Source organism: Canis lupus, chromosome 6 (assembly GCF_003254725.2).
Source record: "Canis lupus dingo isolate Sandy chromosome 6, ASM325472v2, whole genome shotgun sequence".
Taxonomy (NCBI): domain Eukaryota; kingdom Metazoa; phylum Chordata; class Mammalia; order Carnivora; family Canidae; genus Canis; species Canis lupus.
Window position 1 is genome coordinate 53,553,569 of NC_064248.1, and position 72,089 is coordinate 53,625,657.

At 40.9% G+C, this 72,089-nt stretch overlaps 2 long non-coding RNA genes across 2 annotated transcripts in view; one reads left to right on the forward strand and one right to left on the reverse strand.

Moving 5' to 3' along the window:
- Positions 1–349: 349 nt before the first annotated feature.
- Positions 350–6,065, reverse strand: LOC112640810 (uncharacterized). Its single transcript, XR_003124264.3, has 2 exons — positions 5,929–6,065; positions 350–4,176 (listed from the first exon to the last, which is right to left on the reverse strand). It is a non-coding gene; the product is annotated as an uncharacterized LOC112640810 (long non-coding RNA).
- Positions 6,066–56,705: 50,640 nt separating this feature from the next.
- Positions 56,706–72,089, forward strand: part of LOC118355124 (uncharacterized) — a 17,574-nt gene continuing 2,190 nt past the window's right edge. Inside the window, exons 1-2 of the long non-coding RNA XR_004816944.2 lie at positions 56,706–56,911; positions 64,632–72,089. The exon at positions 64,632–72,089 is cut by the window's right edge and continues 2,190 nt beyond it. This is a non-coding gene — a long non-coding RNA (uncharacterized LOC118355124). The remainder of the gene's footprint in view (positions 56,912–64,631) is intronic.

Below are 72,089 nucleotides of genomic sequence, written 5' to 3' on the forward strand. Positions count from 1 at the left end.
TCTAGAGCCCATGAAGGTTTCATGGTCTGGTTTGAAACTCATTTTGGAAACTCACCTCTAGAATCGTAGGATAATGGTAAGTGTTTGTTGTATTAAGCCATTAGGTTTATGGTAATTTGTTAGAGCAGCAATAAGAAATTAAGAGAAGAGAAAGTTTTCCCTGGTAACCCCTAGGCTTGTTGTACTAAAGACAAAGACAAAAAAAAAATGTTTAAAAACCAAACATTTATTTTAAGATTGTTATGATTCTAATTAACTTTAAAGATATGCTATGTACTCAATACCACTTTTCAGTGAATGGATAAATAAAGGAATCAAAATAGTTTCAATTATACAAAGACAGACCAGATTGTGTTTAACAGTAATGCTTTAAGGGCAAAGACCTTTAATAACATGTCTCCAGTACATCGCACAGTGGCTTGCCTAAAACAAGCCTTGTCTAAACATTCTTTTACTTAATTAATCAACAACAAAGAAGATCCTAGGAACACTGCATAACCACTGGGATGGAAAGAAGGCAAGAAAAGGGTGCCGAGTAAGTTCTTCCTTACAGTATGCCAATATCCCTACGATGCTCACCCACTGAGATGATCAGAGTTTACAGAATGTGGCAAGTTTCCTTTGGGGTAACTTTACTTCTTTGGATCACTCCTGATACCTAATTAACAGCCAGACACTTCCTTATAAATAGCCATGTTTTTGGCACATTAGGGCATTTCCCCTCTCAGGACTGGAGACAGATGTTCAAAGGATGATCCTAGCTGACAAAGCAACATCTGGCATTTAGCATCTTGCTGTGACTGATTGTCTGATATATCACCCCAAAGTGAGGAGCAGCAGAGTCCTAGAATGTGAAATGGATCATGCAGTGCCAATGCTTCACTGAATGTGGAGACTTTGTGTGTTAAAGCAGAGGGGAGAAAGAAAAAAAAAGTTGTAGCAAAAGATGATCAATTTCATAACTCCAGAAACCAAACCTAAATAAACATCGGAGAGATTACATGGGAGCCATTTGAGCGACACAGAAAATGCAGAAGGCTTGCATAAAAATATGCTATTATCTGGGGATGTTATTCCTAAAGCCAGACAGTAGTCTGGCTATTTGGCTACGATCAAAACCATATGTTTTGCGATTCAAGAGGCAAAAGGTCTGTATCCCAGTAGAGTTACTCACACGTGATGTTAAAAAGAGATGTAATCTTGGGTAAAGTACTTCATCTGTAAGTGTCCAAATATGCAAAAGTGGGTTCATGGCTACCTTATAAGGGGTTCATGAGAATTTTTTGAAATTATTTATGAAGTGCTAGCATAGCATCTAGCATAGTTATGTTCTTAAATGATGAACATTTATTGATCAGTTGCCATGTGGTGGGTTACCTACATTCCTGAAGGTAACAGGGTGGTGGCTCCAAGCACAGGCTTCCTGGGTTTATATCCCAGCTCTACCATTGACTTCATACATAATCTTGGGAAAGTTACTTAACTTCTATGTGGTTCAGCATCCCCATCTCTAAAAGGAGATAGTATTCTATCAACTTCACAATTTGTGGTCAGAAATAAATAAGTAGAGGGGCACCTGGGTGGTTCAGTCAGTTGAGTATCTGACTCTTTGTTTCAGCTCAGGTCCTGAGCTCATGGGCCAGGGGACTGAGCCTCACATTGGGCTCCACGTTCAGTGGTGCGTCTGAGGATTCTCTTCCTCTACCCTTTCTCTTGTGCGTGTTTGCATGAGCACTCATTCTCTCTCTAAAATAAATAAATATATCTTTTTAAAAAAGAAATAAATAAGCAGATATGTTCAATGAACTCAGAAGCAGTGCCTGGCACATGATAAGCATCCATAAATATTAACTAATGTTATTATCATCCCTTTAAGTTTTGCAACCCTTTGATGTAAATGCTGTTATTGGACCCATTTGGTCAACAAAGAAGCTGAGTCAAAACAATCTAAGTGAACTGTGGATCCAGGATTCAAGCATAGGTAGTCTTACAATTGCTACAAAATTGGATTAAATTAAATGATTCTGGAAGCCAGAACTCACCAAATCTTTTTTGACCTTTCATCCACTCTTTCCAAAATGACTGGCTTTATGACTTTGGCAAATTTCTTAAACACTCCGTACCACATTTCTATAATGGGGAAAAAATTGATGCCTCATCAGGTGATGAGGATTTAATAAGATAATGCAAAAAATTCTGTATCATAGAGCTTGGCAGATAGAAAGCCCTCAAAATACGCTAGCTCCCACAGTATCAGTCGTAAAAGTGCTGAAGACTAGCAGTCATTTAGTGCTGTGCCGCCTTTAGAAAAAAAAATGCAACTAAGTATTAATTCTCAGTGCTTATTCAGGACATTTTCCTCATCCCGTGACATTGTCCTAGGACTTTTTTGTCGTAGCAGTCTGAGTAGGGCCCTGGAAAAACACCTGGCCGTGGGAAACAGTCTTTGTGTCTTGCAATGACGGGCAATACCTGGGCTTTTTCTAAAGCTTACTCTGGACTGGGTTTGATGATAAGCAAAGCGCCGGCTGGCCAATGCAGCAATAACTGCAGCTGCTGGCAACCAAGTGACTTTACTGGCCCTGGAGTATTTGCTAATGTAGACCTGGCGGGCGGATCTAAACAGTCGTGGGTGACATCATGGCACTGGGATACTGGTTGGAAAAGGAAAATCGTTCAAGGTTAAGCACAGGGTGAGAACTATCAGTGATAAAGCAGTACCACTTCCATGGGGGCAAATTGTATTCTCTGAATCATTAGTATAACTCTTGTACTTTTCACACAGTGTCTAAAATGATGGTGGGATAATTGATTTTGCATTAGCGATTCGAGCATAGTATGTAAGAAATATTACAAGCCTGCTCCCTAGTTGCTTGCCAAAGCAACCTTAAGAAACTGATAAGAAAACCTATTCTTTTTTTTTTTTTAAGCACAATGAAGGCCCTCTATAGCCCAGATGCTGCGAAACAGGACCCTCCTCTTCTCACAGGTGGGAGGTGCCTCTATCAACTCTGAGCTGTTGGCCATGTCCCGTCAAGGATTTACTGGATTTGTTAGGTTTGGGGGTGGAATACCGAAAACCTGGCAGGTGAGGGTGTATCTAAGTAAACACAACCTTAGCTAAAATAGAGTTCTGTTGTATCTGTGTGACAGTTCCCCAGGCAAGTGTCCAGAGAGACCCTTGCAAATTGTGAGAAATGGACACTCTGAGAGGTCCCTTTCCACTCTCAGAGTCACTTTAGAATTTGGGAGGCATAATGGTTAGAAGCTCACTACTCTCCAGCTTGTCACATTTGCCCCTAAGGGCCCAAATTTCCAAGCCACCAGTATTCCCTGCAAGATGGGGGCTCTTGACGTGTCCTACGTGAATGCTGTGGTAGAAACGCCTTGCTTGGGGTCCAGGCTTCCTTAGAGCATCTTCCTTCATGGAGTCCAAAGCCTTCATGACCCAAAGAAGCCCCCCCACCAACCCCTGGCCTGATCTCTGCCTTTGCCATTTCTCAGAGATAGTTTCTTCTGCATTTTTCACCATAGGGGTAGGGGTGGGAGGGTAGAGCCATCACAGGAATTGATAAGTTGAAATTTTTCCTAAAGCAAACCTCTGAAAATGTCTCATGTTGGGAGACTTGCCACCTCTGGGAGCAACCTATTCCATCACTGACTCCTATGACTGTGTTTAAAGTTGAGTCCCTGTCTTTTACCCATTGGTCTCCATTGAACCCTCAGCAGCACACTGACAATGTCCAGCATCAGAATATTCATCCAGAGTCCTACATAGTAATGACTGCTGATGGGACCACATTCGTGGGGTCCTGAGGCTGCACTTGGAGCTTAGTTAATCATTGACATCTGACAGGAAACATGGCAGCACCAGGAGGGGTTGTCAAAGCTTGATGAATCCATCTTCTAAATGAGAACCCTTAAAAAATTTGGAGCCCTTTGAATTTTCATTTTTTCAGGCCAAACACCACCAGCTCCTTCAGGAATATACTTGGTAACCCAAGTTTTAAGTTCTCTCACAACATTGTTTTCTTTCTTCTTAGCAATTGTCACCATTCCCATCTCTCTCTTAAAATACAGGGCCCAGAACTGATTACAGAAATATGAAGATGATTATGTGGGAAGCGCTGGACAGTGAATCTTCATCTCCAAAGATGATTCAGCAAAAGGAAATGGCTGTAGGAAGACAGCAGATGTTTTATTTGGGTAAAATGAAGGAGTTGACTACACTAATGCCGACAAATTTTTTCTCTTCCAGGCAGACTGCTAACCCCTTTAGTCAGGGTTGGGTGCTCCTTCCACACTCCCACCACACCCTGTGGATGTCCCTATCAAAGCACTTTCCACCTGCTTTAAATGTCTACTGAGCTGCCTTCTCTTCAACTTGATTGCTGATGCCCAAAACACCGGGTTATGGGACTGTAGTTTGCCTTTGTAACAATGCCTGGCACCAAGGAGGGGTGCAAAAATATGTATTGATGGAAACGAATAAATCGAGTGATAAAACACTGGAATGAAAATCTGTGGAAAACCAGGGAAGGCCTCCTAGGCATTCATGGAAAGCATGAAAGTATGTGTCCCTTGGGATTCTCCTTCCACTCATTTACTCATCATTTATGACGTTTAAGACAGCTCTGCCCCAGGCATCCCTACAGAGGGTGGAGTCACATCTCTGATACCAGTAATGAGACCAAATAGGAAGGATACACAAAATCTCTACTGACTTCCAGTCATCTGATAAAGACCTTCAGTAGCTAACACCCTTATAGACTAGAATTTCTACAGTGGCCAAGGGATTTACAATGATGTGACTAGAATAGAAACTGAAGAGGCAAGTATGGAGGAGGTCTTCAGAGAATGGCTCTCAGGTTATAGGAACATGGTCTAAGAGGATAATGTAAGGGGTGGGGCTGGGCTTGCTTCTGAGTACCCTCGGCTTCCCTTCTGTGCTGTCTGTAGACAGGCAGATAGAGCCACAGGGCATGACCACATCCCAGAAGCACTTTGAAAGACATAGGGACTGAGGAGTGCAGTGATAAAGGAAACCAGAAATCTAGAGACAAGGAAAAGTTAACCCATGAAGGAACCATCTCAACTAATCTGCTACTAGGCTCTGTTTTCAGAGGTGACATCATTGACAGTGCTTAAAAGCAGAATAAGGCCAGATTTGCCAAGGGACATGTGTGGGCTTCCAAGCCTTCGAATCCCTCCTCAGCCACACCCAAAAATAAACTTCAGGAGAAAATTTTACTTGGCATAATTGGATATCTTTGTCCTGCTTACCTAAACTATCACAAGTGATTGTGTTAAAATAACAAAAAGTGAGTGTTGTTTTACGAGCAAAAAAAAATATATATATATAGTTTAGAAATTCCAATTTGGTAAATATCTTTTTTCCCCCAGTCTCCTAAATTCCTTTTTGTAAAAAGCAAATTAAACCTATTTGAGGTAGGGCTTGAATGCTATTCAGTTCTGTTGGGGGCCTTTACTCTTGGCTGCAGCTACAAAAGAAGATTCACGGTAAAGGGACCTGTGGGGGTGGCTTCCATTTACCCCCATGTTTTCATAAATGGAAGCAGCCAGGCAAAGAGCACAGCTGTCATCATTTCCCACACAGGCACCGAGAGCTTGGGAGCTCCTTGAGCAAGGGCCAATATGACAGGCAGGTTTCCTCGCATAGCAAATCTAAAATTTTATTAGCAACAATTTGGACTGTTCAGGCAGGCTCAACTGTGTTGTGTATATGTATAAAAATAGATCTGTTCGCTCTTCCTGCATTTGCCCTGGCTCTTTCGCATTTCTGAAACCAACCTGTAATAGGCTCCCACTGTTCCCTAATATTTGCAATGGTCAGTGATCAAAAGAAGATTGGAGCTGACCAGATGTAAAATGAAAGATTCACCAGATAGACCAGAATGAAAGACTCACCTGGAGCGGAAATCTGAAAGGTTTGTTTATTTAGTCTTTCTCCCGCGTGCATCTTTGTGTTGCAGAAGATTCCAACTGGAGTGGAAATGCCAGGTTGCTGGGAGAAGGTTGTCCTTGTAATGTGTCTTGGCCAATTGGAAATTGGCAGCACTTGGGCTCTCTTGAGAACATTTTCTTGCCAAGCTTCTAGGACATTTCCCAAGACCAAGTGGATTGGCCAATTGAACAACATTTCACTAAGCACACAAACTTTTCATAGTGTAATCCAGACTTTTCAGAACTCTTAGTTGTTAGCAAAGTAGACAAAAATAATAGAGCTTTTCTCCTCCCTACTTAGGTTCTTCCAAATAGCACCATCATAGTCTCCCAAAGAGTGAGAAATAACAAATTTGCTCTAAAGGCTAATTAAGAGATATCCCCACATTTAGAGGAAAAACAAAAATGCAGATGAAACCACTTTGAACAGGTTAGCCAAAAATTCAATTGTGGTTCTTATAAGAACTTAACCTTTTGTTCAGGATCAGTTATAACATCATTAACTTTATCCAAAGAAATATATTTATCCTGGGTACAGAATAGAAAAGGTCAGGTACGAGATTCCAAAACTTTAAAAGAGAAAGATATATCTCTAAATTACTAAGTGAATTCAACCTTTTGAAAAAACATTTTATATTCATTAAGAACCTTTTCACTGTGGGGGGAAAATTACAAAATCCACCAACAGTGAGAATTATGTGTTTGTTTCACTGAAACTCCTCTAAAATGATGGTGTCGATTCATGTGTAATTGTGAAACACCCTCAAAAAAATATCCTACAGCCTGTGTTGGGGGGGGGGGTCGTTAAATAAATTAGATTAATTGTGATTTTACAAATGCAATGGTAAATTAAATAAGGTATCAAAAACAAATCCAATCACAGCTGTTTAGAAGGATTTTTGGCTTAAAAACTTCACTTATCACCAAATAATATAATCAGGCAATTACCAAGTGATAACTGAGTGATGATGATGGCATCAAAGCAAAAGGGCAAGAGTCTTAAATCCCAGGAAAGTCCCTCATGGTCAGATCACAATAAACCAAAGACGATATATATATATATATTTTTCCTGATAGCTTTTCAGCAAATGGAGTTTTAGCCCATGATCAAAATCTGCATGAGGCACAGTGGGCATAGCACCCAGGACCTGTGGTACTTTTAAGGGTCTAGGACAATGTTTTCATTTATTTTAGAAGCACAGGGAAAAATAAACTTTTAGATCAAAGACAATGTTTTAATATATAATATTATCACATTCATCTAGATACCATGGCAGCCCTAAAATAAAATTTTTACTTTTAATTTTAATGGAGCAAAAGGTCCACTAAGGCAGAAGCAGCTAGATCCTATGAATTGATTATGTGGCCCTGCCTAGACCCTTCCCATAGGACCATAAAGTGAGTAGCTGCCACAAGGTGAGTGGCAGGAGCCAGCTGAGTGTCAGAGGGAAGAAGGGAAAAGCGGGGTGGGGGGTGGGGGTGTGGATTGGGGTGTGTTCATCGGACAAAGGGGCTGGTAAGGTTGAGGTAGTAGGCCACACAAAGAGCTCTGTTTCCCACAGGATAGCAAAGCTGAAGTTATATGAATAATCTCAGCAGCTCTCTGCTCTCTTCACCACTGTATCCCAAGTTCAGAAATGACACCTGACTCAGAATAGCTACTAAAATTTGAGAACATATAAATGATTCCAGGATGTGATTTGGAAACTATCAGCGGAAACAGGACAGAGATATGTCCCGACCATGCAGTTCTTTACCCCATTTCTGTAACTACTGGCACCAGCCCATACCAATTCCTCAGTGATATGCTTACTTCTTTGATGTCTATCTATATCCATCCTTTCTCTCGTTAAGAATAAATTCCCACTGAGAGAGCAAAGGTCTCAGTTTAAGGCTTGACTCCTTCACTAACCAGCACTCTAACTTTGAGAAAGTTCTCTACCCTCTCTAAACCTCAGTTGCCTCCTGAATAACATCGATATCTGTTTTTACATCAGGCGGTCATGAGATAATAACGTATGTCATGTCCTAGCCTGACAAGTGTTACATGGTCAGGTTCTAAAGATATGGCTTCCTTTTGTGTTAAATATATATTACCTAGCACATAACCACACTTAGTAATATTCTTTGCTAACGCTCCTGAAATCTCCTCCCAAATATTTGCAGTTAATTCATTTTCCACACAACTCTTAAAAAAAGGCATTGCTAAGTTTAAGAGTCAGGATGAATGGAAGCCAGACAGCTGCTTGGTAACACAACTTATAGTGAACCCCAAACATCCCTGGAGGGGTGATGAGATGGATAGAGCATGTGGTTGGCAGATGTTTTCATAAGCTATTTGGGACGTGATGTACGGAGACATAGGGAGGAGGTAAGAAGATCACATGGCCTCAGTAAGCTGCCTCCAGAGGTGGGTGGCTCCCCAGAGCCCATGTTTTATGGAGATGCAAGTCTAGGGCTGGAGCTGGGCAGCAGAGGACACCTGAAGGCTGCCACCAAGGCCACACCTCCCTTTTGATCCTTCCACCCTGAGTCCTCAGCCTGGCTTCCAAATAGATACCAAATACACATTTAAAAAAAATTATTTGAAGGTGAGACAAATATTTGCTACCTGAGAGAGTCTCAGCCTAGACTCACATGGAGGGAACAATGCATTACAACCTCTGCTACGTGTTTCTCTCATCAGCTTTTCCCCTGGCCATGGGTCCCTTAGTTTCACACAGATACACATTTTCCTTTCTTCTGGTATCCCACCTAATCACCTCCTATTCCTCCTTTAATTTTGTCACCTTCAATAAATTCGTTCAAACACATTAATATGTTTGAGCATCTATTATTTAATAGTATATAATACCATGGGATATTTTGCTTGGCAGAAAAAGGGGATGCTGTGTATTTTTTTGTTGTTGTTAAATTTTACTTTATTCTTTCAATTTCACATTTTAAAAATTGAGACATAAATGACATACATCATTATATTAGTTTCAGGTACAACATAATGATTCAATTTATTCATATAGTGTGAAATAATCACCATAATAAGTCTAGTAAATATCCATTGGCATCAAATACAGATACTCTGTATATTTGAAACAAGGTTTTATCTCCCTGACAAGATATTTAAGGCTGTAGCCTAAAGCATGGAAGCCATCCTTCTACTCTAAGATCTGATATCAGCTGCCTAATTCATTCACTCATTCATTTATCAAAAAATAATAGTAACAATAACAATAATTTAACACTTACTACTTGCCAGGCAATGCCTTAAGCCATCCACATAGGGCAGTGAACAAGACAAGTCTTGTGGAGGAGGAGATGGATACATCTATAATGGCCAGAGTGGAGGTAAGAGCAAGGAAGAAAAGGGGAGCCAGGTGTAGGGATGAGAGCCACATGCAGCTACTTTACATAGTGTGGAAAGGGCAGGGATTAGAGGGACAGGAACTTCACTAATCACACTTTTCATTCTCTCTCACCAGTCTTTGCCTTTCTCCTCTGCTATTCTTCCAGGATTCAGATTTACTCAGTCTTTCATACCACCCCCCCACCCCACCCCAAGGTGGTTTCATCACTAGTTGTAAGAAGGACTGGCTGGGTAGCTTCCAGCTTTGGATAGCAGGGGCACAACAAGTCAAGGACTTAGGAGAAGAGGCCCTGTGGGCTCTGGCCATGGCCAGAGTTGTCTTGGAGACACTGGGGAGAATAAAAATATTTGACTCTTTCATAGGGTTTCTAGTGAACGTCACTGAGCTCCCAACCCCTTTGGAGCAAGAAGTAACAATTGAATGGAAAAAAACTCCTTAGAAGAGAGGCCAATAGTTATAGGCATTCATTTTTTAAAAAATATTTATTCACCTAAAAGTTAGTAATGTTGAAAATTTCAAATATTTTTAGCAGTATAGTCATTAAGCTTTTCTGTTGTATTTTGAAGAATCTCCCAACATATCAGTGTAAACAGCATCCAGACATTAAATATTCATCAGCTTAAGTGTAAAACTTTCATACCAATTTTTAGTATTAAATTCTATCTCTTTAATCTGAAACTTTGCTAGAAAAATTTCTAATATGGAGAGAGAAGGAAAAATTCCACCCAATGCCAAGAGCTTTGCAGATATAATATGGACCTGTTTCAACACACTGCAAATACAGGAGGTCTTATGTTTTCAAACGGACATCATGAAGTTAAAATGCCACCTATTGGCTTCATAGGCTTTGTAACTTCTAGCCCCATTCTTGTTTAGACAAGGAGTATTTCTACCAATTATAATAAGCAAATGGATTAATGTGATTTGGGGGCCTTGTAAGTCACATCTTCATTAGTTTTAAATTTCTCCACTTTATGTATGCAATTGTGCTAAATTTATTCATTTCAGAAAGTATTCCACAATTATGCTGTGTCCATTTGAGCCCTTTAAATTAATTTAATTAAGTCCTATTTGCATTATTTCTGTTATAGATAGATGATTAAATTTTATCAATTTCTCTCCTAATGGCCAAATCATACATGTACCAATTAGACTTAAAATCATACCTTTCTCTTCCCTTGTTCTATCTTGAGCCTCTTCTTGGTCTTTTTCAGGTACTAATAACACCTACTTTTGAAAATACAGGAAATTTTCATTTCTATTCCAGTAATATTGTCACTTTGACAAGTTTATAAATAATCTTTTTTCCCTCATATATATTCCAGATATTTAAGCCATAACTTAACTGGGTTTATTTTCATATTCTAGGCATTTTCACAAAAATCCTCTTCATAATGTGTGCGGAGTTTTAAAAAATCTATTTATTTTAGAGACAGAGAGAGTGTGTGAGTGGGGAGAGGGGCAGAAGGTGAGAGAGAGAGAGAGAGAGAGAGAGAGAGAGAGAGAATCCTCAACCAGTCACCCCCACTGAGCGCAGAGCCGGACATGGGGCTCAATTTCACAACCCTGAGATCGTGACCTGAGCCAAAACCAAGAGTGGGACACTTAACCAACTGAGCTAGCCAAATGGTCCCCTCTTCTTAATCTTTCCAATGTAAAATTTGTACGTAGCAGACAACCTTAATGCTCCCTGGCCCAAGGCACTTCACTCAGAGGTAAAGACCTCTGAGTTATTTTAACTTAATAACTAAGCAAGATGGTGTGAAAAATTAAGTCAACATGCTATGTTATATTATATGATCCCTTCTCTGCATAGCAGACAATTCCAGAAAATACAGACATGACGCTTCAAGCGGTAGCCATTTCATTAGGATAAGTCACTTATTTTCCCAAGTCATTTAATTGTTTTGCCTTCTCCAGGTGTAAGTCTTTTTAATTCCTCCTCATTTCCTCCTCCTCCTTATTTTCTTCCATACATGTTACACTTGACCTTCCTCTGTCATTTTTATTTCCCATCAACAACTTCCATTGGGCTCCTGAGGTCTGTACTCTGTGCCTTACATTGGGCTGCCTCCCTATGTTTAGAATAATCTCCTACCCTCACTCGCTCCATCTTCATCTTCAACTAGATTCTGGAAGCCCACTTCTGCTAGGAGTTTTGTCCTGCTGATTTTTCCTATCCAGTTGCATTTTCCAAGCCTCTCCCATGAATGCTGTCCTGGCCCAATCCCAGTGCCATCACTTTAGGAGAAAGACACTATGTGTTTCCACTTCTTCTAAAGTAATGTGTTTGATTCTAAAAGTAATATCTCCCTTCAATATAAAAATCCTGAACTCAGTGTCAGAGCCTTTCACCCAAACCATGGCCAGATTTGCCAAGTCAACTTCCATTGCTCCTTCAGGTATTTCTTTCCAGTTTTCTATAAGTTCTAGGGCCAAAAGCCTGCAGAAGGTGAAAAGCAAGGGTAGATATTTCTTATAAAAAAAAAGGATAAGAAACTCCATTGCATACATCATATGGGTCATTTTGTGCTAGCAGCAAAAGAGCTGACTCTTCTTAAGATATAAAAATGAAAAGATGGGTGATTTAATAAAAGTTCTGAAGCTTTGCTGGTCTTATCTCCCATCCCTTTTATTTTCTGAGATATTTTGAAGGGAGTTCATACAATAGTAATGATCCATCATCAGTTTGGTGCTCTAAAGCTCAAGCTATTCAAAAGTCTTCCATTGGCATTTCGTCTTTAAGAAGAGTAATTACTCCAATTATTCTCTAAATTTCTGATCACTATAGTAGGTGCACAAAACCAAAAGTGGTATTTGTCATATATTTGTGTGCATACATGTGTGTGTATATTCCATGTAATGAAATATATTTGTGTATATATACAAGGTATATATTTGTGTGTGTATATATTTGTATATATACCAAAGTAGAAAGATTGTACCCATTATAATTTTCATTCCATTTACACTCAGGAAGAAAAAAGTCTCTACATTTTCAGGGGTTGTCTATAGTATTTTGCTTTTATGGAAACATTAGAAAGAGGGAGCCAATTATGCAAGACTCCATTTAATTTTGATTGCCTTAAAATACAAACTGCTGAGGTTTTATAGGCTCACACTAAAGAAAGAAAAAGACTCACCACCTAATTCCAGATATCTTGTGACTTATGAACCTTCAGACATAAAATCATTGAGTCTCCAGGGCAAGAAAGAGCCTAAAGTGGAAACAAGAAAATCAAGCCAGTCAGTAATGAAGATCAAAACTAAAAACATTTGTTCCTAAATAACCCTCTTTTAAAGTTTTACGTTTGTCCTTTTTTATTTATTTGTTTTGAGTCTACTTACATCTGGTCAGAATCTTCTTGTTCATTTTTAGTGGTTTTTCTAGCCCAGCTAACTACGAAGATGCATTATTTACAGGGCGATGGTAGGACTTGATTTTTTAAAAAATTAAAATAGTTTTATGTTATTTATTAACTTAAACAAAGGTCACCCACTCAAATGCCTTCAGGAGACAAACTGACAGCCTATTGCATCACACAATGGCAAGGCACTGCTCCCTCATGCTGCATTCCACATTAGTTGTGGGCTGGGATTAATAACTATATGGAGCTGGAAAACGCAGTGGTGCTGCAATAGGTAAGGTCAGTGTGCAAACCGGCCCTGGACGAAACAGTATGAAGCAGAGGGTCCTGTCATCAACTGGAGGGCACAGAATCCTGCAAACAAAGCAAATGCATATCTATCTGTAAGCTGAATTTGCAGATCACCAGTTCATGATCTTATTTCAGAATTATTTTAAAGAAGTCTTCATCTATAGAAAACTGAATTGTATCTCCCGTTTTATTAGAATTATTATGTTTCAGTAGTATGTCTGCTTTGGGAGGATTTTTAAAATTCCTTTTTGATCACCTGATATGAGGAGAATTTTTAAATCAAAAGGCAGTACAGCAGTAAGGTCCATCCTATACTAAAAGCAGATGAGTCACTACTTAGATTTTCTATTATTATGGAAGCATAATCTCTTTGTTCCCACAGCAACACATAATAACAATGAAGGTATTATTTAGTATAAAACCTCCATTGCTTCTTTACATCTTCCTTCTGTCTGTACCTACCCAGTGATTGTTCAATGAAATGCAGTCCTGCTCAGTCTTCCTCAGTCTCGGGGAAGGCATGGCCCTTACCTACAAAAAGATCAGAGTTCAGACAAGTAATATACAGGCACACAAAAGACACATAATAGGAGGAATATGGAATTGCTACACAAGCTGTTTTTAAAATGTGGTAATGGTTACAAATAAAAGGGAGACATTCGGTGATATAAGAAAGGCATTTAAAATGATCCTTGAAGAAGGACCAGGACAAAGGCATCTGCATGGCGCAGTCGAGTAAGCAGCTGCCTTCAGCTCAGGTCATGATCCCAGGGTCCTGGGATCGAGCCCCACACCGGGTTCCCTGCTCAACAGAGAGCCTGCTTCGCCCTCTCCCTCTGCCTCTTCCCTCCTGCTTGTGCTCTCACTCTCTCTCAAATAAATAAATAAAATGTTTTTTAAAAATTTTAAAAATTAAAAAGATGGACCAGGACAGTCATGTCAAGAAAGAGCTGATTGGCATCAGGCTACACATAGGAACCACGTTAATGAGGTGTGAAGGCTGGAACCACTATAAGTAGTTTGCATCATGTAACCAGATCACAGGGGACCTATGGACAAGTAGACGGGATGATGAGATTCTGAGAAAGATGGGTTGAGCTCTTTCCTCACTGGCTGCTCCATCTCATACTCCATAGCCTTTTTTCTTCCTCATCTCCTGCCCCCACCTTAAATAATGGAGCCCAGGGCTCATTCCTTGGACGTTTTCTACTTCCTACTCATACCTTTTATGAGCTTACCCACTCTCATGACTTTGAGTACTACCCTTATTCTGATGACTCTCTGGTTTGTATCTCCTTGGACTCCATACTTGCATATCCTATGGCCCATAGAGCATCTCTACCAAAAAGTCTAATGGGCATCACAATGTTATGAGCCCTAAATCTGCCTGGTGTTCTTTGCTAGGTCTACTCCTCCTTCAACCTTCCCCTTCTAGTTGATTTCCTTCCAGATGCTCAAGCAAAAAATCTTGGGGTCATCCTTCACCCCTTTTATCTCACATCCACAATTACTAGAAAATCCTGTTGACTCTCCTTTCAGAATTCAGCCAGAGTTTGGCCACCCCTTTGTATCAACTTCTCTGCTACACTCTAGACTGAGCCATGTCATCTCTCACCTGGGTTCCAACATCCTCCTAATAGACCTTCCAGCTTCTACCTTCCCATCCTGTACACATAGGATTCTCAGGGCAGAAGCCATAATGATTCCGTTAAAATCCAAGGCAGATCATGTCTTTCTTCCATTCACAGTAGTGAAAAAGCTGTCCTCTTGCTCACAGGAGAGCCCCAAATTCTTCCAATGGAGGGACAAGTTTTCATTCCCTCAACTTCAATCAATGCGGCCTCTTTGCTGCTCTTGCAGCACCTCATGGCCTTTGTGTCATCATTCAATCTGCCCTGGAGGCTCTTCTTCTAGATATCCACAGCTCCCTTGCTTTCTCATACCCTTTGCTTACAGGTCACTTTTCCATCGAGGCCTACCCTGGCCACCCTGTCGAGAATGGCATCCTCTTTGATTTCTTTTTTTCTTTTTTGCAACTTATCATATGTATTTATATATTTATCATGTTTCTTTTCAGCCTCCCTCTTTGATGTAAGCTCCAAGAGGGCAGAGATGTTTGTGGGTTTTATTCACTCTGTATCTCTAGCATCCAAATCAGTGTCTCTTATGTAATATGAACTCAATAAATATTTGGTGACTGAATGTACAAGGAAGGACCTTATGTGGTTTTAGGCAGTGACAAAACACCGAAGATGTTTGAGGTCTGAAGAAAGAGAAATTAGCCACAAGCCTTTGCCAAAAACTTGCATTGTGTCTTTGGGGTAGAAATGGCATTTCAGGGGCAACTGTTCAAAAAGAAAATGTCAGAAAAAATGCCATGACTTCTTCCCTTACCCCATGATAATTGCATCTCTGTTTTCTCTGGCTTGATAATTTTATCAAGACAGCTTGGCATTATGGAAAAAGTAAGGACATTAGATTTAAAAAATATCAAAGTTAAATTTCTGATTATAATAGTGTTGATTTCATCTATAAAATGAAATTGCAATTAAAATTCTTTTTATGGGTTTTAAGGATTAATAATTATTATTAATGTATATAAAATATCAAAAAATTTAAATGTATATAAAATATCTAGTGGAGAGCAGTATTTATAAAATCTTAGTTCCTTTGATTTAATAATTAATTAGAGCAGAGCCAGCCTCTTAAACTTACCTGCCAATTTTTTTCATATTCACTAAAATTCTTCCTAATGTTATGAGTAGAAATTATCAACCAACATTTGACTAACATGCTCAGGAATAAAATGTGCCTGCTATACAATTCCTTCTGCTATGTTTCATTAATTTTTCTATGATCCACGCTTTCAAATTCTGCACCTATCTCTGACTATCCCATCAACTCCCAATTTTTTTCAGTCCCTGGTTTTATCAAGTACTTTGTTGAATTAAAAGTTCATTCAATTTTATTCTGTATTTTCTTCATAAATAAAACTTTGAAAATCAAATTTAAGGAGAAAAAGGGTTGGGATTACCACAGCCCACTCCAAATTGCCCATATAATATCTGTATTAGGCAAAGTAGACTAATCCAGTGGTCCTCAAACTCTTTGGTCCAGGAGCCTTTAACATTCTTCGTCAGTGTGGGTTATACCTGTCAATATATGCCATATTAGAAGTTAAAACGGAGACATTTTTAATACAAGAATACACAAAGGCACATTCCATTAGACATCAGAGCAATGACATCATCACACATAGCATGTGGAAAGCTCTGCGCTGCAATCATGAAAGAATGAGAGTGAAAAAGAAAAATGGTATCTTAATATTATTATGAAAATTATTTATACCTGCCAAACCCCTTGAAAGGGCCTTAGGGATACCTAGGGGGTTCCTGATCCACACTTTGCGAACCACGTTCTTAATCTTTGGTAACAAATAAACCCCAAATTCTCAATGACTTAACGCAATGAATATTTGTTTTTACTAACATAAAGCCCACTGTGGCCTGGACAGGTCTTGTGCATCTTTCAGCTATACAATCTGGAACATGTGGCTTCATCTCTACAAGGGAAGGGGCACCTAGCTGGCTCCTAACTGCTATGATCCAGAAGCGCACATATCCTTTCTACTCATGATTCATGTGCCAGAAGTGTTTGGTGACTGGATGTATGAAAAAGAACCTTAAGTGGTTTCAGGCAATTAGAAACCTCTGAAGATATTTTTTTTTAAAGATTTTATTCATTCATGAGAGACACACACACAGAGAACCAGAGACACAGGCAGAGGGAGAGGCAGGCTCCATGCAGGGAGCCCGACGTGGGACTCGATCCCGAGTCTCCAGGATCACACCCTGGGCTGAAGGCGGCGCTAAACCGCTGAGCCACCTGGGCTGCCCTCCTGAAGGTATTTGAATTGAATCTGAAGCAAGGGTAATGAGCAACAAGTCTCTGCTGAAACCTTGCGTTGTATCTTTAAGGTAGAAATGACCCCAACCCACTGCAAGGGAGGCTGGCAAACTAGAAGTCCACTGTACTGATCTACTTTAAAACTTCTGTGTGAAACGCCTTTGTCCAAATATAGCATTTGGAATCCGAACTTCTAAGCTCCACTCAGTCTGTTGAACGGAACCTAGATTCAAGGCATTCAGCCAGATGGTGGCCAGAGAAGTGAAGGACACATGCAGCACAGGGACAAAGCTCACTGCGAAAATGAAGAAGGGAAAGGCAATCACAAAATCATTAAAATCAAAAAAATAAAAATAAAAAAATAAAATAAAAAATAAAAAAATCATTAAAATCTAGGACTTGTCTGATTTAGTGAGCACTTACTATGTCCAAGCCGGTGGTTGTATTTTTTGTTGCATTTAATCCTCACAAAAACCTCCTGTGTTACGCCATTATTTTTGCCAATTTTTCAGCTGGAAGAATTGAGACACAGAGAAATTTTAAAAATTTGTGCAGGGTCCGATGGCTAACACAGAGTGAAGCTAAGACTTGAGTCCAGAGCTGCTGGACTTGAGACTGCACTTTTAACCCCGCGGCCTCACAGTAGTATCTCCTTCAGGTATCTTTTCCTTGAGAAAATCCTTCATTGGGACGCCTGGGTGGCTCAGGGGTTGAGCGTCTGCCTTTGGCTCAGGGCGTGATCCTGGAGTCCTGGGATGGAGTCCCACGTGGAGCTTCCTGCGTGGGGCCTGCTTCTCCCTCTGCCTGGGTCTCTGCCTCTCTGTGTGTGTCTCTCATGAATAAATAGATAAAATCTTTTTTAAAAAAAGAAAATCTTTCATCATCATAAATGATGTTTCATCAGGTTAACTTTATCCCCCAAACTGGGTAAGGGACATGTGACCTAACCACTACAATCTAACAGCATCAATGTCATTTGGAAGAAAAATATCAGGATTGGCTGTGCCTTTGCTAAATCTCATTCACTATGTTTTCACTGCTTCTCCTCAGAGGTCAAACATGGAATGTAAAGCGCATGGAGTACTGGGTTCTAGACCCATCTCTGCGTGGGGCAAGTCATGCCACCTCTCCATGCACTGTTCTCTGCATTTTTAGAGATGAGGAAGCATAGGATGTGCAGAGACGCGAGAATCAGAGACACTTACGCTAGGTCTTAGCAATGCCTCTGTTTATGTGAGTTTGGCAAGACATTTAAATTGCCAAGCTACCATTTCTTTATCTGTACAATGGAACCAATAACGAGATCATTTAAACACTAAAGTGAGATAATGCATGGGAAGAAGCCTTGAAGGTACATGCACCAGGCCCATGTCTCCCAGCTCATTTCACCTGTTCCCTTCCTATGTGCTTCAAATAGTGTGCCAACGTCTGATTCCACACAAAAGCTGTGAGATTCCATTCTAGTTTTTTACTCTAATGCATTGGCAACCCCTCATCAGGGCATCCACCTTGGTAAATATAAGAAAAACCCATTCATAGACAACCATGATATATAATATTAATGCTTTATTTTATAGAAAGATTTTTTTATACTTTTCAAACAAGTTGAAAATACACATCAAGTTTCTTTTTCTAAGAAGAAAATACACAAAATTTAGAATGTAGGGCTTCATTCTGACTTGCTTAGACTGTCCACTTTTAAAAAATATTTGTGAAACAAGGGCAGAGTTCATATATTACAATATTTTACAAGACACAAAGTGTTAAGAATTGGTGCAAACTTTTTTTTATAAGAGTTTATTTCTTTGACAGAGAGAGAAAGCACAAGCAGGGGGAGTGATGGGCAGAGGGAGAAGGAGAAGCAGGCTCCCCGCTGAGCAGAGAGCCTGATGCTTCAGGGCTCCATCCCCAGGCACTGGGATCATGACCTGAGCAGAAGACAGATACTTAACCAACTGAACCACCCAAGTGCCCCTGGTACACAAACTTTTCGTAAAGCTTTTTGTTAATATGTGTCAAGAGCCTGAAGTTACTCCAGGAAGTTCTATCCTGAGTAAAGAAAGTAATCATAAATATGGAAAAGGCTTTATATACAAAGATGTTCAACATGGGATTATTTAAAGTAGTTAAAATGGTATAATCTAAATTCTCCAAAATTGAGGACTAGATATGCAAATTAGAATAAATTCCAAGTATGGTATTTTATGATGTATATGAAGATTTATGATGATATGGTATATAATTTGGGAACACACGTAGCTGCCAATAACAGAAAAACCTGACCAACAGTAGCTTTAGCCAAAAGAGATTTGTTCTTCTTACATAACAAGAGGCCAGGGGGCCAGTGGTTGCTATTTTTAGCACAGCTGCTCAGTGAGAACATCAGAACTCTGGCTCTTTCGGGTGGCTCAGTGTGTCACTGACAAGCCTTGGCTTTTTATTCTTGTGCTCATCCCCTCATAGTAGGAAGATGACTTCTGTGGCTTCAGGTGACCACATCTGTTTTCAGGGCAGGGACAAGGGGAAAATGGTGGTATCAGAAATGTCTCCTCTTGTGCTTGTCTCTTTTGCCAGAAGTGAAACATCTTTCCCAAAAGACCCCACTCGTGTCCCACGGTCCAGCGCTCTTTCTCACGGCCACCACTAGCTTTCAGGGAGATTGAGCAAGTGGTTATCGACCTTGCGTCTTCTCTAGCAGAAGCAAGAATGGCCAAAGGAAGGAGTCAATTAATAGTGTGCAGGGGAGAGACTGAAGCTGGGTGGGAGGGAGGTTGCAGCATGAGAAAGAGGTGGAAGCAGCCACATTGAACATGGCAGTGTGTTGGGGGAGGAGAACTTTCCAATCTTGTCCCAGCCTCAGGATCGATGTTCGATTTCTCCCAAGGCTGGGGACTAGAGAGTAGGCTACACGCAAGCTGGACAGTGAAGCTGATGGAAAGCTGTTTCTGTGCCAAGAGGGTTCTTTATTTTTCAGCTAAATATCTCGCTGTATTGAATCTCCCTGATCTAAGGCATCCTGGAAGTGTGACGTGGTGTAACTCGGTGGTTAGGACCAGGCATTGGAATCTGGCAGGAGGAACAAATCTCATCTCAGCCGTGTGACCATGGGCAAGCTACGTACCTTCTCTGGTCTTCAGTTTCCTCATCTTTAAAGTGAAAAAATAGCAACAACATAATTATTAATGTTGTTATTATGAGTCATTACAGTAATAACTGCCTTACTCTTTTATTCTGGGAATAAACATGATCAGGAATGTAAAACACATACCCACGTATCATAACAAGCCAGCTCATCTTATTTGAGATATATATTAATTTCTCCGATGACAGAAAACAAGTAAGAGAGCAGACTTAGCAGAAGCATATTAGCCAAGAATGATAATAATAGCTAACACTGTTGAGACTATGTTGGGAAGTGTTTTACCTGTGTCACCTCGCTGAATTCCCACCACAAGTGGCGTGGTGGTCCATTGTCAGGACAATGTAGGTCATGCTGTGGTAGAAATCACTCCCAGATCTCAGTGGCTTCGTAACTACAGAACTACAGGTTCTACAGGTTTAAATAAAATACAGGTTTATTTCTTACTCACACGAGGTCACTTGATGGGTAGGAGCCACTGGCAGCAGCACTCCACGCTGCTTTGACTGTTTGGGAACATGCAACCATGGTCCCTGAGGCAGGCCACACTAACCATGTTTCTAGCTTCTGTAAACTTGGTATCTTAACACCTGCCCTACAGGCATATGCTGGACATGCCTTGTTCTGGGCAACCCAGTGATATGCCTGAGTCACATTGCTTTGGCCTCCTGTCTCTCTTGTCACCCTCTCCTTGGGAAGAGTCCTCCTTCCGAGGACGCATTCTCATTTAAAAACCAACTAAATAACACCACAACCACCTCTGCTGTCTGGGCTCTCACACCCAGGACCACTATCCACTTGCCCTAATCACTCCAAGGCTAGGAGCCAGACAACAAAGGACAGCTCCTATGCCCTAGGATCTGCTGAAATAATTCAGACCAGCCCACAGTAGGCCCGCCTTTGCTGCCTTGCTCATTCCTTCCTATAGGAACCACAAAAAAGGTTCTTGTCCATAATCCTTCCTCTCCCTCTGCCCTGTGATGCACCCTGGGGCTTCCTGTGTGATCCTGTATGACACGACATATGCCTCTTTCTCCTGGAAACTGGAAATAGTAAATTTCCTTTACTACAAGTGATCCTTTCCTTATCTGCTGGCCTTAGTCTATCTCAAATTTTCTGTTAATACACTATATTTTAAAACACAGGGGAAGAAAAAACATGACAAAACATACCTCAGCCCTTGAATGCTTCCATCCAGACAAGTTCACGTCCATCTGTACCACGATGAGGAGGTATAGTCCTTCCTTGTGCGCCCAGAAGGAAAGGGAACCGGAACGATTGTGAACAGTGCTTACGTCTACCACAGGTGCATTTGTAGTCAACTTCAGAATAACAGACGATGAGATCTTACACAAAGAGGGGCGGGGATGGAAACAGGTGTACATCTGACACTCATGTATGTGGGCCAATGGGCAAGTTAGCTGGGCACTTATCATTTAGCCCTTTTGCTCATTTTTACTAAGAGTTTATCTTCGTACCGAAGAAGCCTACCAAATTCAGATTCTCTGTGACCCATTTAACACATTTTTATCATGCTGTCAAAAAAAAATTTGGTATCTTTCCCTTTTCAAACTCCGAGGAACCTAATAGTCTTCCACGAGGTTTCAAAAATAATTGCCAGCTGGCTTGCACTCCCTCCATTCTCTCCTTTTGTGCTCTGCAGCGATTTTCCTACCCTGGGCATTCTGAGATGCATTGCTTCTCCGTGCTCTTTCCTCATTGCCTATTATTACCGGAAGTATTCTTCTTGCTATTACTTTTGTCACCAAGCCTGCTCCTAAGACAGGCCAAGCCTTCTGTCCTTTTTCTGTAATTTCCTATTTGCTCTTTTTCCCTGTTAAGAAGCCAGTCCACATTTTCTTTTTGTCATCCTTTTTTTCTCTTTGCCAAATACCTTCAAAATGCTATTTTTCTCTGCTGTAACTGTTCCCCTTTGCTAACAGCGTCTATTCTCTGGGCCCACCTCCACCCACTTGTCTACACTTGTTTCGATTCCTTCTTTGCCATAGTCATTTCTCATACAGGACTTTTCCATGGACCACTTCCCATTCTGATGTCTTTTAAAACATCACCCCTGTCTTTACTTATGTTCCTGTTAGGAATTATTATAGCATTAAGTCATTAAAATCTGTATCACTTAGCTGTGTCATTTTACTGCCACCCTGTCAGAGACCTTTGGCTATAACAATATAATGGAAAATTACTCTCATGCATACAGTGAAAAAGAGAGGGGCAAAGTGACAGGAAGAGAAAACAGAAACTGAACATAAAAGTAAATTACAAAGGGCCTGCACAAAGCGAATGGAAGAATGAAACCATCAATCAATGAATTTTTTCAATGTAGATGGTCAATTCAAATCATTCTGGTAGGGAAAAAAAACAGGCAGGCTGGCAGGCAGACAGGCGGGCAAAAACTATCCAGCACCTCATCCCTCTTAATGTCATTTTCTTCCTAAATTATTTCTCAATTTATCCTTGGTTTATTCATTTGTTTAATACATATTTACTGTGTACTGACTGTGTTCCGGGTGTAAATGAGACATACTCTCCATCTGCACATACCCCAGAAACTGTGGGGTTTGGTCTGGGCTCTAGCTCTTGTGGATATATGTACAAAGAGGTTCAGAATTTTATTCAACTGAAACTTCCAAAAATGATTGTCACGAGATCTGCCAGATTGCAAAATTGCATTTCTCAGTGGGCTCCAGATGCTTTCATAACAAATAAGAATGTCTAGGTTGGGGGTCACAGGGAATAAGGCTTCTGGTCCCTCAGTCCCTCCCACAGCCCAGCCAAGACAGCCACGGTACAAGACCTCACTGTGCTCCCTTCAGCAGTGGAAGGGGAATGGTTCAGCCCACTATATGGGAATTGTGGAAGACTTTCAGAGAGAGTGACAGGAGGAAAAGAGAGAGGCCTGTAGAGTAGCAGCTGCAATGGATGTAAAATGGGCTAAGGAAGAAAGCAGTGGAGACAAAAGGTGACCTTAACCATTTATTAAGAATACACTTTTGGGGCGCCTAGGTGGTGCAGTTGGTTGAGTGTCTGGCTCTTAGTTTCAGCTTAGGTCATGATCTTGGGGTCCTGAGATCCAGCCCCACATTGGCTCTGTACTCAGTGGGGAATCTGCTTTGGACTCCCTCTCCGTCCCTCCCTCCCCTCCCTCCTGCATGTGCACATGCTTTCTCTCTCTCAAATAAATAAATAAAATCTTTGAAAAAAATACTTTCTTCTTTGTCATTTCCTGGGAAAGACTGAAAAGATTTGAAATATATATAATTACTTCTGATTTCTGGGTTGTGTTTCTTTTTTTGGGGGCGGGAGTGTGTTTTTTTGTATGAGACAACATACACAGATTGGACCACATGGGGTTCCAGAATTTATTTGGATTACATTTGGATAACCTATATGGCTTTAAGCAAGTCACTCACCACACTTAGAAAAAAATGTCTAACCTGGAGAAATAGACGATGAGATGACAGATGAAAGCTCTGAAAAGTGATCATTTAATCCGCAGATAGTGAAGGGGAACTGGAGGCTGATATTATAGCTCGCATAGGTAGTTCTTTGACAGGGCTGAGATGTTCACTGGCCAGCCTCCCTTCAGATTGCCTGGTGTCTGTGCCGGGTAGTGTATGAAACATGTTTAATACCACCCTGGCCTCAGATGATTCTCACATACAGTTACCTGAGTAAGGGGAACTGTTCAGGTAGCTATCTAACCCTAGAGGTAAGGATTGTGGTGGGAAAACCATCTAAACAGAACCTCTTATATAATCATCACAGTGAGACTGATTCTGCAGGGAGTGCTACATCTAACACAATGGTCATTTTGATTAGTGTGGTTATCATCTCTGGAAGTCACTGGGACTTCAGGTGTATGGCAAGAGAGCTCACAGAACAGGCATTTGTTCGGAATAACTAGATGAAGTTATGTCTGGATGTGCGGACACAGTCTCCAGTGGATGGTCTCCTCAATCCTTTACTCTGACACCCCAGTGGTGGAGAATTGAGTCGAGGTACTGAAGTGGGACCCACAGCATGACACCGGTATAAGTCTGACAGGCCAACAGACAGGGCTGAACTGAAAGCTATTTGTGCCCTTAGCATCAAAATGTGCCAAGCAAGGGTCAGTAACAAACTAAGTGGCAGTGTTAGCCTTTCTCATAGGAGGGCAGTATGATTTTTCATTCCTGTTCTCCTAGGTCATTGAGAGCAGAATATTTACCTGCCAGGGCCCTTCCCCAACTTGCCTCTGTGTCTGGTGCTCTCAATGTTTGCTTTGTGAAGAAACTGCCTAGGTGGCTCATGAACCACGCTACCCAGGCTGAAAAGCCACTGTAGAGAAAAGAGATGGATTTTACCCCCAACTGAAGACAACATCTTGCTTTCAAGTTGATATTAAACTTCAAATTGTCCAGAGAGGCTTGAAGGCAAGTGCTTCCAGACCCCCACTGGTGCCTTAAGTGGCCAGATGAGAACTCCTCTAAGGCACTCTCAAGACCAAAGTGATCTTGGCTGCTTGAAGCAGAGATACACACACAGCTCTTATCATGGAACCAGGTCATTCACGTATCCCACCATTCTGATTCCCAACCCAGCAAAGGGGTTTCAGAGATCAAGGAACCGATCTCTCTCAGGATGTCGCAGTCAGGCTGGTGTTACTGCCACCTGCTTACAGGAGCACAACAGCCTGTAGGAACGAAAATCCCTGGGGAATGATATCTTAGAACTAGGGACTGGGGCACTCTCTCCAATTGTCACAAATCAGAGCAAACAAATTGGCTCAATAAATGGCCAGAAAGTATCTGCCAGATTCAATTATTCATTTATCCAACTCATTCATTTATTCAACAAATATTTATAAAGCCAGATACTCGCTAAGTGCTTGGGATGCACCAGTGAACAAAACAAACAGCAAGCGTAGTAACAGTAAGCACCATAAACATTAATTTTATAGTATGGTAAAAGTCCTAAGTACTATGCAAGGGAAAAAGCAGAGTAATACAAGATAGTGTGATTAGGAGAGCTGGCTGCAGTATTAAATCAAAATAAATCAGGAAGGTTAAATTGGGAATAGGAAAGAAGGTGAGATTGTGCTCTAAGCATCTCTCTTCCAAACCACCGGGGACAGTGGCTGTTTCCCCAGCATCTCTTCATTTTCCTCTCAGTAACTTTCCCAGGTTTTACATTGATGCCCATACCTCTGCCATCCAGCCCTTCTGGCCCAGAAAGGCAACACATGCCTCAGACCTAAGGACAATCAATGTAACTCTCTGTCCTGCCCAGTTATTGACTCAAGGGCGTGTCCTTGACTCAATCAGAACTATAAATCTAAAGGAGCTATTTTGTAGGTGGATCCTAAAAAAGATGACCTCATTTCCTGGCTCTTGTATGGCATCAGGCCATACCTGATGTAATCTGGGTAACTGCCCTAGGCATTTAGCAGTGAAGCAGCCAGGCTAAGGACTCTATCAGCACACAGAGGTCAGAGTTAAGAAAAATCCCAGAGGGCCAGACCTGGGGCCCAGATCAAATCATACCTCTGGACACTTTGTTAGCATAAGTCAACGAATCCATTTCCAACACAGACCAATTGAAGTTAAGTTTTTTGTTACTTGCAACCCAAAGCATCTTAGCTAATAAACCAGACAAGAGGCTGCTATGGACTGGAGACCCACCTCACGAACACATGTGAAATGTCTTGTTCCGGGTTTCCTATTCTAAATTTAACCTCTCTTTATTAAAGTCACAATTCATAGACAAAAATCAACATTTTTTATGAGTCACAGAGAAACGACTTCTTAAATCAGTAAAAGAGATACTTCCAGAAAACTAAAAATAGTAGAATATGTTGCATTAGAAATGAAAGGTGCAGATGTTAAGGCAGGCTCAGGAGGATCAATTCTAAGGTAATTTAGGGGAAGGAAATGACAGACGCTCTCGACCTCCAGCATAGTAAATTGTTTCTTGATTCCCTCTTAATGAAAATATCGCACATTCTCATTTCTTGTCTGCAATATAGTCAATGGATTTTTTTTTTGGCCCTCTTTTTTTGCTTTTACTTTTTGCATAGATTTAGTATTTTTGTTTTTAATAAAAGTGGAGGTGTTTCTGAGAATTTCTATTGCAACAGCAGGGCTTGAACTTCAGGACAGCTGAAAGGAAGAGTGTGTGCTGTTTCCATGGAAACCATAGCAGTATAATGTCAGGTACTAAGAGACATCAAGAATGAAGGGATAAAATCCCTGCATCATTTTAATAAACACGTCCTACTTACCGCTATTTAACCACAGCCTGCATACATATGCTCTGTCTCTTAATAGCCACTCTTCATAAATTTCTTTTGACCACATCTAACCTTTCTAAGTTGGTCTTGATTATGCTGCTAAGTAAATAAAGATGAAAAGAATGCCCTTCATTAGAGTATTATAAATGCTTTATTATTCTGAAAACTCATTAGCCACATATATGTTTTAATTAGAAAATAGTACTACGAGGACTCAATAATAAGGGTTAACGGAAACCCACAAAGACAAACAGGTAAATTAAACAGGGCTGACATTTTGTCCTTAGTTCCTCATCTTATATTACACACCCTGTTCTGGGTTATTTGCAGTAGAAAAAAATAAATAAACGAAACAGTTCTTACCCCAACCCCCTCTCTTATTGATGCCTCCCTCGAGTTTATGTTCCAAAAGTATCCTGTCTGGCAGTGAGAAAACTACCTCCAAGCCTCCAGTCTCCCAAGTATGAAGGGATGAAGCCAAATACTTGTGAGCCCGACCTTGGGGAGATTAGTGGGTGACTCTCTTAGGAGGCAGTTTGGCCAAGTAAATGTCCCTCAATGCTTCTTTGCGACTTCCTAGTCTTCGTTCTCCCCACCTGCCCCCAAACAAGGGGCCAGTTCTCAACTGTTTCCTCAAGGTCTGGACTCCACAGATCCATCAGTAATCAAGAAGGATGAGATAAGGGAAGAAGGAAGCAAAGGAGAGAAAAAGGAGGAGAGGGAGGAAAGGGAAAGGGGAGGGGGATGGCACCATAAATCAACTCGACAGAAGAAAGATTGAGGGTCTGCACTCTATCAAGGACCCTTCTAAAGGACATTGGTTGGGAGGAATGATATGTGTGTTGTACTGTACGGAATCCTTTGATTTTTCTCCCAAACTCAGTTAAGGGAAATTGTCCAAACTTCAAATAAAATGAAGTAATACTCCATTAGGGCCAGTGAACAGAACTCAGGGAGCAAATCCTGTCTGTATTGTGACCTAAGGAATGAGAAGTATTGAAGAGAAAAGGAGCATCTTCTCCTTTTAGGAGGCAATCATTAAGATAGAAAGTAGTAAACCCCTGGCAATTGGGGATGTCCCAAAGCCACTTAGGGTTCACAGTCACAGCCAGAGGCTTCAGGGCCTTGTGATACTGGTGAGCCATGGGATGAAGGGCTGTTGTGCCAGAGGGCAGCAGGGACGACCAGAAGAAGCTAACATGACAATAATGCTCACACAATCCTTATCCTTATAGGGACTCTCCAAGGAAGACTGATCCAGAGGAGAGATGCATGGAGCTGAGGTTCAGCAAGCCCCTGATTAAGAAATATGATTCAGAGTTTAATGTCTGGATCCCCTTTTCTTCAGTGAATCCCTCTTTTCAAGGTTCTGCTATAACTCAGAAAAAAACAGTAGGGTCATCACTAAATTACCACCAAGTCCAAGGGAACCAAAAGCCTGAGAAGCACAATCCTGCCCCCAGGAGGTCACAGTCGACACATCAATGGGAAAATACCTTGACTCTTGTAAGGATCTGGTTACCACCATCAACACACACACACACACACACACACACACACACACACACACAGATACACACACCACTCATAAGGAACTAAACTGATCCAGGTTTTAGGGTTTGCTTTGTTTTGTTTTATTTATTCATGAGAGACACAGAGAGAGGCAGAGTTATAGGCAGAGGGAGAAGCAGGTTCCCCGCAGGGTCTGATGCAGGACTCTATCCCCAAGACCCCGGGATCATGACCTGAGCCCAAGGAAGATGCTCAACCACTGAGCCACCCAGATGCCCCAGATTTTAGGTTTATATATGGCATAAAAATACCCAAACAAGAGGCCTAACTGCAGATAAAATCCTAAAAGATGACCTGAAATCTTGTGAAATAATCCCACAGCCTTTTAAAGAGACAATGAGCCTACATTTCATGTATCATCTGATTCTGCATAAAATGTTCACATATAATATTAAATACCCTTTTGTGTTTATTAGTTTAGTGTCTTTGGAATCATGATGCCAGTAAAGCTGATCAATTTGGACATCAATAATCTGGTCCTTTGATTTTCAATAATGTCTGATAGTTTAGAATATACAAATGACCTTCAGATGGGTTTCCTTCTCTTTCCCACATGAAGAGCCTCCTACAAAAAAAAAAAAAAAAAAGTGACAACAGCAGAATGTGATCATCACACCTTGATTGGAGAACGAAAGAAGATAGTATTCCAGAAGACATACAGCCGGCCAGTTAACTATAATAACATTTTTTAAATGCCATGACTTCATTAGAGTTGAATGACTCAGTTGGTGCTTTTGACTTATCATATTCCCAAATCTGATCTGTCTCAACATGGTCTCACTATCTCAAAGAAGTTTCTGTGGGAGAAAAGAATCCAAGCTCATTGACCACAACTGTAGAGAATCTTGAATAAATATTTTAAGGGAAACAGGATGGGACAAATCTCCTAATCTTCACTGAGTCTTAGGGAATGGAAAGAGTAGGAGAAAATGTACTTGGTATCAACAGCTAATTCACATAGTTCAATCTTGAAGATAATTTAGAGAGCTAGTCCAGTTGTGGCCAGTTCTTGCCTAGCATATTAGATTTGGCCTCTGACATTTAAAATGAATGGATGCCACTTGAAATAGGCTTACTTGGGTCATGTTCTATCAGATTTGCCACAGCCTTTATGGTCTAGCTTCGCCCTGTTATTATTATCCACCTGGCCTTTGACATTGTTCACTCAGCCCCCAAAACTCCTGAAAACTGAGCCTTAGGCCCATTTAATAATTTGTTCAAGATTACAGTGTGATAGAATGAACAAAGCATGTGTTTATGAGAATAGGAGTTAGGAGTGGAGATGTGTGAGCTCAGGACTCTCTGAATCTCTTCCTCCTCCACAGATGATGTGAGTCAACTAGAGCTGAGACAGGAAAGCCACAGCCAAAGGAAAAAGTGCTTCTTTCCCTTTCTTTTCTCTATTGCTATGGATTGAGCCAGGTCCCTCCACCCCATGCCCCCAAATCCATATGTTGAAGGCCTAACCCCTAATCTGATATGCTTGGAGATGGGCCTTTGAAAGATAATCAGGTTTTGATGAGGTTGCAGCAGATTTGCTACCCAGAAGTGGAAAGCTGCTGTAACAAGCACCGAGGCACGTGGGAGCAGCTTTGGAACTGGGTGGTGGGTAGAGCCTGCACAAGTTTTGAGGTGCATGCTAGAAATATGGACAATAAAGGCAATTTGGTGAGGTCTCAGATGGAAAAGAGGGACATGTTAATCGCAATGGAAGGAAAGGCAGTCTCTGTTACAAAGTGCATTCCCCTGTTTCGTGGACGGTAGAATTTGCAGGCAATGAAATTGGATATTTAGCTTCGGATGTTTCTAAGCAAAGTGTTGAAGAAGCTACTTGGAGCCTCTTGACTGCTTAAAGTAAAATGTGAGAAGAGAGAAATGAAGAGGAAGTGAAGAAGGAAGTGTTAAGCAAAAAGGAACCTAAAGGTTTGGAAAATTCTCAGCTTGTCTAAATTGAAAAAAAAAAAAAAGAGGAAGAGGAAAAGAAAGAAAGAACAGAACACCACCAGCCTGGTTCAATAAAAAGAAAACAGGATTATACCAGCAAAGACACTGCCAACTTGAACTAAGGGAGACAGAGAAGCAGGACAGAATGAAGGAAATCTATCAGAATTCTTAGATTTTACAAGACGAGACCATAAGGCTCTTCAGCTATGAATGTGCACCATTCCTTAAGGAAGGGAAGAGCGAGCCTGAAAGGGATTCAGAGGTCATAACATTGTTTCCCTCACCAAGGTCCGGGGGCAGGGCTGGACTTCAAAAGATAAGGGGGCTTCTTCTGCTTCTGGGGCCAGGGCTCCCCACATCTAGTGCCTCAGGGATGGCATCCCACTAAGCTGAAGGGCGGCGTTGCCCGGCAGAGCAGAAGTGGAGTTGCCACCCCAGTAGGCCCAGAAAATAAGACATCGAGCTGAAAAGGAAAATTCTCAAGCTGTAAGATCCAGTGAATTTGCCTTGCTGGATTTTGGACTTGCTCGGAATGCATCACCCCTTTCTCCTTTACAATTTCTCTCCTTGGAATGACAATACCCATTTTATACCTGCCCCAGACAAAGCACATCATTTTTCTGGTTTCACAGATCTGCAGCTGGAGAGGATTTCTGCCTCTGCATGAATCCTACCACACACCCCTCACCCATACTCGTTTCAGATGTTACTTAGATGAGACTTTGGACTTTAGATTCTATAGTGGGTGCTGGAAAGAGTTGCAATACTGGGGGCTGTTGGGATGGAATGGCTATATTTTGTATGTAAAAAAGGCTACGAATTTGGGGGGCCAGGGGCAGAGCGCTATGGACTCCATTGTTATGAACTAACGTAGATACCGTTCCACATCCTGGACTACCTGAGCCAATTCACACCCACATCCCAGAGTGTGTGCAAACCCAAACCAGTCTATCATGTCAAAAATCTAGCAGAAATTCTGTTGATGATATTAGGGTCCAAATTTTTTCCAAAGGAGAATTTTCAATGGCAAATTTGTCCATTCACCTCTGAACCCCTGTCTCATATTGACATCAGTAAAGGTCTGGTGTAATAAGATCTTATTTTTAGCCATAATCATTATATTTATTTTTATAACTCAGCCTTTTTTCCCAACATAGGAAATATTCTGAATCATAGATCATCTTCTCAATTTTCAAACTACAGATTAAAAAATATGGTTAAAAGGAAATTTTATCATAAATACAACCTTAATGAAATTTGCACTTCTGACCTTTGAAATGTGAATCCAAAATTTGACCTATCAGACTACACCATTATTTCTTATTCTCCATAGTCCTGTCTACACACTGAAATCGGTTCTCAGATTGCTCTTTCAGAGAGTTCTCCAAGGTCAACAAAACCTGAGATTACAAATAAAAAATTAATTTAAGAAATCAAATAACAAGTATCACTAGGGTCAGGACAGAGTCTTCCTTCAGTGGTCAGGTCTATACCCAGGGCAAATGGCAGGCAAAGCAGACTTTCTATACTATTAATACTGTTGTGTATGTCTGTATGTGTGTGTGTGCGTGTGTGTGTGTGTGTGTGTGTGTGTGTTTGAAAGAGAGAGAGAGAGAAGGAGAGAGAGAAAGAGAAGATTAAAAAGGAGAGGGAAGATATCAATTTACTGGAAAATTGCTCTATCGATAAGGCACTCTATTAGAATAAGATGGCATTTGCAAAGTTGCAAGAGTAGAAAGGATGGACATGTAATACTAGAGAACAGAAAACCAGGATGTTACAGATTTTTATTTACAGTTGAATAGTATAATTCTGCAGTTCTGGACTGTGGCTGGCCTCTCTCACTTCAGCAATCAGCCTTCCTTCAAAAAGAACAATTTAATCTTATTTTTATTGTTCTATATGTTGTTTCTATCAGAAAAAAATTCCAAAATTAAAGCTTAAGTGAAGACTAGGTCAAGCAAAAAGAAAGTCTTCAAGAAGAAAAAAACAATCATGCTAACTGCATGACAGCCTCTGCCAACAATGGCTCCCACTGCTGAACATTTGCTGGAGCCTCCTGGTCTCAAACCATAATCCATCTCACCAGGGCACCTTTTCAGTTAGGGGCATGTCCTTATTCTTATTACGTATCATTGTTCGAAAACTAAAACAGTAAGTGAATCTTAGGTTTCTCAAATCAGTTTAGAGCTTCACTTATAAACATATTTTTAAGTAGCTAAAGTGGGAACACCTGGGTGGCTCAGTGGGCTAAGCGTTTGCCTTGGGCTCAGGTCATGATCCCAGGGTCCTGGGATCCAGCCCCAAATCCAGCTCTCTGCTCAGTGGGGAGTCTGCTTCTCCCTCTTCCTCTGCCCACCCCACCCCCGCTAGTGCTCTCAAAGAAATAAAATCTTAAAAATAAAATACATAAGTAAATAAATAGGCGAAGTAACCCATAAAAGCCAGGCTTTTTAGTGAATACATTCCTTAAAGAATGTCATTCAGTACATAATTGAAACCCAAATGTAAGATTATTTTTAATGAGGATTTTCCGTAATGATGAGTCACAACAATAACAACAAAGCCTACTACGGAGGTGTTGGTGCAGGGAGGAACAAGGAGCAGGTCTCCCTGGGGCTCCTCTAGGGCCCCTGAGGAACAGCAGGTCACTAACACTGGTCAGGATCTCTAGCTAACCTCAGTCATTGAATTGAGTTGAGCATCTGCCTATGGTGTGGGAAAGCTCAGAGAGAAGACACGTTTATTATTAGGGTTTACGGTTTGGTATTGAAGATTTACAGTATCTTGAATCATATGCCAATTTTATTTGCAATGCTGTGACCCAGCATCACATTCTTACCAACCTTGTCTTTGAAAGGTTCGACACTTTATTATTGGTTCTAGTATTGCTCAGGTCTTTATTCATGTTCCCCTTGTAATTCTAAAGTGGTGATTTTTTGAAGATTTAGGGTATAGTTAGCACAGTGGTCTTGAGATCAATCACTCAGGCTCTGGGCCCTAGCTCTGCCACATGCGAGTTATGTGACCTTAGGGCTAATTTTTCCCTCTACACATTTCAGTTTACTTATCTGGAAAGATGATTGGTAATTTTAAAAAAAAGTCATTGTTGTGAGGTTTCAATCCATAACAAAGTAGAGGGTGTTGTTCCCCAGCAATTTCTCCTCCAGAGATGGCTCTTCTTCTGCCATAAATGTTGGTGTTATTCATGCTTCAGTATAAAGCCTTCTCTTCTTCCTCTGTGTTGACTCCTGACTTGGAAGTGGTGATTATGATGCACTCTATTTTTGTCACTCACTGCCCTTTCAACTTCCTCCTCACCACTAGTTCTTTCCCTGCCACTGGATGACCTTCCAGTTATCCTCTTGTTACTCTTAGCCACCAAAAAGTCCCAAAGTCACTGAAATAGAAAAACTCAGCCATATTTATAATCAAAATATCTGATGTTGTCTACTATTTGATGCTCCAAACTCTATTTGGAGTATTGGTTTCTCACCTCTCTTACCTGAGAGTTAGTGCAGCTTGAAAGCAAAAGGAAGCCATGGCCAGCCTCTTTTCTCACCCCTCATGGTGTGCTTCTACTTCTCCCTCATCTTCTACACAGGTCTGGAACAAGAGGCAACATAGAAGCATACAGAAAGCAAGAGAGTGCTCAGCTGGCTGGCATTATGCGTTGGGATATAGTGACAGACTCCCTGTTTCAAGTTTGGTTTAGGCAGATGTTTAGAGATCCCAGCAGACACTCAGAACTCAACATATCCCAAGCCAAGTTCATTACCTCGTCTCCAACACATGCTCCTTTTGACAGTTGTGGTTTTTGGTTGGTTTGTCTTGTTTTGTTCTTTTGCCTTGTGCCACCAGCTACCGATTGAGTAATCTGATAAATCTAGAATCCTTCTTGTCTTCTCCATCTTGTCTCATATCAAGTTAGTCACCACTTTTTATTTAATATATTGACTGACAGCCTGTCCAATGTGCTTCCTCTTCTGCAGCCTCAACACCACTGTTCTGTTTAGGATCTGGCCATCTCTTCTCCAGGTTATCCTCATGAGATCACAGCTGGTCATCTATTACTTCCCAAACATCACAAAGATGGCAACTCTTTTTATTTCAGTTTAATGCCTTTCTTTTTATGAAGTGATCTTTGTAATGTTACACTGATCCTGCCATGCTCTTGCTTAAAAGCTTACCATAACTCCCTCTTTCCAAAAAGAGCCATCCAGATTCATTTGTCTGCCATATAAGATGCTTTAGCTCACATTCCTACCTACTTTCCCACTCCTTTTACCTCACTGTAGCCTGATTCTCAAGAAGCCTCTGAATAACCAACTGCATATCCTCAACCTTGCAAGACTACTTTAGCTTCCGTGTCTTTGTATCTGCTGTTCCTGCTGCTTAGTTTATACTTTCCTTGGTTTCCCTTACTTGGAAAACTCCTATCATCTCCTCCGAAAAGACATCCTCTCCCTTCCTAACCAAGCCATGTTAATTTGTGCCTCCTCTTTGCCTCAACAGCACTTTCTTCCTACTTCTCTGATAGAAACTAACTAGTGCTATAATTTTCCATTTATATCTTTCTCCTCCATTAGATGGTGGGGTTCTTGATTTCGGGGACAACAAAAATTCAAGAAAACTTGATAAGTAAATTGACATACCTATGGGCTAAACAGTTTCAAATTAAGAAAGAAGAGAGAATGCATAAGGTGAGGAGGTTGGATTCTTTAAATATGAATTTTCTCTTAAACAGAATAAGACTGTGCTCAATCTGAGCTATTTTTTTTTTACAGAAACAACTTTCTGTTCTCAATTCCTAATCAAAATTTTATTTTTAAAATACTTCTATGTATGATCCTTGGGGTAGAGAATGGAGTGTCCTACATATTTTTCTGCTAATTTGGGGGAAAGGGAAGGAAGGATTGTACATATTGCTTTGCAAACAAATATGCTTAACTTAAATAAGCTGCAGTGTAAGATCTTGGAAGACAGAAATTGTACTTTGTTCATGCTGTACTCTACCCAAAGCTCTTGTTCCCTGGAGATGCCCAATATATATATATATTTTTAAGGATTTATTTATCTATTTTAGAGCGAGTACATGCATGCAAGGGCAGGAGTGGGGAGAGGAGGAGCAGAGGGAGAGGGTGAGAGAATCCTTAATCAGACTTCCCACTGAGCATAGAGCCAACATGGGGCTGGATCCCAGGATCCTGAGATCACAACCTGAGCTGAAATCAAGAGCCAGCTGTTTAATGGGCTGAGCCACCCAGGCACCCTAATCCCTGATGTATTTTTAAAAATAATTACTAGCAAATCATACACCCCTCAAATAAAGTCCATCCATTTTCAAACTTAAGAGTTCAAGGATATGCATAGGATATACCTAAGAGTTAAAAATCTGAAAGAAATGGGTCTTGAGGTAAACAGTGAAACTACACTCATTGAATGCATGGATCAGAATAGGTTGGCTGTGGAGTTCTCTGTCTCCCAAAGGTTTCTTCCGAGGGTGCACGTAGAGGAGGGTAGAGGAGGATGGGAGTGTTGGGAATGGTGGGGACATAGGCAGATTCATTTTCAGGCTGGAATATACAAAGCAGGAAGTGAAACAGATGTGTTCTGGCTACCAGGATTGCTGGACCACAGAGGCTGTCTTCTGACATTATAACATTCCTATCCTTTGGATTTATCCATTTTGTTTCGTAGAATCGCATCTCCCACTAAATGGTTTTCTTTAACTCTTTCATGCACATTAAACCCTTCAGTGATGTGGCACTCAATAGGTTAACATGATGGGCAAAGTGGCCTTGGTTCCTCCCAGGAGGTCATCCTGGTATCACTCAGCTAATGTTCTACATTCTGCTAATGTGAATGACAACTGCACAATTTCCCGGCGCCCAGGAAGGAAAAGAATATCATCAAACACTCCAGCATCTCCCAATTCTCCCTCCCACCTCACTGTCTCTAACGCTGTATAAATGGCCTCATTTTTAACAGAAGTATGACAAACACAACAATAGCATCATCTTACAGCAACACTAAAGCACATTTTTAAAATGCATTCCATTTCAAAGCTGCTCTAATCTAAGCCTTTTGGAGTCTTTATTCTCCTTTTCTCCAGAAGCAGCCTGTGTTTCTGAACGCCACCAGGAGAGCTGAGGAATGTGGATAGCATCTGCCAGGGACAAGGGGCTGCCTCCCAAGTCTTTAGTAATTCACAGGTTGTAAATGCACTTGATTGTACGGCTGTGCATTTACACTAGGAATTTTTAAATGGGCATTTGCAACTTGCAAATGGTTGGCCGTTAATACCACTCCCTTTCTAATATAGTCACAATTGCCAACATCAGATTCTCCACCATATCAATTTTGAGAGGTACAATTCAGATTTTTTTCGTGCTCCCTTTTATCTAGAATGTAAGAAGTAAACACCGTTTTGCTTACTTTTACTTTTCCCAAAATCAATCTTAAATAAATCCTTCAGTTACAAATGTGTATTTTCAGACTATTTAGAATTACCTTGAAACACTTCTCATCTAATAGTCATATTTACTTTACAGAACATGCAGTTTGATATCGATTTTGTATGTGATTTGGTCAAGCTGACAGCTACAAGCGAAATGCTACAGAGAAGTTGCTTATGGTTGTCCTTATGACCAAATATCTACTATGTACAGCCTGAAGTATCATGAGGATTATAGCTCTAACTGCCAGTTTCTGTTTTTAAAATATCTCAGGGCAAGAGGACAAGCTGACCTAATCAGGAGGTCATTTGAATAGATTTTATAGTGCAAGGCACAGCTAATGCCTGGTTGACATTCCAACCCAGAAAATTTTTTTTATCTGTGATTAATGGACTTGACATCCATTTTCCCTTTGCTTTGCTAAACATGTAGTTCAGGATTTATTGTTAAATACCACTGAGATCACAGGAAACCAAACTCTTATGGCTGTGAAAATATTGTGCCAGGGGCCAGAGTTTCTCCAAAGAGTTTGGATCATACTGAAAAGTATAAAATGGTTTGTGGTCTTGGTCCATCGACTGTCACAATGTCTCCAGTGTAAGAAACCTTTTTTGAATGGAAAATGGATTGCATGCGTTAGTAACATGATAAATCCATAGTTAGGTGATGAGATTCTTTAAAAAGATTTTATTTATTTATTTTTTTAAAAAATGGTGTGTGTATGTGCAGGGGAAGCAGCAGAAGGGGAGGGAGACAAAGGGAGAAAGTCTGAGCACTGAGCACAGAGCCAGACTTGGGGCTCAGTCCCAGGACCCTAAGATCATGACCTGAGCCAAAACCAAGAGTCGACGGCTTAACCAGTTGAACCACCCAGGCGCCCCAGGTGATGAGATTTTTAATAAATTTATAAGAGTAGCAGAACGAAGGGGGAATGAGATGGAGGAAGAGGATATCCATCTGGCTTCATAAATGGCTGGCTTTTCTGTTTGCTCTGCTTCTACAAAACATTCCAGGAGCTGGAAGTGAGAAGATTAAGAGTTCGAAAACCCAAAGTATCTTGCTCTCATTTCACTGATCTAAATGATTCAGAATTTTGCTAGTATAGACGTGAGATATATCCTCCTAGTTAATCTGCCACCATCCAGACATAATGTTAGACTCTCAAAAGGTTCTCTACTCCTTTCTAATCATTAAACAGTCTTCTGGTGCACAAACTAAGAGCATCTGCCATTCGTATCTCTAAAAAGGACATACGGCACAGCAATCAAGTCTTCGTGGTTAAGCTATTGGGTGAGAAACCCCGGCCTACGTGACCTTGGGCGACTTATTTATTCCATGTAAAACAGGAATAGTTAAAATACTTTCTTCATACGGTTCTTGAAAATATTTTTCAAAGGCAGTGCACAAAAGGGCTTAGTAGCTGATAAAAAAATAAAATCGCAACAAATAACAGCTATGATTTTTATCAGGTAGCTGAAATAGTTAACTGCTTTTAAAAAGTGAATAACACATTTTGTTCACAAGTCACATTAGACCTAAATAGGATTTACCAAATCTGTCCCTTAATATGAGCAACAAATGACTGCGTGATGTGCATATAAACACAAATTCCCGGTGAGTTGAGAAAAATGGCCACCCTCCTGTCCTTGGTAAGAAGAAAATGACAATTTCAACATTTTTGCTCATTTGCTCTACTTTCTAAGCGGAGTAGATGTCCTGGGTGAAGCCTACATACGGGCTAACGGTGACAGCAAGGAAGAACAATGGACCAATACGTGAAGCTGGGTGCAGGTGATTGTTTGATTATGAAAGGAAATCAACTGTTATAAATTAAGCCACCATGTGTGAGTTACAGGTGTCACTACATGAATGTGTTGACTGACTAGGGCTCTGCTGTGAAACGAAACATGTGAAATTTAAGCATACTTTTGGAACAATACACACATTTTCATTTACTTGTGAATTTTAATGCTTTTGTGAGAGCATAACATCTTACTTAGAGCATAGAAATGATTGGTTTCGAAATGAGACGTGTAAACACAATGTGGGTTCATTAATTGTTCATTATTGCTGCCTGCTGCAAACATGAGCCCCGCGACCAGGCCCGGCCGCAGCGCACCCAGCACGCACCCTGCTCTGCAGCCCTTCTGCTCCTGTCCCGGGGGACTCAGTCTAGGATGAGCCCCGTTAGCCAGTCCTGATGGAGGCTCTAATTCCTACTTAGAAGCAAACAGTAAGAAATTAAATCAATTCAATCTAAAAACATACAGTGGCAATGCCATTTCACAAGGGATGCTGTTTAAACAGTTAACTCTGAGTGAACTCTTCCCGTTCTTTGATTGGGAAGCGTTTCAGCCCTTAATTACTGTGTTCTGTGAGTCTGTGACAGATCGTCCCTTTTTTACAGGCTTCTTGCCAGGATAAAGCAGGCTTTTTTTTTTTTTTTTTTAAGAAGACTACACTTAATTAGAGCTAGAACAATTAACTCTTTGCGTGCTTGATCTTGTTTCACCCTGAAATTCTGATTCTGGCTGGAATCGTCTGCTTCTACTGTCTTTGTAGACATTGTTAAAATAAAAGCAACTTGGAGCAAAAATTTACTCTATGTCTCAAAAGTGAAACTTTAAGATTGTTTTAAGTGCAGTAAACAAAATTGTATAATTTTTAATGGGCTGATGGAAGCATTTCCACCATGGCAGTAGAAAGAGAGAGAAGGGCACCGGGGAACACGGTTTTTCCCTGACAGCCCCATGACCACAAGTCATTCATCTGCCCTCCCCAAGTTTGCTTCCTCACTTATACAGTGAGACCGGGAACACCTAACTTACAGGGTTGCTCCGACCATGCCCAGAATACATCAGGTGCTCAATAATTGTGAGCCAATTTTTCCTGTCCTCTTCATCCTTGATCTTAAAATAGGACACTCTGCATTTTAATTTTTTACTCGATTGTAGAACATGGCAGGATGGCTGTCAATCTGATGAGCTTTCAAACCAGTAGCACCCCACCGCCATCCTGCTCCTGAGAGAGTGTCCTTTTGGGTGACGCTGTCTGTTCCTAGATCTAAGAAGAAGAGATGACAGACTTGACTTAAAACAGGGAAGGCTGGGATATGAAAGGTTATCCTGAATGATAGAGAATGCTAGGAGTGGCAGAGAAAAAGGATTCACTCTTCATTAGTGATACCCAAATAAAAATTGATCACATTAGGCTCACCATAACAAAGAATAATTCAGTCCGTAGTGTCTTTAAAGATAAAATATAAAGTTTCTTCCTGAAAGTAATTTAGAAAAAGGTGAGAAAAATTCACCTAAAGATGGCTCTATTGCTGTCTCTCTTTAATTTTTTTTTAGAAAAATGACTTTATAGATTTTGTAAAAATGGCCCATGTTCACTATAAAAGAAGGCAAAGTAAAAAAAAAATTTTTTTGAGAGAGAGAGAGAGAGAGAGAGAACTTGCAAATGCATGCAAGTAGAGGAAGAGGAGAGAGAATCCCAAGCAGACTCTGTGCTCAGAGCACTACCCAGGGCTTGATCCATGACCCCAAGATCACAACCTGAGCTGAAACCAAGAGTCGGATGCCCAACTGACTGAGGCATCCATGCAGCCTGAACAATGAAAAATTTTTAAAAATCAGCCAAAACCTACCATCCCCAAATGGTAGCATGGATTTGACACACACTTCTTCCCCCTTCTGATCATTTGATTTTGTTTGTATATTGTTAAGGTTTATAGTATTCACAATCTATTAACTGAGGCATATTTCAGATTTTAGTTCTATATTTGGTGGATTAATCATTAGTATTTTTAAATTATATTTTCATCATTTCAAAACTTTAAATTCTGCTTATGTAAATCCAATTAATTTGGATTATTTGTTTTGTAAGTTCTGGATTCCTAAAGATTGTGAACACAATCATGTTTATTCATTATGTTTCAAGAACAACTTGCTTATGCAAAAACTATTAGGATACACTCCCCCCAGAAGGCAACATACTGTTTTCTAGCATTGATTATATATGGAAGAATCTAATATCAAGCTGCTATTTTTCCTTTTTGTACATGACTTGAATTATGTCTTGATGCCCAATTTACTTTTCAGCCTTCAGGTTTAGTAACTTCAGCAGGACGTATACTGGTATTAATTACTCTATCAATATTTTCCTAGTATATGAGACCAATTGATATGCTGATTCAAATCTTTATAACAGAAAGAATTTTTAAAATTTCATTTCTGTATAATCATTTCCAGAATCAGAATTAATACTGGAATCAGATGTAAAGCCAAAAGAATGTGAGGCCATGCACAAGGGGTACCCAATATACCATGCAAACACTAACCAAAGAAAGCTAACATAGTGAAACTAGTACCAGACACAGTAGATTTAAAGTAAGAAGGATTATTAAGGATAAAGAGGGGCATTTTGTAATGTTAAAAAGGTCAATCCCCAAGGAAAATACTATAATCTATAATTGTACATACTTAACATAGTCTCAAAAAGCTGAATAAAACCAATAGAATGAAAAAGTCATATAATATATGGTCATAGTAGATTTTAACACACTTCCTTCAATATCTGATTGAACAAGCAAATGTTGAAATATTACAGAGACACAGATTTGAACAATCTGGTTAACAAACTAGACCTATGTACAACACTGTTCACAATAACTACAAAATGCATATCCTTTGATGTAAAATAAACATTCACCATAAATAAGCCAAGCCAACATGCTTGGCTACAAAGCATATCTCAACACATCTCAAAGGACTGAAATCAAAGAGAATCTTTACTCCGAATACAGTGGAATTGTTTTAGAAATCAATAACAATAGATAATTAGAAAATTCTCAAATACTTGAAAATTAAGGATTGTACTTCTAACTGATCCATGGATGAAAGAAGACATCACCCAGCAATTGCACTACTGGGTATTTACCCCAAAGATACTGATGTAGTGAAATACTGGGACACCTGCACCCCAGTGTTTATAGCAGCAATGTCCACAATAGCCAAACTATGGAAGGAGCCACAATGTCCTTCAACAGATGAATGGATAAAGAAGATGTGGTATATAGATATAATGGAATATTACTCAGTCATCAGAAAGGATGAATACCTACCATTTACACAGACATGGATGGAAGTGGAGGGTATTATTCTTAGTGAAATAAGTCATTCGGTAAAGGACAATCATCATATGGTTCCACTCATATGTGGAAAATAAGAAATAGTAAAAGGGACTATAAGGGAAAGGAGGGAAGCTGAGTGGGGGAAAATTAGAGAGGAAGACAAACCATGAGAGACTCCTAACTCTGGGAAACAAACAAGGGGTTGTGGAAGCAGAGGAAGGTGGGGGAATGGGGTGCCTGGGTGACGGGCACTAAAGAGGGCACTTAATGGGATAAGCACTGGGTGTTATACTATAGGTTGGCAAATTGAATTTAAATTTAATTTTTTTAATTAAGTTAAAAAAGAAAGAAAATTAGAAAAAAATTTAACTGAGTGAAATAAAAATATCAAAACTTGTGATTTGTAGCAGAAGTGATTAGAAGAGTATGTTTAGCATTAAAAATCATATATATTAGAGAATAAAGACTAAAATACTAAATGATTTAAGTAACCTTTTAAAAAACAGCTAGTTAAAAAATAAAAATAAAAAAAGCAAGTTAAATGCAGAGAAATTAGAAGAAAGGAAATTTTAAAGAGAAGAAATTAATGAAATAGAAAATTCACATACAATAATGACAATAAAAAAAAAAAAAACAGGGATGCCTGGGTGGCTCAGCAGTTGAGCATCTGTCTTTGGCTCAGGGCGTGATCCCAGGATCTGGATCTAGTCCCATACTGGGCTCCCTGCGGGGAGCCTGCTTCTCCCTCTGCCTATGTCTCTGCCTCTCTCTCTCTGTGCCTCTCATGAATAAATAAATAAATCTTTAAAAAAAATCCCAAAAGTTTATCCTTCAAAAAAATTAAAACTAGTAAATTTCTACCAAGACTCATCAAGATAAAAGAGAGAGAAAGAAGGAAAGTGCTACCAAATTCAAGAATGAAGAGGGGGCATCAGTACAGATCCTGTAAACATTTTTTTTTAATATTTTATTTATTTGATAGAAAGCATAAGCAGGGGGAGAAGCAGAGGGAGAGTGAATCCGAAGCAGACTCTGTACTGAGCATGGAGCCAATATGGAGCTTGATCTCACAATCTTGAGATCATAACCTGAGTGGAAACCAAAGCCAGACACAACCAACTGAGTCACCCAGGTGTCTTCCTACAAACATTTAAAAAAGAAGATATTATGAGCAACTTTATGCAGATAAATGTGAGAAATTAAAAGATTTTCCTTGAAAAATATAGTTTATCAAGCTAAAATAAGAAATAGAAAATCTGAATAATCTTATATCTACTAAGCAAATAGAATCCTTTAATTAAAAAATTTTATCAGAAAGAAAACCTGGATCCCAGACCCATATGGCTTCATTGATAAAGTCCACCATTTAAGAAACACAGCACAGTGATCTTACACTTATTCTATGACAGAATGAGAAAGGAGAGGCCACAATCCTAAAGTGATTTTCATTTGGCCAGGAAAACTTTGTAACCAAAACTTGATGAGGATGTTGGCAGAAAAGAAAATTATGTGACTCTCTCTTAAAACATAGGTAAGAAATACTAAGCAAACCAAAGCACTAATATCCATAATATATCAATAACCTCTACAAATCAAAGATAGACCCAATAGAAATATAGTCAAAAGACTTGAACACACAAGTATTAATTTCCTACTACTATTGTAACAAATTGCCACAATATTCATTGACAAAAACAATACAACTTTATTATCTTACAGTCATATCGTTTAGAAGTAAGAAATGGGTCTCCCCATGCTAAAATGAAGGTGTAAATCGGGCTACATTTCTTCAGGAGGTTCTAGGGCAGAATGCTTCCTAGCCTTTTCCAGTTTCTAAAGGCTGTCAGCATTCCTTGGCCCATTGGCACTGTTCCTCCATCTTCAAAGCCAGCAACACTTCAGGGCCAGTCCTTCCCACTGCCATCTCTGGCTCTCTCTTTCAACAACATCTTCTACTCTTATGAGTTCTTGTGATTACATTGGGATAATCTAGATATTCCAGGATAATCTCCCTATTTTAAGACCAGCTGATCAGCAAACTTAATTCTATCTGTGGCCTTAAGTCCCCGGTGCTATGCAACCTAATATATTTACAGATTCCAGGAATTAGGATACAGACATATACACATATCCTAATTATAGATCCTTAGGGAGATATCTTCTACCTCCTACAAAACACATCATTAAAAAGGACATAGAAATAGCCAATAAAAGTGTGAAAAGGTGTTCAACCTCATAATTCTTTCAGAAAATGTAAGTTAAAGTCACAATGATATACCGCTATACCTCTCCAGAATGGCTAATATTAAGAAGTCTGGTAGAGATGTAGAAAAACAGGAGTTCTCATATATTGCTAGTGAGATCTTTTTAATTAATGCAACCACTTTGGAAAACTAAAACATAAAATATTAATACTCTAACACCCAAAACTTCCATTCCTAGATCTACACTCACGAGAAGTGCATACATACATGCACCAAATGACATATTCAAAGCAGCAGTAATTTTAAAAGTCACAAACTAGAAACTAAATGCCTACATCTAGTGAAATAAATTATGGTATATTGACACAAGGACTATTATTCAGCAGGAAAGATGAACAAAATTCTACTACACAGAATAATATAGATGAATCTCATGAAATATGTTGAGTGAGTGAAGTCAGAGACAAAAAGGTATATGTTATAGGAGTCCATCGCCATTCATATAAAGCTGAAAAGCAGACAAGACTAATACTTTCTTGTAATAGAAATCAGAATAGTGGTTACCTTGGGGCACTGAATACTTGAAAGATGGCATGCATTATGCTTTTGAGGTATTCATAATGTTCTATTTTGTAAAAATAGAATTACAATTTTTGTAATTTTCTATGTATGCCATATTTCAATTACAATTTCAATATAGCTATTGAAACAGCATATGTACTTTGTGTCAGGAAACTTAGGATCGTATTTACCTTTTAAAGATATGTAAAAACAGATTCCTGGTTAAGGCAGGCTATCATAGTAAGGACACAAACCTCACAGTAGACGATGGATGCTTCCTGTCAGAAGAGCCAAATACCAAAAGGCAAGAGGTTAAAATGAATTAAAATTTATCCCCTCTTGAATCAAATGAAAATGTTACAGACCCTAGAGATTATTCTTATATTTAGACTTTTTCAGTGACCTAAAAGTAGTCATTTGAAATTAGCAAAGTAACATTATATTCAACCTTTTAAAATGAGAATTTTTGTCTTTTTATAAGAAATTGGCATTTTCATCATCAAGGAGGTACACAACCTTCTTGACACAGTGATTCTCCAGCAAAACTATTCCTTTCTTTCAAAATACTGTGCTTACCAAGAGCCCAGCCATAGTCTGTCGACAGAAAAGGGACAGTAGCAAGGGGACAGTGTGCCCACAGGGGAAGAAAGAATAAGACATTTCAGACTATAAAACCAGGAATCTAAAGAACCATAATGAGAATTCCCATAGTAACATGAGTAAACTCGCTTCCTGTTTAGGTTTTGGTTCTGGTCTGTTTTTACAGCATCACATAATGATATGAATAACAATAGAAGAAAATAATATTTCTTTTAATATGATGCTTTATGTTGTAAAGACCTTTCAATATTGATAGGCTTTACTGCAAAATCAGGATCCTTTGAATGAGACCCATCTTGATTCAAATCTCAGTCAGACCTCTATGAGTATCTAACTTTGAAAAATATCTAAATTTCTCAATTGAGCATCAGTTACCTCCCATGTACCTGGAGGTAAGAACTATCAGAAAAGGTTTAAGTGAGGCTGCCAGGTAATATATGGAGTCCCTGGAATGCAGTACAGTAGAGATAATAATGTCAGGTCCACGGCACATAGTTGGCACATGATGAATGGTAGCACTTGCTATGATTGTCTCATTTGCCTTTATAACAACCTGTAAGGGTAGGGACTGAGAGTGTTTAGCCACCAAAACCACCTGCCCCATAGTAGGCACTCAGGAAATGTTGGTTTCATGAGTAATGAACTCATAAGTAAACAAATAAAAGGAAGCAAGGCAAGATCCACTGTCCTAATTTTGTATGAGGGAAGCAAGGCTCGGCTTTAGCTGAGGTCCCACTGCTACTAATGAGAAAAGCCAAGTAACAAACCCTGTTTTCCTTACTCCAAGCCCGGTGCTCATGACAATGTTTACTCGCCTTGCTCTGGATGTTGGCATTTTATCTTCATTTTGTATGTGTGATTTGTTCTAAGTTAAGGAGTGTCTGGACTCAGCTCAGGAAGAAATCCAGTAAACAAGTTTCACGCTTATGCTGATAGTATGTGATGTTTTAAATATACCTAAACTATGATAAAATGTGGAAGCACTGAATTTATATAGTGCGTCTGTTTAATACAAAATAAAAATATCACCACAGAAAGTATTAAGCAAATAAATCCTCCCAGGTTGGGTTTTTGTTTTTGTTTTTTGTTTTGTTTTGTTTTGTTTTGTTTTTTGTTTTGCTATTGCCATTGAAAATTAAACATAGTCAGATGAATATCTTTCCCAAAGGCATCATGGTAATTCCAAAGTAGCATGTTAGGTCATTTAAGGTTTTGAGAGCTTCTTCAACTAGCTAACATCTGGGCTGTCCACGAACCTTGCCTTTACTGTTGGAAATGTGTTCATCGAGGCCAGCATGACGGGAATCATAAAATTGTCCATAGAATGTCCATAGAATCATAAAATTGTATTTTAAAATGTCAATATGTTGGCCAACATATTATGTGCAGAATGGAAAGGATCCAGGAACAATGGGAAGCAAATGAGCTTTTGAATGGGGGAGAATTGTAAATAGCAAGAATGAGGGCAGGTAGGAAAAATACACTGGAAAGGAAGCCAGCAGGCTTGAAGACAGGGCATGAGGACAGGCCCCAGACCCTAACCCGAGGAACTGTGCTGAGAGATGCTGCCTCACCACATGCCACCAGGCTGTGTCTGTGCAGGTGCAGAGCTACGTGCCTGTCTCCCCACTGAAAGAGGGAAGGTAGACCGAGAAGCTACTGGATGAGAAAACTATCCAATGCAGATATGAATTGCACAGCGAAGTTTATTGAAACAGTGCAGGGCAGTGAAGAGCACTGGACTAGGAGATTTATATTTCCTGCAGAGAGCTTCAGAGTAGAGGCTTTGGTGCCAGTCACTGGACTTCATATGTATTTGCTATTACTATTAATATTATTGTTGACATTTTTTATTACATTTTAGATGATTATTAGTAATACATAGGATATCTATTCATCTATGCAAATTTATATCCAGTAATTTTGTTGAATGCTCTAAATATTTCTTGCCAGTGCATTTAGGATATATCAAAACTCCTTAACATGTTTTCAAACATTTTACTCTTTAGCCATATGGAAATTCTTTTACGTCTTTAGAAAAGGTGCATTCTGGCTCTCTTTGAGCTCTTAACACTTGCTCTTTCCTATGCTTAGAACATTGCTACCTCTGTCTTCCTTCCCTAACTCCTAATAATTCTTTAGACTTTAGGTTAAACGTCATTTCTCCCAGAACATCTTCCTTCTTTCCTCTGCCACCACCCTCACCACCATGTCTGATGACAAAATCAGATTAAGCACCTCTACTTCGTGTTTGCATGGCAACCCCACATGTTAGCATAGCTGCCTCATAGAACTATTCATACCTGATTAAAAATGTTTTTTCAGGATTTCCCTGGATAGACTATTAGGTTCTGTGAATGTAGAAGGCATGTTTACTTTTACATTTTATGTCAAGCACCTAGCATATAGGCCCCATAAGAGTAGCTAAAAACTATTTGTGGAATGGATAAAAGAATGAATGGATGGATGGATTAAATCTAAATTCCTCATATGACTTATAAGGACCTGAATGGAGCCTGCTTATCTTTCTGATATCTTCTACAAAATCATGTACCCACCAGTTATTTTGAGTCATTTCATTTATAATACATGCTACATTCCCCAATTATCTTTCTCCCAAACACCTCCTATTCATCCTTGAGGGCTCGATTTTGTTGGCTTCCTCTCCCCATCATCCCCCTGCCCTGCTTTCTATCCCACCTGGATTAGGTGCTCCTCTGAGGTTCTTCCCCAGAACCCTCATTTCCTCTCTAATGACACTTAAAGTTTTTCTGGAGTTTTCTGCTCGCTAGTTAGCATCTTCCTCTAGACTATAAGCTCCCAGAGGACATGGACCATGCTAATCCAGTTTATCATTTTATTCCGGCACATAATAGGTGTTTAACAGTTGTTGAATGTATAAATGAACCAAGTAGTTAAATTATCTTTAAAAATATAAACAAAATGTATGGCATTGTTCAGACATTTCCTTCCTCCTTCTTCCCACCAGGGAACTGATGAATCTGTTTGGATTATTTATCTTTCATCATTTTTCTAAATTATCCACAGGCCCTCTTTTGCATCCTATACTATCAAAAATTGGAATTGCTGTTTTCTTTCATGAGAGCTTTTATTACAACTGTAAAGACTTCTGAGCCCCTCTGTCAGCAATTGCTCAGCGTTTACACTTGAAGTGTCAAGTCTTTAATAACTGTATCTCTGTAGATTTGGCATATCTGGTTCCTACCGGCTCTTGTTCAGATCTACACAGTGCTGAAATATGAGACTTTCTCCCCTGCTGTCTCTCTTCAGATGTCCGTTGCCTTTTTCAGCTACAAATGGAGTTTGTCCATTTCCCTGAGTCACACGTCTCTTTTTGAGTCCATTTGGCCTATACCTTGGTGGAATAAATATGCTTGCTACTCAGCGGATTTTTTAATATTCACATTATTGGAATGAGGAGAGCATTATCTATACTGAGCATAATACTTGGTGTCTTACACTTTTACACTTTGTCCCACACTTGGCTACAGCCATGTGGGCTTAAACTCTTTAATTATTTCATGCTCATTATGGATGGGTTACATTGCACCTTTACAAAATATGGAGTGAGGAAGGAGTAACCAGTACAAATCAGATACCAATCTGGAGATGGTGTAAGATGATGATAGGCCTGCTGTCTCATCTCTGGTACCAAAAAAGTCAGATACCTTCATGTGTGAAACAATATCTACACGGAATCCCATTCATTGTCCTGGTTATTAGCCTGTATATTCTGAGATAAATTGGCCACTCCTCTCCTGTTCTGCTTTGAATCACAGTAAGCCATATTTCCCAGATTCCTTTGGATGGCATCAGGAATAAGTCCTAAAAGCTAGATTTTACCAAAGAGCACTTTTTTTTTTTTCTGCTGTGGTTCCCTTTCCCACCACACAGCCCAATTTGTAGATTTTAACAACACCCACTTCTCTTATTATTCCAGCTCCAGGGATGATACTGGCTTCTTGTCTTATTTTGTCTGGGATGCTGTACATTCCCTACATGGTTTTCGAGCCCTGCCATCATCTTAAGCAATTTTCAATATAAACTCTCTCTGTTGAAACACTTAGAGAGGCTTACTTCTTCCTGACTGGACCCTACTTAATATATCTGGAAAAATCCAAAATGTTCAACGAATAAATCTTTTAAAGTAAACAATATTTGAAATACCCTAAATCCTTGGTGTAAAGTAGCTGTTCTATCCCTTCAACCTGCAATATTTATTTGGAATTCCATTCTGCACTTTTTTTTTAAATGTGAAAGAAACGTAGTTCTAGTTCATATTTTAATAAAAATTCCATTACAAATTAAAATCTTAAAATGGAAGTCACAGGATAAATGGGAAAGAGAATCTGGGAGCAAATTGGAAAGCCCAGATTTAAGACTCTATTGCATCTTATATCAGAGAAACTAATATATTATTTCAAGTAGAAAGTTATTAGTCCTGAGTAATTTCAAATACTTTGGATTTAGCCAAATAGCAAAAAGCTTTTGTCCTTCCAAAATTTTCTGAATATTTAAGAATCTAGATGTTTTATAAAGCAAATGAATAAACAAATGAAAATCGGAATTGGACATATAAATGCAGAGAACAAACTGATGGTAGCCAGAATAAAGGGGATGGGGGATGGGCAAAATGGGGAAGGGGAGTGGGAGACACATGTTTCCAACTATGGAGTGAATAAGTCATGGGGATGGAAGATACAGTATAGGGAATATAGTCAATCGTATTGTAATGGTGTTGTATGGTGACAAATGATAACTATATTTATGGCGAGCATAATATACAAAGATGATGATTCACACTATGTTGAACACCTGAAACTAATGTAACATCGTGTGTCAACTTTACTCAAAAAAATTTAAACACTGTAGATGTTTTAAACAAAATTCTCGTATATGCCAAATTTTTATGTTAAAAACTTTAATCTCAATATATACAAGTATCAAATTGTTGTGTGGTACACCTGAAACTAATATGCTATATGTCAACAATTAAAAAAAACCCTCAATGTCTTCCGTAGATAAGAGGTCTTGAGTTTCTTGACAATCTTTAAAGCATCATCATTTAAAAGGAAGTTACAGGGACACCTGGGTGGCTCAGCGTTTTAGCACCTGCCTTCGGCTCAGGGCATGATCCTGGGGTCCCGGGATCGAGTCCCACGTCGGTCTCCCTGCATGGATCCTGCTTCTCTCTCTGCCTCTCTCTCTCTCTGTTCTCTCATGAATAAATAAATAAAATCTAAAAAATAAAAGGAAGTTACATTTTATATAAATTAATATTAAACACACACACACACACACACAAACCTGCAGGTAACATTAAGCCAACAACCCAATTGCTTATAGTCCAGTGGATGCAGAATATCAAAATTAGCAAAACACTGTTCTTCAAATTTCAGTGAAACTCACTTTTTTCCCCACATCATACACAAACACTCAAAAGCCAACCAACATGGAATTATCTTGAGCCCCCTATAAGAAGACAATGATTAGAAGTCACTTGAACACTGTCATAGCTGAGCTAACAGTGTTCTGTTAGTAACTTTCAATGATTTAAGTATTGGCAGTTATTACTCATTCTTGCTGAAGCTTTTTCTCAACCTTTCTAGAAAAACCACTCACTTCACCAGGTGCTTCCTAGGCTATATGGCTAAATGACCACATACTCCTTGGAGACTTCCTTTCTGAAAGTCCTTCACAAGCCTTCTGATAGACCTGAAGAGGTCAGGAGGCCATGGGGATAAACTGGAAGTGAGCCATCCGAGGTTCTCTGGTCTTCTGTTCTCCACCTCCTCCTAACATAGCCTAGACAAGTAGGATACAAAATGTCATTCTATAAAGAGTGCTACTTGCCTGGTCTCCCCACTCTGGGAAACAGGTTCTTGCCCCATGAGTCTACCAACTTCATATATTTACATTGAAAACTATCATAAAGTGTTTCTTTTAATTCCAGTGTTTTTATTAAAAGAACTTTAGGTGAGAATGACCAAACTCTTAATGTGGTTTACTAAATAATAGAAATCAACATTGTATAGAAACTCCCTTTATTACATCCCAGAAAGATAATGATCCAGCCTTGTTTTCAGTGCCTTCAATGATGTGGAGCTCACCAGCTCCCAAGGCAGCCATTTCATTGCTAGACAGTGTTAATATTTGAAAGCACTTTCTAAGGCTGAACTAAATTCTCTCTCTTACTTTTAATAGCTATCATTTATAGAGCTATCATGACATGCCAAAGATTATCATTTCATACAGTACTTCCATCTAAGCCTCACAAAAACCCTGATGTCTAACTTGTAGTTAGACATTATCCCACTTCCTAATTGAGAAGAATAAAGCTCAGAAAGTTTCATTTACCTGCCTAAGATCACAACAAAGCTAGCATTTGCACCCACTGTGGTTTTCCCTAATATGCCACACTGCTTTCAACAACAAAGAAATTAAATTCTTGGAAATCAAAACATTAACTATTAAATAAAGTGTCATCCTTTAAAGTGTCATACCTTTGGGATATTTATATACGCCCTCTCTCCAAACAGCTGGAACGGTTGCTTTCAAGCAACAGAATGATGATATTTTTTTTTTAACTCCCAGTAAATCTGAAGGGTTTGGAAGAAATAGACAAATGTCTGGGTATTAAAATCTGTCTGTATGCAAAGATACATGAGTATGAACAGGGCCGCCATGTGTCCCTCTTCTCATTTATGTACAAACACGCACACACACACACACACACACACAAATACCTATGCACACAACAAGAATCAGGAAGATGATTTTTCATCCTTATATGAGTGACACAGATTTCCCCCATCAACTTACCTGGGATGAGAAACAAAGTAAACCCCAATGGTGGAGTGGGGAAAGATGAAGCAGAGACGACGGGAGAATGGCAAGCACTTCAACTGTGAGGCTCTGGGGCACCTGGGTGGTTCAGTGGTTGAGCATCTGCCTTTGGTCAGGTCATGATCCCGGAGTCCTGGGATTAAGTTCCACATCAGGCTCCCCATGGGGATCCTGCTTCTCCTTCTGCCTATGTCTCTGCCTCTCTCTCTTCATCTCTCCTGAATAAATAAATAAGGTCTTAAAAAAAAAATGTGAGGCTCTTACACACCAGCCCACTGCCAAGTGAGGACACAACCTCCTGAAGAATCCAACACTGCCCCACCCCACAAAGCCACAAGGTCTGGGGGAGACTGTAAGGCTGAAAAAGGCCAGATCCTTCCCCTTAAGGAAGTCACAGTGTAGTGGGAAAATACCAATAAATAACTCTACACACTCAATTGATAGTAAGCACACTACAATTGATATTTTTAATCTGTTAACCACAGAGTGGCCTCAGCAGAGAGGTTGGAAGCAAGGAGGTTGGGTTGGACCCCGGCTCTACCAGAGGAGCTGTCTGGCCCTCCGTGGGCGAGTACTGCTGACCCCACTCTGCTACCAAGCTGTGGTTCCTAAGCTTGGTCCTCCTCATAAACTGACTCTAAATGTGGTTAGAATGGAGGTCCTGAATGGAGGTCCAAAGGATCACCAGTTGGGTGATTTCCCACTACACGACTGCTATTTTACACATTATTAGTAGCGAAATCATAACGTGTATCATTATGGATCCAAGATTGAGAGCTTCTCAATCTTCCAACCCTGGTAACTTCCAGAAGCTCAGCATTCATCCGAAACCCACAACAACATAAAAGTCAAAGACTCAATATCCCAAGTACCAAGGCTAGCGTGACCTACTGACTCTTTTTTACCCAGGATTGAGGAGCTTCCCAGGATGAACCAACGTCACAGCTAAGACTGAGACAGTCTTGGGTAAACCCAAACAGCTGGCTAGCCTATCGAGGCCATCTCTAGACTTCACAGCAGACCCGGGCCCTTGGGGTGCACCGATCCACACCCCCCTATTCAACAGGTTTAAGAAGGAGGACAAGGAATCCTACTTAGGTACACTCAGAAATAAACCAGCCAATCAAATACGAGGAAAATGGAAGAGGAAAGTAATTTCGGTGCCAGGAGACACCTCAGAAGGAACATTTATTGCCAGCGCCCTCCCACACACGGAACAGAGAGAGCCCTGTCATGAGGACTGATTGGTGTGTGACATTCCCCGAGCTTCAATATACAGCAGCAATACATTTTTACAAAGCCTCAAACTTCTCTCCTAACAGGAAAATACAATAGTAAATTACTGAACACTTAAGCATATATATCATTCCGGGGCTCCGTTTGGTGTCCAGAGAACACTGCGAAGGCAAATCAAATAACTGTCCAAAATGACTACATACATATTCATTCCTTGGGCAGCGTCTGTGGGGCCCACTGCACACTGGTGTCCGCGCGGGCGCTGGGGACCCACAGCGACGCCGAGGACTCGGTTCTTTCCTGCTGGGCATCTTATTTAAACCCTCCACTGTGTTCATAATATCCACTTCCTAGTTCGGGGCTATTCTAACCTATATAGACTTGCTCTCCAGGGTGCGGGCCATGCACAGAAAACATTCAGTAATTCAATTGCCTCATTTACCATCGCTCCCCGAAGAAGAGCCATAGCCAAGGAGTGTCGAATGCATCCAGCTTACATTTTCTTCCCTGGGAGCTTATTTCTGGCCACCGACACAGCTTAGGCGTCAGGTAGCGAGACATACTGAAGACAAATGAGGGCGGAAACCCCAACGGGGAGAAAAGTATGGTCCGGGCCATCCCCTCCCTTGTCTGGCCTTGCATGGGGCCTGGGGCCGCCTCGCCTCCTGGTTCACCATCACTAGCTGAGCCCAGGGCCTTCGGCTTCCTTCTGCACCTGCAGCGGCAGCCGCCCTCTGAGAACTCACGGGGGACACGCGGGCCCGGCCACGGCCCAGAGCAGCGCACTCCCGCCTGTTGGGCGACGTCGCCCTGTCCCGCGGCGCTCACACGGCTGATGATGCCCGGCAGGGCCGACGACAGACGCAGGCGACACCCGGGGTTTCGGTAGAGAGAGCAGCGCCGCGAAGCTGCGGCCTGTGCTCCAGGAACTCGCAGCTTTGACCCGCGGTGGCGGCGGGCGGCGGGGGCCTCACCCGGCCGGGAGGCGGGGCCGGAGCCGCACAGCGCCCGCAGCGGGAGCCGCCAGGGGCCCGTGTCCAGCCCGGCGGGGGCGGGGGGGGGGACTCTGGGGGGGACCCCGGGAAACAAGCCCCGGCAACGCTCCGGGGCCCGCGGCTTGGCGGAACACCTCGGCGGACCCGAGAGCCCCGGAGAGCCGCGGAGAGCCGCGGGGAACCCCGAGAACCCCGGAGAGGCCCGGAGAACCCCGGGGAACCCCGGAGAGCCCAGAGAACCCCAAGAACCCCGGAGAACCGCGGAGAACCGCGGAGAGCCCCGGAGAGCCTCGGAGAGCCCGGAGTACCCAGAGAACCCCGAGAACCCTGGAGAGGCCCGGAGAACCCCGGGGAACCCCGGAGAGTCCCAGAGAAACCCGGAGAGCTCAGAGAACCCCAAGAACCCCGGAGAGCCCAGAGAGCCCCGGAGAGCTCGGAGAGCCCGGAGAACCCAGAGAACCCCGGAGAGCCCCGGAGAGTCCCAGAGAACCCGGAGAACCCCAGAGAGCCCTGGAGATCCCCAGAGAGTCCGGAGAACCCCAGAGAACCCCAGAGAGCCAGAGAACCCCGGAGAGCCCAGAGAACCCCAAGAACCCCGGAGAGCCCAGAGAGCCCCGAGAACCCCGGAGAGCCCCGGAGAGTCCCAGAGAACCCGGAGAACCCCAGAGAGCCCTGGAGAGCCCCGGTGAGCCCGGAGAACCCTGGAGAAACCCGGAGAACCCCGGAGAGCCAGAGAACCCTGGAGAGTCCCAGAGAGCCCAGAGAGCCCCGGAGAGCCCAGAGAACCCTGAGAACCCTGGAGAGCCCAGAGAACCCCAGAGAACCCAGAGAACCCCAAGAACCTGGGAGAACCCCGGAGAGTCCTAGAGAGCCCCGGAGAGCCTCAGAGAGCCCAGAGAACCCTGAGAATCCTGGAGAGCCCCGGAGAGTCCCGGAGAGCCCAGAGAACCCCAGAGAGCCCCGGAGAGCCCAGAGAACCCCAAGAACCCCGAGATCCCTGAAGAACCTGGAGAGCCCCCAGAGAGCTCCCAGAGAACCCGGAGAAGCCCAGAGAGCCCAGGAGAGCCCCGGAGAACCACGAAGAGTCCCGGAGATCCACGGAGAGCGCGGGAGATCCGCCCCATAGAACCCGGAGAGCCCCCAGAGAACCCCGGGGAACCCCCGAGAGCCCCGGAGGACCCTGGAGAGCCCCGGAGAGCCCCGGAGAGCCCCGGAGAGCCCGGCCCGAGCCTCGGCGTCGTCGGGGCCGAAGCGGACAGCCTGTCAGAAACGTGACACCGGCCTTTGGAATCTGCATGTCTGGGTGAAACGTATGAAATATTCATGGCTCAGATTAAAATATTTTATTGAATTAATATTGATTTACGATTAATTTTTAAAGAGATTCATATTTCATGAGGCGCTCACAATGAACCCACCGATTGGGCCTCAGCGAGTGAAACCAATTACACAAGTCGTTAAGGAGGCGACCAAGACAGCAACTCTGGACGCCTGGGAGGAGACAAAAAGAACGTGCAAGTCTGGCTTTCTGATAAGATACGCAGAGTATCTATGCAGTGACTGAAACAGAAATCTCCTGTCCCTGCTCGCTTTGATACAGCTTTTTCTTTTTAATGCGTGCCAGTGGGGCATCCCCCCTGTCAATTTTTTTTTTTTTTTTTTTTTTTTTTTTTTTTTAGAAAGATATCTATGTTTGGCCTCACATTTGAAAGCTTCACCGTGGTGACATTTTTTTTTTCAAAATTGCAATTAATTCTCCCCTTCCAAGAGGAAACTGTAATAATCATAGCAACCGAAAAGGGAAGCTTCGTTAAGAGCTCCTCTCTCCACTATTGGGCAAAGCCTTTCAGAAAAGTGCTGACAGCTGAAAACAAAAGACATTGATTGCTGCACCCAATTAGCATCTTCAGGCACAAAGCAATGGCGGGTAAGATGAGGGTCCCCTAGTGCTTTCCAGCGTGTTCTATTTCAATCTGAGCCCGGGGAAATTAACTTTTCCCCCCTCGGCTCTCCCACCATGCTTTCCAGAATCGTACCTGTATTTTTGTCTGAAACGCTCAGATAGCCATCATTTCAGTGAGTCCCCTTTTGGTAGGAAAATGTTTTCTAATTTCTACAAGATATTTTTACAGCCTAAGTAACAGACCCAGTTCATCTTTATTCATCCTTTTCTTTCTTTTTATGTCTCATTCATGTCTTCCTTTTCTTATTCAACCGTTCTAAATTGGGCCATCCTTGTTTGGCTTATTATAGCCAGGCCTTTTTTGCACAAAGCGCCAGTATGTAAAGTTATGGGACAAAATAAGGATTATTCTTCACTTTGGGATGAAGGGTTTTAACGTGAGCATGAGGATTTTTAAAAGGCATGGGAAATCTGCAGGAGATGCTAGACTGGGTTAGAATAGCCACATGGGGCTGGGATGATGCCCAGGGTCTCCTAATTAGATAAAGCCATTGTTTAGATTCAGACAATACCTGTTTACAGTTCAATAAACAACTTGTCACAGTTGCTTGCTCGAAGCAGACCTAGATGTCAGTGCAAACAGTTAGTACAGAGGTAGTGGAATAAATTGGTCTCCTGAGTAAATAAATTGAGCAGCATGTGAAACAGCCTCATCAGTACTGGGGAAGATAATCATTTATAAAGGTTTAAGATGGTGTTTCATAAGTATTGACATTTAGAGAAATGTCTTTCCCCATCCAGATGACTAACCCCACCTCTTCCGATTTTCACCAGCCACTGGGAAAGGAAAACATTAACAAAACAAAAAAAAAAGGGGGGGGGGGATAAAGTCTTTCGGAGGCCGTTCCCTCAAACCACCCCGGATCTGACGCTTCGTGCGTAAAATTTAGTAAAACTCCTAAAGCTGCCCGGTCTTGAGTATAGATTGCGGGTGAGCACGGCACCTGCCTTCGAGGACCCCCCGTCACCGCAGAAGGGAACCGGGCGAGACGCTGAGACCGCGGAGGGGTCGCGTGGCCCAACACGCAGGAGCCAGAGCAGGGAAGGGAGCGCAGGTGCGTGCCCGGAAAGCGCAGTCGGGGGGGGGGGGGGGGACGCCGCGGGGGGGGGGGGGGCAGCGGGAAGAAATGGGGTGACACCGTTCGGGGGCTCCTTGTAGGAGGATAATGACTGCGCGTGGTGGCATCCGCCTTCCCAGGGGTCTCTGAAAGGAAGGGTCTGCACCGGGACATGTAACTGAAGAGCCGGATGCACGGGGCTGTAACAAATTGCCTTCTCGCAGAGAGATCACAGAGGCCCCTCCGAGCCCCCGCGCCGACACGCCGGGAAGCAGGGCGGGATGCCGGCTCCTCAGAGGCTGCAGGACGGCAAGGTGTGCACGCGGCTCCGCCATCGAAACCCTCCTGCGTCACAGTCACAGCCCGTGCGATCGATGGCCCTCGGCGGGCGCCCGAGCCAACAGGCCAAAGGCCCTCCGTCGGGGGAGCTGAAGTGCTCCCACCACATTCTCCCTCCCTCCCTCTGTCCCTGCCTTCCTCCCTCCTCCCCTCTCTCCCTCCCTCCCTCCCTCTCTCCCTCCCTCCCTCCTTCCCTTCCTTCCTCCCTCCGTTCCTCCCTCCCTCCCCTCCTTCCCTCTCTCCCTCCTTCCCTCCCTCCATCCTCCCTGCCTCCTTCCCTCCCTCTCAACCTCCCTTCCTCCCTTCTCCCTCCCTTCCTTCCCTCTTCCATCCCTCCGTCCCTCCCTCCATCCCTTCCTTCCTCCCTCCTTCCCGCCCTCCCAACCTCCCTCCCTCCCTTCTCCCAACCTCCCTCCCTCCCTCCCTCCCTTCACCCAACCTCCCTCCCTCCCTTCCTTCCTTTTTAAGCCTGGCCATTACACTTCACCCCACAGACCCTAAGTGAAAAAGCTCTTGCCCTAGAAATGGTAGGGGGCACATCTCCTTTTAGACAAATTTAACCATCGCAGCACTTACCCTAAGTGTACTAAATTCTGACACCATGAATAATGCCTATTTCCCTTTAACACAGAAATTTTCAATCTTGCACTTGGAGTTCTGCAGCAACAGAAGTCTTTTCCTGCACCAAGAAAATAAAACTAGAGTGTAGTCAATACCATTATATACCCCAGTGATCCTTCCTGGAGGTGAATATGTAACATCTGCCTGTAACTCGCACTCCCTGTGTCCCCGGCTCTCTACAACCACACCTGCTTTTTGCTTTTTCAAATGGAGTTCACAAGCTGACTGTGAGATTTCTTTCCCCAGCATTATGCTGTGGTCACAGGCCTGAGAGCACATAATGCCAGGATTACTGCCGACCTGCCCTCTGTGGAAATCTGAGCTCAGTGGTGTCTTTATAAAATGTTAGCTTTCAAGGCTACTCTAGACAAAATTGGCAGTGGATGTAGTTTTTCACCTCTATTCCCAGCTTCCATGTTCTGAGACGAAATCTCATTTACCCCATACTTCTCTGAAGGGCCCAGTGCTCTTTTAAAACCTCTTCTTGTGCAGGCACAGCAATGCAGAAAGCAAAGGAAAGGAGATTGGGCGAGAAAGAAAATCCAGGTTCGGGTCCCATCTCTTCCTGACTGGGTAACTTTGTCCAATACACTTAACCTCTTCAGCACCATTCCTCAGATGTAAAATAGAGATAATAAAATGACTTCCTTCCCAACGAGGGTACACATGTTACAGTCACAAAAGAAATGAATTAAAGTGCTTTGAAACTTCAGGGACCAGTTACTATTTCCCTAAGTGGCTGTTCATGCCCTTGAAAATGTAACTGAATATCTACCGCACTTGAGGCTGGATACAGTGATGAATGTGTTGAGTCCCCTGCACTTGGAGACACGGTCTAACAGAGTATCATGGGAAGTGTAATATTAAGAGTATAAGATTAGAACCATAATAGAGTATTAACAAGTGTTATGGAGCTACAGATATGGAAGCAATTAAATATTCTGGAGGTAAGTCATGGAAACTTTGTTGGTTTATATTTATATTTGTATATATATTTATATATATTTTATATATTATACATATATTAAAAATATATATATATATACGCTTTAAAAAGACCATCATGTCCTAGTCAGCTCCTTCCCAGGGCCTCCAAGTCACATGGACATAATCACTGCAGTTTATGCAGATTCTCTGATTCTAACCATGGAATTGAATGGTTAGAACCATCTTGAGTCTGTTTGTTTGTTTGTTTGTTTATTTATTTATTTATTTATTTGAGAGAGCACAGCAGTGGGGTGGGCAGGGTGGAGTACAAAGGGAGAGGAAGAAGTAGATCCCCTGTAGAGCAAGGAGCCAGACATGGGGCTCAACCCCAGGATCCCAGGATCATGACCTGAGCTGAAGTGAGTCACTTACCCAACTGAGCCACCCAGGCACCCCAATTTTATACCATTTATTAACTACGTTTTTTGGATCTTGTATCAAATATATTAACCGAAAATAATCCACATCAGACGATGAACCTCTATCTGGTTTAGAGGTTTGAGAAGTCCTGCAGAGACAGTGTTGAGCAGACTCTTCCCCAGCAATCCCCAAACTTGTCTCGCCTGCAAACACCTGAGTGAGATTACCACTGGCTACTGGTGGGTGCTATGTGTGGATCTCTAGCCAGACCATGCAGGCAACTCCAAAACCAGACTTCTCTTTGAGACTGAGAACTGCTCTCCTCCTGAGTTTCTTGTCTCTGTAGATGATATCACTACTTACTCCTTTACTCTAGCAAGAAAGCAAGAAATTCTTCTTTTCTTCTCCCTTTATGTCATCTCCCTCCGATCCATTGACTAACCCTGTCAATCCCGTGTCCTTACCATTTTTCATACCTATACCCTCCTCTCCTTCCTCCTTTGATTGCCAGAGTTCAGTGGCATCACCCTTTATCTCAGTCTGGAAAGAGCCCCCTAACTGTCTCCCTGTGTCTAATCTCACTTCCTATAATTCATTCTCCAAATACTACCAAAGTGGTAGTGATCTTTAAAAGCTAAGGAAGATCATATAACCCTCTTTCTTAAAATCCTTCAAAGGCTCTCCGTAGTTTACAGAACAAAGAGCAAAATTCTTAAAATGACATAGAAGACCCTAAATCATCTGTCCTCGCAGTTGTCTTGACCTCACGATTCTTATAACTCTGACTCTTCTATGTGGTTTCATAACTCCCTGCCTTTGCTCTTACTGAATCTCTGTGCCTGAAAAGTCTGCCTCCTGTCTTCAGCCTCCTGTCCAAACACCTCCTCATTTGCCAAGACTCATTCCAGACATTCCCTTCTCTAGGAACTCTTTATTTATCTTACCAGAACTTTAAGAAAGAATTGACTACCCCTTCCTTTGTGCCCTCCTCCTGCACCTTGCCCAGATATCTAAAGCATGTCTCCTTTCTTCTGGAAAGAAAGCTCCCAATGACAAGGTCCACATAGGCTTACTTTGTATACCCAGAACCTCAGACAGTATCTGACACATGATTGACACTCAATTGATGTTGTGCGAGTGAATGAATAAAATAGGAAACCCGTTCTACCAAAAAGAATGTCACAAAAGACTGAAAAAGTGGCTTGCATATTCTAAGCAGTCAATAAATATTTGTTGAATGAATGAATGAATGAATGAACAAATCCTATCATATTTTGTCATTGAACTGGAAATCTGGTCACTGTTTTTTTTTTTAGGTCATCCTTCTCCATACATATTTTTTCTCTTATATGACAATGCCTACAGCAGGCCAAAGCAGTGTACATTACACCACTATCAAATGCTGACACAGATTGGAAATGACCTTGCTGGCTAATTGTTTCACTACTGAAAGCTCTTTGGGGGCTTTCTTCTTAGTGTCAACCTCCTCAAATATACTCCTAAGGACTCAAAATTAAAAAAAGCAAAACAAAACAAAAACTACTTTGTTTTTCTACTCAACTGCTGAACAACCACAAAACCAAGGCAGGAAAAATTCTACTAACCCAGGGAGAAAACATCATACAAATTCAATTCCTAGTGTGTTTAGATCTCTGACACTTACATAAAAATTCAGAGTTAACCTTTTAAGTGTGCAGAATAGACATACTTTCCAGAGGTGCAATGAACTGCCAAAAATTTACTACCACTGGCACCCTAGAATGCTGAAATTTCTATTACAAAATGATAACCTTTGGCTTCTCAATCTTTAAGAGAATCCTTTTAAAATGCAGATACTCCTGGGTGGAAGCAGGGTTGGTATCTAGCCTATATGCATGATCAATAAGGCCAGGGTGGTCGTTTGTGTCTGGCAATGGTTTTCATTATTCAGTGCTACTATATTCCCAGATGTTAAATGTATTGCCTATACTGCAACCCAGAAGGAACCCAACTGTGAGCCTCATTTTTGTACATTTAGAAATGAAAGGGCTTTATAGATCATCTAGTTCCCCACCCCCCCACATTCTGTTTCTGAGATTTATTTTTTCATGCATATACTTATATATTTATTCATTCAAGCAATATTTGCTGAAGGCCTACTATGTGCCAACCACTCCTTTAGGAACTTGGGACACAGAAATGAACAAAATAGACAAAAATCCAAGACCTCATATGGCTATGTTATATTGGGGACAGGTAGACAATCAGCAATACATCAGTAAATGTATTTTTCTCTTGGGTGCCTGGGTTTGCCAAATAGTGATTAGTGAGTAAAAATAAAATAGGGAAGAGGGAGAGAACATGCCAGGCAGAAAGCCAAGGTATCTTCCAATTTAAATTCAGTGATTCGGGAAGTCATCATTGAAAAGGTAATATTTGTAAGAAGACTGGTGGAGAGGTGGAGCAAACAATGCAAATACCAGAGCAAGAGGAATTTCCAAGCAGAGGGAAAAGCTAGTCCAAACATCATGAGGGAGGAATTTGTATGATTTGTTAAAAGAAAAAGAGGAAAAAGAATAAAGTTAGTTTTTTTTTTAAAGATTTTATTTATTCATGAGAGACACAGAGAGAAGTGGAGACATAGGCAGAGGGAGAAGGAGGCTCCCCGCGGGGAGCCCAATATGGGACTCAGTCCTAGGACCCCAGGATCACGACCTGAGCCCAAGGCAGATGCTCAACCACTGAGCCACCCAGTGGTGGCTCCTAGGGAGAAAGTGTGGTTCCTATGGAGAGAACGAAGGGAAGAGAACTACAAGATGAAGTCAGAGGATTAGCGAGGGGCCGAGTTATTACAGAACCCTGGTGGACATTTTAAAGACAAGTTTAGGCTGAGTGAAATAAGAAGCAGCTGGAGGGTTCAAGCAGAAGAGCGACATGCTCTGTTGTAAAGGACCATGCTGCTTCTATGTTGAGAAAAGACTAAATTGAGGCAAGGACAGGAGCAGATAAACCAGGTGGGAGGCTGTTGAACTGGTCAAGGTGAGAGGTGACAGTGGTATGGACCAGTGGTAGTGGTAGTGGATGGTGAGAAGTGGACAGATTCTGGATACATTTTGATAGTAGAGCCAATAGGACGTGCTAATGTACTGATTATGAGGAATGGAAGAAAGAAAACAGATAAGAAAAGCGGAGACTTTTTGGCCTGAGCAACTAACTGGGAGGATGATGTTTTCATCAACTGAAGTAGAAAGACTGAGGATAGTGTGTGTTTGGGGGAGTTGGTATGATCAGGAGGCAGTTGGGGCATCTTAAGTGTGAAATACCTAGTGGACATCCAAAGGGAGGAGTTGACTAAGTTAAATAATCAGATGAGAAAATGTATATACAGGGACGCTATGAATTATATGAGGTCATCCAATCACAAAGGCATCATTAGAGGGGGGCATAAAATAGCTCCTTCCCTGGGAGGGAAGGAGGCAGAGAGGTCTAGAGGGAAGAGAAAGGCTGAGACTATGATAAATTCTGCCTTCCTCGTTGTTTGGACAGGAAGTGGGTGGCCAGACCAAATGAAAGCTCATAAACCAGAAGAGAAATTGCATAATGTTATTCAGTCGCTAGTTTCTTTTTTTTTTTTTTTAAGATTTTATTTATTTATTCATGAGAGACACACACAGAGAGAGGCAGAGACACAGGCAGAGGGAGAAGCAGGCTCCATGCAGGGAACTCCAGGATCACGCCCTGGGCCGAAGGCAGGCGCTAAACCACTAAGCCACCCAGGGATCCCCTAGTCACTAGTTTCTAATGTTCATTTTTCCATTAAGTTCCTGATTGTGTCTATTAGATTTATTTTAATATTAAACATTCTTTAGGACTTGTGCAATGAGAATGTAAAGAGAGAATGGTGCAAAATAAGATAGTAGAAATCTATTTGAACTGTTCTACTCACATGGACTACAGAAACTCTGTGGATACCAAATGCCAGAGCAACTTAGAGTTCCTGGTGGCAGCTCCTAGAATCTAGATTGGGAATAAAACCTGTTCGGGATATGAAAAGCAGCTGGGATTGGATGGTGCTTGGCAAAGCAAGTAGAAAGAACTTACCCATTTGGGGCACCTTATTCAAAGAATACCTGGGAAGGGGCAAGTTTCTGAGCTACTTATGCAATGACAGCATTCTTTTGCAGAGATCTAAAATTGTGACCAATTCACAATCTTCTCCAAAGCTACAAACCTTCAGGAGGTCACTAGGTCCAGCTCTGGCCCGAAGCAAACCGTACAGGAGGACTGTAAACTGGGGCATATTTACCATATTTGCCAGGAGGACATGGAAGAGGGAAAGAGAGAGACACTGGACCATTATTGGTGGCCTGCTAGAGACTTCTAGATATCCAAACTATGTATAGCCTCCATTCACAACTGGCTGCTAGAGGCCTGAAATAGATGATGATCTCAAATGATTTCAACTTTTCAAGACTTTTCCTATTAAAACCCACCTACCACAAATCTTCTTAAGTGCTTTTAAAATACAGAGTATCCAATTCATGCAGATACCAGCCACTTACTGGGAAGAGGTTAGACAAGGATTTGGACCAGATATGAGGACCTTCATAGTTGAATGTAAAGAATTAAGAAGGGTGATCTGAGGAGTTAGTACCTGTAAGAAAAACATAAGCCAAAATCAGGCTATGCCAGTTAGTTACCTATTATCTCTCAGTGCCAAGTCGACCCATCCGCACTCTGCTTCTTTGCACTATATTTTCAATATTCCCTTGCCAGATGGATTCCTGTTAGTTTCTGTCAGTGAAAGACACTAGTGTGAAATTGAAAGACAGGAGGAGGGAAGAATGAACTCTTTTTCTATTTACAGTTCCTATAAGTTTTCTTCCAGCAGCAGAAAACAAATACCATACCAACAATGCTTCAGCCCCTCAGGGCTGGCTATACCTTTTCAGTGGCAGAGTACCAGCGACACCATGCACTTTTCAAGGAGCACCATTCCCATAGCGTCTCTTCCTCAGAGAGTTGGACAATAGCCAAGTGGTAGCCTTCCCGAAAATTCACACAACAGCCACATGGTATTCATCATTCAAAGCACCAGCGACAGAGACCAGTCCTCTGAGCCACTACATAAACCAGTGCCCTTTTGTTCTTTGACACCAAGAGTAGTAGCTGCATTCACACATACTAATATTGGACTTAGCTTGTCATTCCTTTTCTGTTCTTTCAGGCTTCTAATACTGGTGTGTGATGATTTTTAAATATGTCACAGATTCCTCAACACTCTTCTTTCTAAAAGGTGGACTCTAATTCATCTCCCCTTGATTGTGGCCTGACTTAATAACTTGCTTCAAATGAGTAGACCATGACACACATGATGGTGTGTGGCTAGGTCATAAAAGGTATCACAGCCTCATCATGTTCTCTCTCTTAGATAACTCTCTGAAAGAAGCCAACTGCTATGTCATGAGGACACTCAAATGGCCTTGTGGAGAGGCCCCTGTGGTGAGAAACTGAAACTTTTTGCCAACTACCAGAGAGAAGCTGAGGCCTCCTGCCAATAGCTACGTAAGTGCGCCATCTTGGAAGCAGATCCTCCATCTTCAGCCAAGCCTTCAGATAACTGCAATCCCATCTGACAGTTTAACTGCAATCTCATAGGAGATCCTAAGCTTCTCCTGGATTCCTGAACCTCAGAAGCAATGTGAGATATTAAATGTATCTGGTTTCGAGCTACTAAATTATTGGTTACAACAGATAATTAAAAATCCAAGTAACCAATTCTTTACATTAAAGTTCTCCATTTGAAATATATATCATGGTTTATTGCTGGATCTTGATTGGTAGAAGACTTGGCAGCATGAGTGGACCCAGGAAACTGACCCTCAAAGATAGGACTCTGCAACTGAGTTGCTTACCTCTTCGACTCTGAACACAGTGATAACTTTCTTGCCAACGACAATTGGGATGCTGGTAATCTGTAACAGGCAACAGAGCAAAATGACTTAAATTATTCCCTGTGGCTGGTTGGGATGAATTATCTATGGAAGGTAAGACTTTAAGTAACAAAGTTGCTGAAGTACGTGACAGTTATGGTAATAAGAACTGGGAATGAGCTTTCTCTGACATCAAGTCATAGAAAACCAGAAAGCATCTTCAGTAGTTATGAAAGAACCTCTTATTTCTTGGAGACATAAGACAGGTATGACTAATCAAAATATTTTTGTGAGTTGCATAATTACAATATAAGATGAATTTACAGAGTTTCTTATGTAAAAGTTTAGGAATTGTTTGGAAGAAATGGATGCTTGAACTTGGAAGGAAGAAATTTTGTTCAGCTTAGACAAAGTTGAGTATTTTTAATCTAATATCTCTGAGCCACTTGCCAGCAGAAGCAGCTTCTTATGTTTTAAGGAGAGTAGCCTTACTCGAAGACCCTATAAACTCCTGCCTTCAAAAAGAATGTTTATTCTCCTCAGCATCATTCACTGCCTCAAAACCTGCAAATAGGGTTGTATCTCAACACACCCCAGGGAGGCAAGTGCCAAAACATGCTTGGGAGAAGAGAGTTTATATTCCAAAAGAACAGCAAGATTTTGGAAGTATACATTGGCAGAAACTTGGAGAATAGATATGGGAGTACTCTCAATGGATATTAGACCAAAAATCTAATACAACATTGGATTAAAACAAATATATTATTATGATTTAACTTAACAGAGAATTATGTAACTATGAGAAGTTTCAAGAGTTTGCTTGGATGATTACTAAAACATGGACACCAACGTGACCTAATTCAATCAGGATGAAATGCCGGAACTTCCTTGGCATAAAATAGGAGACAAAACCAAAAGGCTTAGAAAGATAGGAATGTTGGAGTAAACCTGAATATCCATACAAATAATTCCCTTGAGAGTCCAGAGTGCTCTCTCTTCAATAAAACACTGAGAAATACATTAACAATGGGGTCACTATATGCTTAGAAGAGCTCTATGGTGGATGGCTGTCTTTTATAAGCGAGGGATGATGATGAGAAATGCCACCACTGAAATGAGTTTCCTGATTTTAAAATAGACAGTGAAATTCTGGAATATTAGGGGCCAACTTAACCTCTAAAGACAAAGTATGCATAATTACCACAATCAGTTATGTCTGACCTGCAGGTATCTGCTATAAGGCTAACCTGATCACAGTGTTTCATGAAACAAATAGGCAGCCTAATAAATAATTATATATGTATGCAACTGTAATTAAAAAATTCTAGGCCAAGAGGACAGAAATCTGACTTGGATCACCACAACAGTGGAGCACATCTTCTTACCCTTGCAGCCTTAAGCAAACTCCTAGGCTCAGAGTGCAGGGGGCTCATTCAGCATCACCACAATATATTCTGAAATATTTTCTAAGCCTTCTATAAGGTGCTTATATAAATAGGGTGATCATGTTCTGGAAAAGGAAAACATCCAGGCCTAATTTGAGATTACTAGATGCTAGCTCCTCTGAGGTTATAATGCCACCATGGCCCACCAGACAATGTGGGACTTATGGAGGTCAATTGATAAAGTGGATTTTTGGGCCTCTAGCTATATCTTCAGATCTTGCATATATAATTTGAATAGTCATGCTTAGAAACTTACAGAATCACTGTACGACACTTCTTACCTCTGGAGGTAGGGTTGTTATGTTAGAGCCATGATGAGGTCATGGCTCTAAAGCTTCCTCTCTCAACCAGAGTGGTAAGCCACAACTGACCCCTGGTGGAAGTACAGAGATCATTGGCTTCATCAAAAATTTGAAGAACAAAAGGATGATATCTCATATCACCTTCCAGTGTAATTCTCTTTTTTCGCCTATGCAAAAGACAGATGGATCGTGAGTTGTTATAAAGCTATGCAGGTCATTATTCCCATTGCAGCAGTTACTCCAGACATAGAATTTTTAAAGGGGCAAATTAGTACAACCTCTAGATCCTGGTATGCAGCTATTGATTTGACAAATGCCTTTTTGTCTATAACAAATTGCAAATCCCACCAGAAGCAGGGACAGCAACACATCTTCACACTCTTGCTTCAGGGCTAAATCAACTGTTCCATTGCCTGACAAAATCTAACACCCAAAAATCTTGATCATCTTGGAATTTCATGGAATATCGTGTCAAACATCTGATGACATCATGCTTACTGAGCCTTATGAACAGGAACTACTAGGAACTTTAAATGCCTTAGTAGCATGCATTCCAGAAAGTGGGAAGTATACCCAAGTTTTTAGGGACCTGCAACTTAATGGTGTTTTTTAGATACCCAGCCTGCCTGCTGGTACCATTGACTATTGGATAATCCATCAAGCAGAAGGTCCAAAACAGATGATGCCAAGTGATTTCAACTATTAAAGGCTTCATCCTGTTAAAATTCATATATCACAAATCTGCATGTTTTGAGTATCTTCTGTATGCAAAGTGAGCAAGTAGTTCCTTCCAAATATCAAACAGTTGCTGAGATACGGTAGTTCAAGGACCTGGACTATGCATGATGTGACCTCATGCTGTAATCTGTGGGATTAAGGAGGAAGATTAGAATGGTACGTCTGGTACAAGGGGACTGTACCATCCATGTGAGCCAACAGTCCAGACAGTGAGGTCCTGCCACAACTACTACATCCTCACTCTCTCTCACTGCTAATTAATCTAATTAATCCCAACACCCTCTCCTACTGAACTTGGACTCAGTCTCAGAATCCTTCCAAACACAGCATCACAAATAATCTTCACCAATCCATTGTAGAAATAAATCTTTCTGTCAAAACAGAGGGAATCCAGGCATAAGGCCGCTAGCTAGCTAGAAATCATAAAAACTGAATGAGGGGAAGCAGGAGAAAAGTGAAGAGTAGGAAGTGAAATCTAAATGTATCTGGGTGAAAAAGGAAAAGATCCATAGTATCCAGAGTAGGCAGGGGAAGAACTATCACAGATATCTGTTAGCTCTAATAGTGAATACAGAGAATTCCTTCTGAAGAAAGCTCATCGGCCTAACACTAAAGTGCTTCTGGGATAGAGGAACCATATTCTGAAGAAGCTATGTGGGAGTTATGCATCAGTTTGCCTAATGCTACAGGGGCAAAGGGGCTGTCTACAAGCACCCACTCTGCGACGCAGAACTGGGAGTTCACAGACATCTAAGGACAAACACTGGAAATATTTCTACTATTCTGAAAACGAAACAGAACATAGTAGTATTTAATATCCATCTACTTCACAGAGCCATAGTAAGTTTCTATATTAAGAAAACACAGCTTGCAAGCAAGTTGAGCAAGACCCTCAGAGCAAAGCGACAGATAAATGGAACAATATTATTAGAACAGATTATTAGTTTCTTTTGCTAAAGAGCCCCAAAACTGAGAAAGTTGTCGTCCATGGCTTTTTGCTAATCATATCCCCCAAAGGAACAAGCAGCAAACTTTTCACATTAGAGGATCTCAATAAACGTGTTGAATTAAATTGGAATTGGCAAAATGTCAATTAAACTTTTTTCAGTTTTGCTTTTTAAATTTTTACATATTTCAATTAATTTAGCAAAGACATTAGAGCTTTTCATTTCCCCAAATCCTTTCTTTAATCAAAGCCAAGGAATAGACTGACGAATTAATTCTATGCTAACTCATATCAGAAGCAACATTTCTCTCAGAAATAAAAAGTAAGTAAGCAACACCAAATGCTGGCAAGGGTGTGGAGCAATAGGAACTCTCATACATTTCTGGTGGGATTGTAAAATGGTACAGCCACTTTGGAAGACAGTTTGGCGGTTTCTTAGAAAACTAAACATATTCTTACCATATGATCCAGCAATCACACTCTGATATTTACCCAAAAGAGCTGAAAATTTATGTTCACACAAAAACCTGCACGAGGATGTTTATAGCAGCTTTACTCATAATTGCCAAAACTTGGAAGCAACCAAGATGTCCTTCAGTAGGTGAATGGATAAATAAACTGTGGTATATCCAGACAATGGAATATTATTCAGCACTAAAAATAAATGAGCTATCAAGACATAAAAGGACATAGAGGAACTTTTTTTTTTTTTTGACATAGAGGAGCTTTAAGTGCATATTAGTAAAGTGAAAGAAGCCAGTCTAAAAAGGCTACATACTTTTTGATTCCAACTATAATGGAATTCTGAAAAAGGCAAAACTATGGAGACAGTAAATAAATCAATGTTAATAGCAGGGACCGGGGAGATGAATAGATACAGCATGCCTGATTTTTAGGGCAGTGAAAATACTCTGTATGATATTGCAATGATGGATACATATTATTACACATTTGTCTAAACTCATAGAATGTAGAACATCCAGAGTGAACCCTAAGGTAAATATGGAATTTGAATGTTTATACATGTTGGTGTAGGTTTATTCTTGGCTAGAAAACAAACAAACAAACAAACAAACAAATTCCATTCTGGCATGTGATATTGGTAACAGGGGAGGCTATGTAGGTGTGGGGTAGGGGTGAGTGGGAAATCTCTTGACTTCCCTCTCAATGTTATTTTAAACCTAAAACTAATCTTAAAATTTTAGTCTTTAAAAAATGAATATATAAAAAGTAAACACTGGCCTGAACTGATCGATCATACATTGTTTTCAATTGCCCTAGACAGGGAACCACGAATGAATGGTGGGAAAATATTACTTCTTAGATTGCTCATGTTCCTATAGCCATACAGGCAGAGGAGAAAGGTCAATGTTTCACTGACACAATCACTCTATCCCAGTCACACTGGCCTCCTTCTGCCTGTTCACACACCAAACATGTCCCCACCTAAGATTTTTACATTTGCTGTTTCTTCACCATGAACACTCTTTCCCCAGATAATTTGCTCTCTAATTCCTTCAAGTATTTCAAGTCACTTTCCCAGTGAAGCCCTCCCTGGTCAGCCAAACTAAAAGTTCAACCCACTTCCCTGCTTTATTTGTCTTCCAACCTCAGTACATATTGCTATCTAACATATCGTAGGGTTTACCTTTTTGTTCCATTGTATATCTCCCCTGCTGGACTATATAAACTCTGCAAGAACAGGAATAATTTTTTCATTACAATATCTTTATCCCTTAGAATGGTGTTTGGCATACAACAGATCAGTAAATATCTGCTGAATGAATAAATGGATATGCAATCATGTTAAAAACATGAAATGAAGGGGCACCTGAGTAGCTCCATTGGTTGTGTCCAACTCTTGCTCTCAGGTAACGTTTTGGTCTCAGGGTCATGAGTTTAAGCCCCACATTGGACTCCACATCGGGTATGGAGCCTATTAAAAATAAATAAATAAATAAATAAATAAATAAATAAATAAATAAATTGATTAATTTAAAAAAAAACACACCATGAAATGAGAAACATCAGAGAGATACAGTATGTAGCCTTCAAATATTCCTTCCTTATCCCAGGCCATCATTTACCTAGATCGTGAATACACTCTATATTATAATTTTATTTCAAAAATACCAAAGTGTTTTGGGAGAAGACAGACAGCCCTGATAAATTATGAATGCCCTAGGATATTTCAAAAATTCTATTCTCTGCATTGTTCATAATACATTATACTTTGACATTTACAAAAATTAAAAACAAATAGAAATTAATCCCATCTTTAAAATATGAATCCTATAAATGTTCATGGACTATATTTACATCATACATTTTAAAAGTTCATATAATGTTTAGCTTTAAAATCCATTACTACTTCATAATTTAGAATTTTTCTATCAATGGATGTTTATATTTGATAATCATTAATATTTCTGCAACCAATATATTTGCTAATCTAATAATACTCTTTTTTCAGTCTTTGCCTGTACTATAAAAAAAATTTTAATACTCAATTTTTAAACTTCTTCCAAGGGCTACTTTCTGAAAATAAACATTATACTCTAGGAATTTGTAGCAAGCTGTTGAGAGGGTAGGGTTAGAGAAGCCATAGGATATTTAAGCAATGTAAATGATCAGAAATGTGTAATTATATAAACATTACTGCTGGACCAAAAGTTTTACCTGCACACCTACTGGCTACATGCTTGTTAACAGGCCTTAATGGACAGAGGTCCAGAGAAGAGATTGAGATATTCCACAAGGAAGTTTGCTCATGTGCCCCACTCTGAGCGGAATTTTGGAAAAGAAGACACTAAGAGGATTATTTTGATATTTTATTTTTTTTTAATTTTTTATTTATTTATGATAGTCACAGAGAGAGAGAGAGAGAGAGAGAGGCAGAGACATAGGCAGAGAGAGAGAGGCAGGCTCCATGCACCGAGAGCCCGATGTGGGATTCGATCCTGGGTCTCCAGGATCGCGCCCTGGGCCAAAGGCAGGTGCCAAACCGCTGCGCCACGCAGGGATCCCTATTTTGATATTTTATATTTAAGAGATTTAGGAGAGAATGGGCTGGGGACACAGAAAGCAATGACCTAAACCGAAGTACCCCAAGCAATTCAAGATACAAACTTTCTCTCCTGATGATGTGTTGACTTAGAGTCAAGAATCAAATTTCCACTTAGCAGTTTTCAGGGTTACATTAAGTCGACTTTTGTGACCCACAATGAAGCAAAGATAATTCAGATCAAGTTAGAAGACTTCATTGTTTGCAAATTACTCCACATTGAAGCAAATGCAATCATATTCTTTCTCTTTTGACTCCACTTGGTTATTCTTCATTGTTTTAAAATAGGACAGAGAATCCATTCTAAATAGAAGATAAGGCAAATGTCTTTTATAAGATTTTGAGGGCCTAATGATTACATTTTAATTAAGTTATTGAGTTCTTTTGCTCCTTTAAATTTGAAGGTCCTGTTTTACACATGGCTACTTAACATATAATATATTTTACTTATTTAATTGTTT